Source organism: Daucus carota, chromosome 5 (genome assembly GCF_001625215.2).
Source record: "Daucus carota subsp. sativus chromosome 5, DH1 v3.0, whole genome shotgun sequence".
NCBI lineage: Eukaryota > Viridiplantae > Streptophyta > Magnoliopsida > Apiales > Apiaceae > Daucus > Daucus carota.
In genome coordinates, this window is record NC_030385.2 from 8,763,612 (window position 1) to 8,821,363 (window position 57,752).

Genomic DNA, 57,752 nt, shown 5'->3' on the forward strand with positions numbered 1-57,752 from the left:
TCTCGACTTATTTATTCTTGTATCGGTTCTAATTAGCGTGAATATAAAATAATTAAATATTGTACAAAATAATTAGATAAATATATTATTAACTATTTTAATATTTTCTGGCTAATCCTCAAATTTATAAAATAATAAAGATAAAATAATCATCTCGACTAAAACGTAATATTTATTCACGAGTCAGTAAATAAATAATCACGTCTACTATAATTCTCGTATAGACGCAGCTCCCTCGTTAATATACATATTTAAATTAACGACCGGCCCACACAATATAACCCACATATTTCTAGCATTCTCGAAACTGTAATATTTTAATTAATACCTCTCGCATTATAATCTAAATCCGTGACTAATAAAATAGTCTTTCTATACAATAAATAATTAAATTAAATAAATGCATTTTTAGGAAATTGAAAATTTCACGGTTGTTACAGGGGCAACCCCCTTTCAGCTAGCTTATGGAGCTGAGGCAGTTGTGCCCCTTGAAATCACTCACACCTCCTCAAGGGTACAGCAATATGAGCCAGAAGCCAACGAGGAAGGTATGAGACTTGCACTTGATATGATTGATGAGATTCGTGACGAAGCTCATGCTAAGATTGTGGAAAACCAGAAACGAGCTTCCTATTACTATAACCTACGGGTTAAGGAGCGATATTTCAGGGAAGGAGATCTGGTACTTAGAAAAATTGAGGCTTCAGGGGTAGGTCCCAAAGGCAAGATGGCTCCAAATTGGGAAGGCCCCTACCAAATTAAGGCTGTCGCAGGCCACGGCTCATACAAGCTCCAGACCTTGGAAGGAGTTGAAGTTCCTAGGAGTTGGCATGCAACCAACTTAAAGATATATTATATTTAATGTCTACTCTGTGATAACAGAAGTTAGTAGTTATCATAAAAATAAGGTCATGTTGACCACTGCCATGTAGTTGATTTCCAGAGATAGTTATTTCTTTTACTATAATAATAAAGTCCTGAGGATTCTTAGCCTTGATTCTGCCAAATGTCTTCGATTAATACAACATCCTGAGCATGAAAAACTCAGGGCAAAGAAAAGGCTCTAAGTAAATCCCAAGTTAAAATATGACGGTCAAAAGTCGAATAACCCTGAAGGGTCATCTTAAGACAATTTGGAGTTTTGAAATTCCAAGTATGAACTACTTAGATTCATGTAAGTTAAAATCCCAAGTGGACTATTTCGAGGCTTGAACTAGCAAATCTTATAAAAGTTGGCCTAAAATATTCTAAGTAAGGAATGTTAAAGGCACAAATTGCAAAATACGAAACAAGAGCAACTTAAATATATAAGTTAATAAAGTTAAACCCGAAGGGTGCAAAGTTCTGGAATTTAAATAATTACAAGGGTTGAGCCACGCAGGGCATAAAAACCATCTAAGGGAGATCGTCGTCAAAGACGTCATCCCCTTCTTTGGCGTCCGCCACCTTTTCTGGAACCTCCCCCTCATTCTCGGGTTCCTTCGCCGCGTCCTCGGCCATGGGGGAGTGAACTTCATCCTGGGGGATTCCATCTTGGGAGTCGACAGGGTGAGAATCCCCGAGCACCTCCTCCTCGAGGTCGATCGGAGAAGCAGGAGCCTTCCCCGGGATAGGAGGGACGGGGAACTTCTCTAGTGAAACCCCTTCTATCTTGGAGCTTAACTCCGCGATAATCGACTCCCAACACAGGGTGAAAGTCTCCGGGAAGCTGGCATCATACTCCGCCGCCAAAAGGTCGTCAAATTCCTTGGACTTTTTGTAGTCCTCGATCGCCTCCGCGCGCGTGCGCGCCAGCTCCGCCTCCAGGGTGCGGACCTTCTCTTGCTCAGCCACCAGCTCAGCCTCCACCCTTCTGAACTGCTCAAAGTTAGCAGTCGAGGAATCGAAGTAGCGATCGCGGTCGCGTTCCGCGATCGCTTTCTCTGCCCTGACCGCCTTCAAGTTATGAACAGCGGCTTGCAAATAGGTGTTAACCTGCGAAACAAAGAAGACTATTAAGAAAGACCTTAAGTTTGAAAATAATAAGGAACAAAAAATATTGCTAAGTAAGAATTTCGAAAACTTACGGTCGCCACAGCTTGGGCCCCCAGCATTTCGATCTGGAGGTCTTCCGAAGACTCGACCACATGGGCCCTATCCCGCGGAGTGACCACGTTCTTGGACCACTCTGTGGCGGCCCGAGAATCACCGACCACAGTATCTTTATTCAGAAGGCCCCACTGGACCACATAAGGACTGGAATCCTCGTCTATGGCCGTGGTCCGTGGGCTTAAAAAAGCTGGAACCCGCTCTACAGGCCCAGTTCCCCCTTCCTTCCTGGACCGTTTGGTGCGCGAAACCTCAGTGGGCACGGCCTTCTGCGCAGCGGTTTCCCGCTTCTGGAAAATGCTCCCCAAAGCAACTTGGGCTGAAAAGGAAGATCATGAAAAATTAGAGGCCCAGTCCATGCCATCACATAAAAAACATATACATATAGGCAAGGTATAAAAAGGGCATACCCTCAGGGCCCAAATCGCTAAGCCCGTGCAATTGAAGCGATGCCTCGGAGATTAACAGCGAACAATGGTGAAGATTGTCGGCCGTTAAAACCTTAATGGCCGCCTCTTCTTCAACCCCTAACTTGAGGGACCTCATTGGCCCATCCTCGGCCCGACTAAAATCAGAATAAAAATAATCGGCCCAGTCGGCCCCCTCCATATACAGATAAAACCACTGCTTCTTCCAGTTGGGAAGGGAATCAGGGGCCGAGTCTGAAACAAAAATACTACGGCCCAATGTTCGATACTGGATTTTGACCCAGCCTTCATCATTTGGGGCGTTAACAAATTTGAAAAGATACCTAAACACAGCTACACTGGGCTCCAAGTTGTGCTTCTTACATTGGACCATAAAGCAGTGTATAAACCTCCAGCCATTGGGCTGGAGTTGGGTTGGACACACCCGGGCCTCAGCTAAAAGCCTATAAACAAACATCGGAGGTGGCAACCTAAAACCAGCATAAACGGTTTCCTTGTAGATTCGAATAGCCCCGGGCTTGGGGTAGCAAGCCCGGTCATTTGGGCCTGGGGCCACGGCCCTATAAGGGTGTTCGATTCCAAAAAGCTTGGCCATAATATCTACGTCTTTTTGCTTATACTGGGAAGGGTACTTATAAGCATCTAGATGAAGTAAATTAGGGAAGGCTTGACCAAACTCAGAAAGAAGATCACGAAGAGAAAAAACGCTAGCATGAACGAGGGATTTTTTACCTCGGTTAACGCGAGAACGAGCCACGGGAGGCTGAGAAAGTTGAGATTGCTGGGAAGAGGATGAATCCGCCATTGATCTTCTTCGGATGAAGGTATGAAACCCAGAAACTGATGGAGAAACGATGAAGATTGCCCGGAAAACTGGAAACACTTTGAATATCGGCCGGAATCTGGAAAATCTTTGAAGATTGCCGGAAATACGCCTGAAATTTCGCCTAAGAACTAGAGAGTGTTTGAAAGTGTTTGAGAGAATTTCTAGCACTTGAACTTGGAAACTTTGGAGTGAAGTGAGAAATGAACTCTCAGTCACTCATTATATAGGCAATCCACAACCGGTTCACTTGCCGATAAACCCTAAAATAAACTGGCTACAGCCCGTAAAATGGGCCTTGGGCCGGTCATCAAGCCCTGTCAAAGGCGGGAAGTCCATAAACTTGAAAAGACCAACCCCTTCCAGAAGAATCGAGAGAATTCTTGAAGACACTTGAAAAATTTAAAGAAAAAATCTAAATAATATAGGCCTGACAAGTTCTAGACTGAGGCCCACAGCATATAGCAGCATCACACCCCTAGGCATGCCAAATTAATGGTCTTCTTGGCGGGGGTAGCCACGCCTAGGGCACTTTTGCTAATTGAGCAACAAATGCTAGTTATTACGAAAAATAAATGAAAATTCTAGCGAAAATGAAGTTTTGTATAAATATGTCTCCTTGGCGTCTGTATACACGTCAAGGGAGCACTACCAAATAAAGCCTCGTAAAGGCCCTAAAATCAACCACGCCCAGGAGACATCTCTCCTAGGCGTGGTGTATAATTGTGTCTCCTTGGCGGGTGTACCCACGCCCAGGAAGCACTAACAAATGAAGCCTTGTGAAGGCCTTAATTTCAACCACGCCCAGGAAACATCTCTCCTAGGCGTGGTATATAATTGTGTCTCCTTGGCGGGTGTACCCACGCCCAGGAAGCACTAGCAAATGAAGCCTATGTAAAGGCCTTGAAGTCAACCACGCCTAGGAGGCATTGCCACTAGGCGTGGTATGGAATTATGTCTCCTTGGCGTGCGTACCCACGCCAAGGAAGCATGTCACAGTGGAAGCTACGTCAAGCACGCCTAGGAGACATAACTCCTAGGCGTGGCATGCTAAAATGCCTCCTTGGCGTGGGTACCCACGCCAAGGAGGCAAAACAACCAAGACATTAACCAACCACGCCCAGGAGACATAACTCCTAGGCGTGGCAAGCTAAAGTGCTTCCTTGGCAGGGGTACCCACGCCAAGGGAGCATCTCAGGGAGAGGGATGAATTTCTATTAAAGAATTATTTAATTCTTAAAAGAAATGTCCCAAAAATTCCGAAAATAGGGAAAAATACAAGAAAAATCATAAAATTGAAATTTTAATTTCAAATATATTTTGAAAATTATTTAAAGGCTCGAAAAATTCTAAGAAAATTGGAATTTAATCATAAAAATTCCAATTAATTTGAATTTAGCCCTGAAAAAATACGAAAGTGCTCGAAAGTACCATTACAAACGTAATTTTGAAGAATACTCGTAGTGTCATGAAAACGACTCGAAAAGTCAAAAGAAAGACTCATGTCTTCCGATACTCCAATCAAAAATGAAATACGATCCCGAAGGATACGAAACAGAGCTATCTTTACTGTACAGTCAATTCGAATCATCTCTCGAATTGTTTCAAAGTAGTCAAGATCGGTGAGATCCTTGCGCTATTTATGGAACTTCAGATCTTGGATGATGGGAGTTTGCAGAAGTTAGCTTTCTCGCATGATATATGGATCAGGAGCTCAGAAAGCCGATGAGGACTCAGCAACTTTTGAAAAGTTTTTACAAAACTTGTCGAAAGTTGGGGGGCAAATGATATGGGTCAGAAGTAATATTTAATTATTATTAGATATTAAAAGCCCAAGAACACTGAAGCCCAGTTAAATAGGGCCTGAGGCTCTTAAATATTAATTAATTTCGTAATTAATTAATAGAGGCCCAGTCAGAGGTCCAGTTACAAGTCCAAATTCTATAATACATCTGATTTTAGCAGATAAATATTCAGAAGTTTGGATAAACGTCAACAACAAGAGGATAAGAGTTCTATCTTATCTCTTGCTTCGAGGCATACTTCGACAAGAAGTCTGATACACGGAATCGTACTTCCGTCCCACTTCTGACTCCGAAGCGCCTATATAAAGGGCTCTACCCCTCATAACTAGAACTACGTTTTGGACTTGATTCTTCTCCACACAGAAGATACGTAGGCATCTCGCACCGAGACCAGTCCAAAGCACGAATCGCTCACCCCCGTTTTTAGTTCTATAACAATATTTATATGACAAATTAAATTCTTGGATAAATATTTGTGAAAATAGCCAATTTTCAGCAATATTTGACCAAAATATGAATATTGAGTAAGAAGTGCCTTAAATACCACAAGATACTTCACTGTAGGAGGAGTATCATGTTAATATGTCACCACCAGTTGTATATCTGGTGATACTCCAATAATATAAGAATATCAGTGTGATATTTATGATGCATCTTTTCAACAAGGTGAATAATGTCTCAGGCGTAAGTTCAGACAATTAGTTAGAAAGGTGGTATATTTGAAGTGGGATCAAAATTATTGGTCAATATAATTTGGTTAGCAGTGATATGCACAAGATAATTATGATATTATTAGTTGTTCAGCTTATGTGTTTGGAACTAACCTATCTTTGTATCTTCGAACAATAACAAATAGTTGGAATGGAACTACGCTAAAAAATTTCAATAAAACAAAATAAGCTTGCACACAACTGGATGCCAAATCTTCTCCACAGGGCACACAGTGATGATCTTAAGTTTTAATTTGAAATGATAATTATGAAAAATACATAAATTAGTTCTTAATAATGCATTAGTTTAAACAGGAAACGCGTCCATACGAGCTCCAATGTCGGAACAATAAAAATCATCACGCATATAAGCACAGGCCCGTGCCTCGCACGGGCTACAGTGCTAGTTTTACTTAACACTTAAGCTATCCACTAACAATAGAAGACTTGTACTAGATAAAAAAAAAACTATTGAATAAAGAAATTCATTTTCTATGTCTTTTCTCAGTCCCTTTTTTCTAATATCTTTTATTCTCTTACATCAATATATATTGAAAATATTTGAAGATTTACAACAAAAAAATAAATAAATAATCATATATTGATAAAAAAAAGCATTATTATGATTTAACTAGCCCAAAGTCTTCTACATCGGCATTGTTCTCACAATCTTCACCTATTGGCAATAGACCGTGCTTCGTTACCAAATCGAGTTCTAGTCGAGGTTCAACTTTCTTCACATCTTTTAATGTGACACTTGACCATTTATTGCTTACGTTCTTCGCTAGATGCTGTTTAGTTGTAGATGTGCGATTGCTATGTGCCCCAACTCTACTTTTGTAATGCTTGCGAAAACTCATGTCTCTTACCTCCACTTTAGCTCGATTGCAAAAGGGAGCATTAACCCATTGGAAAAATCCACACCCATCATTGGAGCAATTTCTGAAATGACGCCCTGTTTTTGCATATGTTCATGCCACCTTTTCAGCTACAATCCTACCACGATGACAGTAATCCATGTCTCTGCCTTGTTTATTTTCGATTGCAAGGTAGAAAGAAACTTGCTTGTTCATTTAATTGTATATATATAATACAATACCTCATGACCGTTGTTTTTAACCCAAAATCCGCATTTAGCCTTCCTTTTTAAAAATTTTTTGGAGTTAACGAAGAAAAATTAACGGAGCTTCACGGTTGCCAATCGCCACCTTATTAAAAAGCGGAAGTAAACTCCAACCACCATTCCGTAGTTTTTAAGTCCAGCCAACATTTTGTAAAATTTGGAAAACTACACCTACAACTTTGTCGTTCACTCTCCTTTCTATATTGAACTTGGGTCTTGCTTGTCATATGCATTAATCATGGTTCATCATGGATAATGGCGTGGCGGGTCGAGTCTTGGCTCGGTATGTGTCAAGTCACGGTCCTTACTCTCTTAACTCATAATCGGCTGGTTTTTGGCGACGAGTTGTGCGAGTTATAACTCGACTCGAATTGGTCCGAATTTAGCGGGTTTTTTCCGAACCGGGCTCATTCGTTTATCCTTTTTCATATAAAAATAGATGTGATACCTGGTTTGAAAAAGTTTAGAGGATGATACGCTTACAAATAATCTTGATATTTTTTTTTATTTTGCTTTAAAAATGTAGCCAAAAAACATTTGCATCCTCTTAAACCATCTTTTCAATCATTATATATTATCACTTATTTAGAGTATCGACGGGGGTTTCATATTATCGTATACTCTCTCCGTCCTTCTCAATTGTTTACACCGGGGAACAAGAGCTCGGCACACATTTTAACGCACTCCTAAAAAATAGTTTGATAAATTATTTTGAATTTTTTAGTCTAGATAAAAATTTAGATAATTTGGTATCTAAATTTTTATATAAAAAAGGGAAAAAATTTTAAAAAATTATGGAACTATGTTTTATATACATATTAAAATGCATGTCGAACAATGAAAAAATGGATAAAGAAATGAGAGGGACGGAAAGAGTATAGCTTATCTGAGTGTCTTGACTACAATGCAGTGTTATTTGTTTGGTTTTCATATCATGGAACTTTCAATGGTGTTTTCGAGATTGTGAGTTGACATTCTTCCAATTTGCTACAGAAAAGTATCCAATTTGTCAACTGTAACGACCACCCAGAATTTTGAAATGACAAGGAAAGAAAGAAAAAAGAATGGACAGACTGGACTGAGAACTAACTCTGTGGCGCAAATCCTCGATTTCCATTTCGACTTGAATTGGATGAACTCAAAGAGAGAGGAGTTGGGACGAAATATGTACCTTCCAACCATCGATGCCACTGATGAGGATGAAAAAAAGGCATTTGGAAATTTTGTTTTGATGGCCAACTCAAAATAAGAGCCATCATCATCCAAAAATGTCGAAGGTCGTGTGGATCATTAACAGTAGATGTTCCAGGCACATCATAAGTTACAAAAATCTTCTATTACAGTTTGTGAAGAAGACCGGCCCGTTAGTTATCTATGGAGAAAACAACAAATTTGTCAATGATCTTGATAAATGAAAATGTTATCATTTAAGACATAGCATTGGTTGAAGGACTCAAGCTCCTTGTTATCATTGTTTGTTGCTGATTTGAATTTTACAAATACAAGTGAAGTGTCGTTTTTATGCAAAAGCAACTGAGGAACAATGCTGGTTGTATCCGCCGCAGCTTTCATATTAATGTTATTAAGAAGAAGAAGAAGAATGAAATTTTCTTTCACAGAAAGTTGAATACTCGGATAAATAGGATCAAGATGAAACTGTGGCTCTAGCTTCTGAATTCGGCATGTTGTACGAAGTACTTAAATTGGCCATCTGATGTAGCAAGTAATTTTATGTAAATGTAGAGCAATAAGTATATGTTTTGATAGAATAAGAAAAGCTTTAAGATGTGTCGATATCAAAGGTGGAAAATTTGGGGGGAAACGAGTATAAGCATTAAGTGGCTTATATTAGTGAAATAAAAATGCTTTATTCTCGTAAGAAAAATGAGCAGAGTGATGTATGTGGATCATGTCAACCTCTTAACTAAACTGGAAATGGATTCAGACAGGGACTTTAATTGTGAAAGGTGACACATACTGACAACTACTTCTTATTTAGGTGGAACATTTTTATTGGTGGAGATTTTTGTGCATGCAGGGATCATCGTTATTAATGAGATTGGAGCTAATAAAATCCACCACATAGATAAAGAGTGGTTGGGCACACACTAGAAAATTTGATTGTCAAATTAAAGCGGTCATGCATTTAGAGCTAGTAATCTTGTCACAGCGAGGAGAATGCTGGGTAGCTTATTCTTTAATATTGCAGTTTATATGACTTGAAAAGAACGGAACTACAGGGTGCATGACACTGGACAAAGCAATGGCTCCCTAACAATAATCAGTTTGCTTAAACGAATGACGAGTGAGAAGATTTTCTCAAAGCTGCATTTTCAATGTTCAAGAAGTGGATAACCAAGGACCCAACTGTATTAGTTTTCTATGTGAAATAGAGCTTGTAATCTGTTTGCTGTTTGTCTTATCTAAGTGTTAAACTAGCTCTCTTTTGAGATTTTTTTTTTTGTTTTCAAATTTGATACGTTCTTTTCCGAGGATCTCGTGTTTCATCCTCTCATGCATATTTGTGTGTTTTTTGCAAAAATTGGACCACTAACAAGTTGTTAGTCTAGAGTTCATTTTACCACTGTCCTCTTCCCCATCTACTTGTGAGAACAAATGAACTATTCAAAAAATATACAAATGATTTCTTTGGGGGAAGAATAGATTGATTTACTTGTATAGCAGTATTTCTTTGTAGTTTACTATGACTGCAATAACTGTATATATCTTATTGATTACTATGTTATTTCAGAATTTTCTATTCGCGAGTGTATATTCTTTCATGATCTTTTCTTCTAATTCCTGTTGATGAGTGTAATGGGTCATCAAAATTTAGGGAATGAGGCACAACTGTCTCTTTGGATATTTTTTGAGCGATATCTCTTTCCACTTGATATTAGAAATCAGTGAGCTGTGCAAATAATAAAATCGTCTAAACGTATATTGAATATTTTGATGTAGACCTAGAGTGCAATATACAGTTCCTTTTAATTTCGTTTATGTCTTCAACATCTGTTTTTCAGGATTATTTACAGCTGAAGGTGTTTTGAGAGTAATGGGTGTAGCTGGATTAACCATTTATCATGTCAAAAGCCACCTACAGGTTGGTATCCTTTCATTGCTTTCAGTTACACTATTCCACATACATTGAACCTAGGCACAATGTAGATGTGGATTTACTTCTTAATGTCAAAATATCGACAAGCAAACTATCTAACAGAGTCTGCAGCTGATGGTAAAGGTCTCTGGACCTTCAGATTCAGTGTGTTAGCATTTATGTAAATTGGTGAAACTGTTGTTAATATTAGGATCTAAAGAAGATAACAAAATTTCTGGAGACAGCATGGATTCTCCTCCGTGAGTATCTCTGTCCCACTCTCCTTGTGTGTTGTGTCTACTGATGGAGGGGCTTTTTACCTGGTCTAACCTATAATAGAAAATTTCAGGGGACTGCAAATTAACGAAGCTTTGAGGATGCAGATGGAAGTTCAGAAGCGACTCCATGAACAACTTGAGGTATGACTGATTCCATTTGTTGTTTTCAAATTCAATAGATCAATTTAAATTCTATTTATTTGTTAAGCTTAAAAGTGGCTGTTTGTCTTGCACTGCATTTTGTGCAGCCCTTTGGCTGAACTTGGCAAGTCCACACACTGGGACATTTATTACTTGTACATAATTTAGTCTAAAAGTATTGCTATTGGCTGTTATTAATGGAAGTTATGATGTGGATGAATTGTCTCGTTTTACCTTATTTCGGCTGATAACTAGGTACAAAGACAGTTACAAATGAGAATAGAAGCTCAAGCAAGATATTTGCAAAAAATTATTGAGGAGCAAGAGAAGTTGGGGAGTTCCCTGATAGCCCCCGAGGGGCCACCTGGAGCCGAGGATAAACAGTTCCACCCACACTCACACCAGGCAGCTGATGCTTCTACTCCTTCTCAGTCTCCTCAGAAGAAGCAAAAGGTGAATAATGAAGGTTCAGATAGGTCTGCCCCTTCTTCTGCTGCATCAGAAATTGTAACTCATTGGAGTCGGAACTTGTACAATTATCATTCCCATTTCAGTGGTCCGTCGAGTTAAACTTACTGTGAGTCTGGATATATTTGCAATGACATAGAAATTTTGTAGGTGGTCTATGTAGGAAATTGAGGAGGACCTCGAGGACAGAACCCTTTGGTTAGACATCTGTTTATGGTTAGTCATTACGTTGCTTCTTCGGCCCGAACCAAGGAATCCCTTACCCCTACCTTATCTTATTTTCTCTTACCCTCTGCTAGTTCTGTTAGGACTTGATATATGAAATGTTTTATGCATGCATAGTATGAAACTATTAAATGTTTTAGTCATAATCAAACTATTAAATGTTTTAGTCATAATCAATCGATGCTCCATCCTGAATCCACACCCACTGAAACACATAAAAGGTGAGTGACTAGAAGAGCTGAACTACTTAACATGCTTAACACTTTATTGCCCACAGCACCAAACACTACACATGCCTATTCTTCTTTTTGTGTATCATCTACCACTCATTTTCGAACGTAAGAGATGAGACACTTCTCCTACTACATTCTTCTTGTGCTCCTTCCTTGCATATGTGTATCATCACACACTCAGTACTCACTCTGGGGCTAGAGTTCCTCTGCATTGTTCAGGCTTGAATAATAGACATTTGTTTTGTTTCAAGAGCGGTTCAATCGGAAAAGAAATGAGAAAAAGACATTGTGTTGAATAGTAGGATGTCATCGTTTTCAAGGCAAACTCCACATTTCCTTCTGCCATTTTACGCGACTACTTTCCTTTTTCGAATGTTTCAACAAGAAATCAATTTTTCATTTATATCATATATTTAACATTATTAGTTTATTACAGTCACACCTTCACATATTACAATTTTTTAACATTCACTATCTCAATTGTGCTAGCTATCCAAACTAAAGTCAAAAATTCGAATCTTAAACAACATGCTAGTCGAACCGACCCATATAAAATGAGACAAAGGCAATATACGGGTGGTACATATCTATGTGACTAAAATTTCTCATAGAATTTTGAATTTATTAATATATTTTTACATAAATGATAAACAGAGAGGTCAGAACGAGCTTATGGGATTGGGTATGATCTGAAGAAAAAGGCATCCATGTGACATGATGGAAAAGGAAGAGGGATGGGCATAATAAGGTTCACAGGTACAAATCAACCAACCAAAGGTAGGGTTATGCCAATTGACTTTAATATTTGTAATTACTTTTTCATATAAATACGTAAGAACTTGATTATTAAGGCCAAGAAAATCTTTTTCTTGAAAGGCCTAAGAAGGTTATCAGAACAAAAAGTTTGGGATACACTCTATTTAAAAGGGACCGACTCATGCAGGACAGCAGAACGTGAATAAATCTAGGACCACATCTCACATTCGGAGCCAAATTAGACTTAACAGCTTATTTGCTTAAGTTTAAAACCCGAGCTTTACGCCATATTTCTAATTATAATTGGCCTATAATTAGAAATAAACCAGAAACTAACTTAAATTTGGAAGTTAGTTTGAGCCTTTAAGTCACGTTAAGTTAAATCACATCAAGTAATAAGTCATAAGTTCTCCCAAACGGGCTCTAAAACCCCCTCTATCCTTGGAAGGGGTGGACAATTAGCTAGAGCAGGGGTGCTGTAGCGAAACTAATTGCAAAAGAGGGGAAATCGGCCACATTAAAATTATCTTCGGGGGAGGTCCGTTTGATATCCAAAAACTGCTCAGTAACGGTCAGACAAGTGGGGAATGTTGGGGCGGACCAGAAAAGTTTGAGTAGAGCTGAATCTAAACGTTGGCTAATTAAGCGTCCTGTAGTAAGAGGAGTCGTTATGAAACCTGTAGACCATCCACATAGGGTGGTGAAAGTAGGGCCCCAATTGGGAGAAAAAACCCGAAAAGACCTTAAATTACACGTTATCAACTGTTTCTTATCCTTTAGATGCTATTGCTCTCACATAAAGCAGATTATTAGAAATTGGACTGTTTACTTTCATGTTCTGAAAAGATGTACAACCCCACAACTAGTTGAAGCTACTGCATATATGATGCACTTGCTTCCTACTTGGACATTTATATCAACTCAGAACCTGCAGTCACAATAATTCATCTCAAAATCAGCTGCCTGCCATTTTCCTGAACAACATAACTACTTGTTGCAGTACTTTTCTTATGGAAACGAACGCAAGCTCCCAAGTAGGCCTTTTCGATGCTGGAAGAATCTTGATCCAGGAAAGCTGGAGCCCTGAAAGAAATCAGAGATGCTCATCCTCCTCCTCAGTGGGTAATTACAGCACACCGTCTCTCAATGGAACTCCCTCGAATGCTTCTTCAGAAGCCAGCTCCAACAGCCATAAAGGCCTTATTATGAATCGTCCGAAGCCAGTAAGTATCCATCTTTCGGATAGAAAACAAGGCAAAGGAAGAAGAAAATCCACAGCTAGTGATAGCATCAAGTGGCTTTTTCGACAGAGATGTCTATGCTCTGGCAAGAAATGCGTTCAGGTTAAGCAAGAGGTACTAGTACTTTCTCATAATAAACTTAAATTCCCACCACTCTCAGCAGATGAAATGTATCCTAGGAACCAGATTGTTGATCACAAGATGACACAAAGGGCTAAACAGAGAGCTCAGATTATAGTTCAAAATAGTACGCGTCAAAGATTGATCAGCTTGCCAATATTCAGCAATCCCGCGACAACTGATGATGATGTGGCAAGTAATGCAAGCTCTGACTTATTTGAAATACAGAGCTTCTCAACACACACAACTTATTTCCCCCCTGACGAATCTCAAACAGACATGATCTATTATGAGCAAATGACTCCTTCGATTGAATATTGCTATTATGAGCCTAGTGAAGCTGACATTGGTTGGAGCATAACAACATCTGAGGGGTTTGATCTTGACCGGCCTAGTATGAGCACCTTCCACATATCCGACCACCAAGTAGAAGAACGGCAATGCCAGAGTGTTAGAGCCAAAAACCCGAGCTCTAATACCATGTTAGAACCAATCCATCTAAAACCTTAAGGTGTTAGAAGAATGCCCAAACGGATAGTGTTCTCACTATTTCATTGTTTTGGTCTTCAGTTAAAGAATGGATCACTAAGAGTCTATTTTCAAGTTAAATGTTATTTTTTGTGAAATTTTGGTGATAATGAGATTTGAAATCGATACATCTATTCAGATACCGGTTCTCCTACAAAGATAAGGTATCAAGAGCCGGACTTAATAATCCTTTGTGTGGCATATGACTTGTAGGCCATAAGCCGCAAAGTTGCACCATATCAACGACAAAAAAACGAAAAGCTTAGCACTTTAGCCCTGCTTTTTTTTTTCCTCGCCTCTTCTTGTAAATCTTTTGATTTCTAAAATATGCAGATATAACATTGATTTGTTGGTCATGTAGGACTATGTTAGCCTCCGTGATAAGTAAAATCCGCTGAGTATAATAATGTATTTGAAATTTGTAGTTATCAATTGAGCGTTTACACGAATGGTGATCAGATAACAAACAGTACTTTCCCCATTATTTTCAAACCCAAAAGCTTACCTTTTTCTTAAAACTGTAACAGCAGTGTTCGATCTCGATTCCTATATTAAAAACTGCACATTATCGATCATGGTTTTTAGGTTAAACAGCCCATTCACTAGCATACCTTGTTCTCCCGGATTGTATCAAAGAGGGAAAAGTCACTACAAACTGATGTAGGAACACGATCATAATGAATAAAATAATTGGCAGAATGCAAAAAAATTAATTGCAGGAACAGAGTCAAATTACAAAATTGGAATTAGCTCGGATGATCTTCATCCCCCTAAGCCAAAAGGAAAGTACAAGAACAGAAGGGGCTTTCTGAAGCATCCACCAATGCTCAGCTGGTCAACCATCAGGAGCATTGCTTGCGCAGCTCACCCTTCATGTGGAATATTTGATTACCCATGCGGAAACTTCTACTTGGCGATCATAATAATATGGATAACTTTATGGAGTTTCCAGAAATTGTATACCAAATTCAAAAAAAATGGAACAGGGTGAAACCCTCTAATCCTGACTAAAGAACAAATGATATATGAAAACGTTTAAATTGTAGTATGATTAGTAAAAATCTTCATTAGACTATCCAGACTATCAGGATCAAACTTTCTCGCAAATAAATAGCAAGGCCGCTTCATTCCATTCCACATGCAAGGTCTTGTCAATACTGTCCTCTGCGGATGAAAACAAGGGGAAAGAAATGCTTTAACTTTCTCCGAGTTATCAGCAAATTTAAGCAAAGACATGTAGTGCACATAATATTATTTACATTGCCAGAGCAAGTGTTGCATGTGTACCTTTTCATCACTGGTTATATGTATACTATCCTGAATGGACTGCATGTAACAAGTACAAGTACTCTGTCAGAGCAAAAGCAACCAACAATAATAACAAAATACAAATACTTAAAGAACAGTCATACTCCCATGGTCTTGAGTAGGTCAAATGATACATCTTGAGCCCGAAATAATCTCGGGTGCCACTTCATCTCAGACCAATCAGTATAGGTTACTGAATAACTTGCGATTCCTTTTGGATCAAACATCTAAGAAAAGATAAAAATAAGAGTTGACCACCTCAATATAATAACAATTTAAAGAGATTCCATAAGGGGAAAAAGGCTAAATGTAAAAATTCAACAACCTTAAACAGGGTAGGCAGGTAATGTTCATCAGAATAGCAATTGCGGTTCTCCTCCATACCTGGCTGGAGAGTCAAAACTTTGATGTCAATGCATTGGAACATAATTAGGTCATATGACTCATAATATAAACATATTGAATATAGAATACATTCACAATGGCAAAATATCCATGTTGCACATGATTTCAGATCATAATACTAACGCCCTGTTCCTGAGTTATAAACAGGGAGGAAAGCAAGTGAAGAGAAAGTAAAGTTATATAACTTTCACTCCTATGTGTGCTCCCAAGTTTTTTAAAAGGACGAAAGTAAGTGAAAATGGATGCAATTATAACATAGTTTCACTCCAAAAGTGTGATGAAAGTGAAAGCTCATTTGCTTTCACTTACATTCACTTTCTCTCCTAAAAAATCTCTAGAGCTATATTACTCGGACTCTTCATTTTGACTCGAAGTACCCGTGTCGGCAGGGACGGAGGCACACTGGGGGCAGTGGGGGTACTTGCCCCCAATAGCCTTTTAGTACTTTAATATTTCTGTTATATAAATTTCCAAAAATGTAGCTTTGCCCCCATGGTTGAGGCATTGGTATCTGCGAAAAGAGGAAGCGGCTCGACTCGTACTAGTTGCATTTAAATTTTTAGCTAAGAGCAGTCTTACAGTAGCCCCTAGATAGTTCAATCCGGGTTCAAATCTTCCTGTTTTAGCCCCTAGTTAGTCCATTCCGGGTACGAATCTTCCTGTTTTAGCCCCTAGTTAGTCCATTCCGGGTTCAAATCTCCTTGTTTTAGCTAATTCTTTGCAAGAGGAGCTGATACAAGTATTTATCAATACCAAATTAATTTGCAGATTATATAAACACAACACATAACTTTGGCCAGATCAATGCTCATATTTTGGTGCCATCCTAAAAGATTTTGCCTCGAAAAAGCGATTTTTTTTTGGTGTTTCTTGCCCCCACTTAACTAAATTCCTGGATCCGTCCCTGCGTGTCGGACACTCGACACTCGGACACTTATTTTAGGCTAAAAACATGGACATTTTTAAAAATATTGCCGAGTCCTACACATGGACACGTATCCATGTCGGACACTTCTATCCGAGTCCGAGTGTCATAGCTCGGGAGCAGGGCCTAAAGTTGGAACCATACCTAAATCATGCACTATCTTTAGCAAGAATTAGAAAATTAGAGATAGGAAAATTGGAACATTTAAAGCGTTGGTCAAATATAATCAATTAAAGAAGTCAAAAATAAATATAATACAACTATACATATATTTATACGCGCGCGCACACACACACACATAGGATCCTACTCCAACAGAAACAACTCAAACAAGTAAAACAGAAAACAAATAGAAACAAGGAGAATGGAAAGGGTGTCTGGTGGGCCTTGGTGGGGCCGGGTCGGACCTATTGGGGGCTCATGGGCGTGTTTGAACCTGTTGGGTGCCTAGTTGAGGTTCTTGTGGGCCGGAGGTAGGCTAAACTATAATAAACATTCAAATTAAACATCTATCTATACTAAACTATAATAACCGAACATAAGGACAATTCGTAGTTTAGATATTTTTTGTCATCCCTAAATTACCATTTTCTCTGCCTTTTTTAAGAAAACAAATAAAAAAATTATGTAAACAATGAAAGACAGACCAACATATCTCTTCTTAATTCTAACATATTCTACCACATGACAAATACGAACCATGTAATTCTTCTCAACTCTAACGTGTTCTACTCTAAGACCCAATACAAGATAAATATTATTCTTTTCTTTGTAAATGAAGAAATAAGAAATATGAAAAATATGATTGAAATTAATCAAAAAACACATGAACACATAATAATATCAAGAAAACATTTATAGATAGATGATAAATATGTTTATTATTTCTACTACTCATTTACAACATAAAAAAACATTATAAAACAAAGATAAATCTCTAAAATAAAGACATCTGCACTTAATTTAAGACTAAAAAATAACTTTACACAATATCATTTGATCTAAGTTTCATATAATAATTTGGGATTCAAGTTCCAGCGGGGAAAAAAACTTACTTGAAACATACAATGTGCAGGTATCGTTTTTAAGCATTTTGATATTCACGCATAATTGTGACTTTCTTTTTTCCTTCTATATACTTATACTGGGCCGTTTTATTTGTTATTTTGAATATGAAATATAAACTAAATTGTTTGGTTGTTAATTTATAAGGCCCCAGATCCATCAATAGTTAGTACGTCAATCTGTACTACTGAATCTCTCTGTCTCTCGACCTGTATATCTCAACGGCTCAACACACATCAATATATCAACATTAGTGACCAAACTTATATTGAGTATATAAAATACTCAAGTAAGGATGCAAGGGGTTGAAGTTTTCTTATAAAGAAGTAAACAAGTAAATCCCCAATTTTTGAACCCTAACTTACATTATGATAGATTTTTAGAAAATAATAAAAGTTTGATAAGAAAGGAAGGACAGAGAATTACTACAAAACCATAATTATCGAGAGAGAAAATTATAGTACAGCGAGTTGAATATGTCAGCAATTGAAAGAGAAGCTGCCATGTGGTAACAAGTTAAACATTATCTTATGAGTGCAATATATCTGCCACTGTCAATCATGTGAAAGCATTAACTTACCCTACAGTAATCACGGAATTTATTGTAATAGAGGGAGTCAGCCGTAATTAGTATTGCATGCTGCCTCTTCAATGTGAACCACTGCAATAAACATAACAATAATATGATATTCTACACAGAATAATTAAACCTAAGTTTCAACCAAATAAAAAAAAGAAAAGAAAACTTATAATCTTGCATCAGAAATTTGTCTATTAATGTAACTTTCAAGCATGTACTTCTCAATATATACATAGATAAACTAGATCAGCAGAACTGAAAGTACGCTTGTCTGTGTTTAACTTTAAGCAATCCCAGAATTGCTTTCTGTAAAATCAAATTAATAAAAAATAATCTTGTTTTTTTTTTTTCGAACTTTCGGGATACAACTAATTCTCGCGGTGTGAAAATAAAAGAGTTTGTGATGCTGAACTGGAATCTCCAATATAAATAACAGAAAATACCATTTGTATCGTACTAATCTCTCGATACATAATCAACTATTTTGAAAAAACATTAAAATTGCTTTATTTTGATTTGGTACGAAATAAGTTTGGTTTGGGAAATTTGCATTATGAACAAACCACTTAATTTTCATGTTTGTAGCGTGTCTGATGGTATTTTCATAAATTTATTTTCTGTCTTCCACTCTATCTGTTTCCTTCTCGACGAATACAATTCCTAACATAGAAAACTCATGCTTGTCATTACACATTAGCAACCATTTTCTTTCAGCAGGATAGAGTACTATCATACACAGCCAAGTAAATTTTGAGGATTACATGTATGATATGGAATAGCAACAATTAACATCAATTGTCAAGGTACATGGCTGAAGAAACCATGAACGAGGTCATCCTTTAAAGGCAGAGATGGTGAATGATCCATGTGTACATAGTTGGACCACTTATATTAATTTCAAGAATATATATATTTAAAAGGTACCTGTGAGCCTTTCTGAAAGTACTTCTTTTCCACTTCTGGAAGCATATGTTCTGAGTACCTACCAACACCATGCGGACCTGGATCTTCAAAACTAGAAATAGAGTTACATGCATGCATGTGACTAAAAGATAGAGATTTCTTTGCAACATTAAAGGTCATGTTTTCCACATACTTCAAAATTAGTGCAAAGAACTGATAATTAATTTCAAATCTGCAAACTTTTAGATTACAGTGGAGGAATTCCTATAGTTAAACAAAGACAAGATTAAAGCACCCAGTTTATGGTGGCATTACGGATCATGCTATTACAATCATGTCAAAGTAAAATATGTGAAATCTAATGCAAACAATAGTTGAAAGAAGTATTGTTGTCCTTACCTGTCAATGAAGCTGACATTGGTGAATATAAGGTGGTTGTACACATAATCGAAATTATGAATTGGTACACAGCTGCAACAAGTGGATGTACTGATAAATTCAGTAAGGAGACGATTGGGGTGGACCTCAAAGACAAGTAATATGTAATATGTATTTTTCTTTTACCTGTCAGATAGCAAGACAAATTGCTGATTATCAGGATCTTTTAGAGCATTTGACACCAGTCTCCTCTCAGCATCTACCATTGATATTCTTCCCCACTCCACCTGAGAATATGATAATTACATTAATTTACACGTCCAAACTCATGGCAATCACTTTAAGTAACTTGTAATGGTACAACTATATTGACCAAATGCAAGTTCTCCCGCAATAAATCATACTACCACAGTATGTAAATCATAGTTCAAAAAAATATTATTTTTAATGTTGGACTCTTCTATAAGCTATGGTCTGTAGAGATACCCTCACATGGGAAGTACAACTTGCAACTTTAAAGTCTTGGAGCGGAGAGTTTATGTTCTACTAACAGCATTATTATACATAATAATGTTATAAACCGTTATTCCAATCTATTCTAATTGACAAAGACAGATTCCAATGAAGCGATATTCACATTTTAATATGGCAGCATTGTGATGATATTTACTATTTCACAAAAGTTCATTTTCAAGCCTAAGGTCATGTCTAACTTGTGGAATTATAATCCCTATCTATTATTAGCATGTATACTCTAGTGTAATACTATTGCATATTTGCATCCCAATTTAATTTATCCTATAAGACTAAATTTTAATCGATATTTAGTTCATATCCATAGGATTACAATTATACCAAGTAAGTGGTATTAAATCCCCAATCAGAATCCAGAAAGTGATCAAAACTTATTCATGGGACTAAAATAGAACATACAAAATTTTCGTTCACTGTAGCCTAGTTAATACCCCTTTTGGAGAGAAGAGGTCGAGGCTTATGTCAAATAATGACCAAATTACCTCATATGGAGTAAAGAGGGCTCAATACGCTGATATATGAAAGTTTTGGCCTTTTTATGAGCATATACATTGTTTCTATATGCGTAACATCAAAATACGGAAACTGATTCAGGTAACTTCCCCACCCCACTTTTTTTGTATCACAGAAAACAGTTATTGTCCTCTCACCAATTTTTATCCTTCATTCAACCCTAGCACCAGACAAAGAGTTCTACCTTCCTCCTTTAATCACCATATTACCATGAACTCTATCCATAATCTATCATCAATCTACCATAAACAGGTCTCTAGGCTGCTCTAGTCTAATTATACATAGGTAGATCTTCGGATATAGTAACTGAATACAAAAATGCACTATCAGTTGACAGACACAACATATTTGCAACACACACCATTACATGTGACATATCTAGTGGACATGCTAGTTTAACATGCATGTGGCATGCCAGTAATTAAGGCCAAGCATACTGATGATAGATATTATGGTTGGTTTTTACTCAAAATCCGATAAAGAGGCAATTGCTCGGCATGTATATGTGAGTATTTAAATTTCTGTAATTGACCACAGGAAACAAGGACATCAATCAGTTCACCAAGAAATTGACCAGTAACTAATTTGTGGTGTTGATTTTTGTAATGTATTAGAGCATGTGACTCTATCAAGGAAAATATTTTGAACTGTATGCGTTTTGTTCTGTGGGTTAATGATGAAGTACGAGTTCCACAGAAAGAGAAGTAAAAGTTAAAATACACAGAAGCACCCTTAAATTGATACATGAAGATGTCTAATACCTGTTCTTCCACTACATTATATGATGGAAAAACTGAAAATTAACCACAACAGATTCAAATTTAGTATCAAGTAACTGGACAGAAGTACTTGATCATAATCATGTATACACTTAACAAACAACATTTTAAGAGGGACATTACCTTTTCACTACGTATATTGCGTCCGATAAAATAACGACTCACATGTGGTGGTGCTTCTTTAGAAGCATGTACATAGACAGTGAATCTGTCCTCATGGCCCTGTAAAAAATATTGATAGTAACTTCAGCAATGATTAAAAATGAACATGCCAATAACACAAGTGGAGAAACAGCTTTCATGAAATATGTTCACTTTGACAACTCTGACCTCTGTGTATGCGTGTCTGGTAGATAATATTACTTTCAGATATGTAGCATGCACACAAAATATAAGTTTGTCATCTTTACGACTTACTAGTTCGAAAGTAAATTGTTGGTAATAGTGCTAGAACCAATCAGCACAGTCAATTTCTTAAAGAAGAGGATGTAAAAAACAACCTCAGGTGAAAGATAGAGACTTGCTAAAAGCAGCAGTATTATGTACATAGTTGAATTCATAGGAGGTTCCAAGCAAGAGAAAGACGATATTAGGTATACAATTTAAAGTGCGAGTCCTCCATTTCTTGAAGACTTTCAAATGTCAACAAAGTGTTTATGTGGAAAAGATACATAGAACCACTATGACATCAGTACCTTCTATCAAGGCTACATGTTGCAAATTAACTAAAGAATCAACAAGGAGTATTATCAGCATATTGCATTCTTAATCTACATACTGAGCAGATTTATAGTATATAAAGATAAAAGTATCATTGATGTGCTTCTATTTGGAAGGTTTAGGCCTAATGCACACATGAAGCTGTTAAAAATATCACAGCTTATGAATTTTAACTTAGATAGATGAAAGTGCTAGCAGAATTATAGAGAAGCAAAACTCACTTGAAAGAACAGATCCCATAATTTTTCAAAAGGTAATTGCCCTGGAGTCATAAACATGAAAGCAATTTTCGGGTTTTTCGACTGAATCAGAGGTGTTTTTAAAATCTCTCTAATAACCACTTCAGCTGCTTGCTCCGCATCAGTCAGTTCTCTTACTGGAACAGGTTGTAGGTTTTTAATGACGGAGCAACCAGTGGCAGAAAATAAATAACAGGCTGCAGAACTCCTGGGTGGATATGTATAGGCTGCTATAAGAAAAATGCTCACCATACATACTAAAACAACAATCCACTTTGGCCCCTTTACATGTGGCCGATGGCGCGACCCCGACATCATAAAAAATTCCTTCATATCTAACCTCCAAGAACGAGCTATCTTCATTTAACACCTTATCATCAATAAAATGGTGTAGAGTATTTCTTTTTTATTGTCTTGTACCTTTAATAAAGCCCTTCCTTAAGGGATGTAAGGAGTTGTCTGACAGCTGAAAAAAACAATTGCATGTATGAGAGTCCGTCATATCATACCATCTGTCTAGGTGTCATATAACTATAGCTAAAATTTTAAAATAAATAAAAGTTGTTAATGTGTAATTGGCACAAAGATACTATGAACTTCGATACTACATTGTAAGAATCAGCTGTCAGTACATAGTCATACCTTCTTTTTAATATTTCATAAATTGATTTCATTGTCCCTATATTGTGCAGTTTCAGGTTATAAATTAGATACAATCTGGCAAGTTATATATTTGTGCAAATTTGACTTGATTCCACCGTACAAACACATATCATCCGAGCTAATATTACTGAATTGATTAAAAGAAGGAAAATTAGGTGGAAATGAAACATTTACTCATGGATAGTATTCATTTCAATTCATTCCTACATTCCATTCATCCACATTCAAACAAAACGCAATCCTTCCTAATTAGATTTCTATGATCATTTCTCCTTTCAAACTTTGTTCAAAATTTTCCATTTGATTCCTACTTGATTCTATTTCTTCCGACCAGGGAGGGGCTAGTGAAGGCTATTTTAAGTCCCGGCTAGTCTTGGGAAACTAGAGGATTTTCTTCTTCTTTTTTTCCCTTTTTTTAGCTCCCGGTGATCTTCGAAAATTATAATAAACAGTATTAATATATTATATACTTCATAATTCTGGTTGAGTCCGTCGCTGATACAATGTCACACTAATATGATTTGATTCACAACATTATAACAGTTCCTTGACAACATGATGAGTAATTGAAATATTGAATAGCAGCAAATCAGCTTGAATCCTAATTCAGAAGAAAGCAAATATGGAATAATTGAGAAAAGATACCTGGTGTGAAGTATGACTAGTAGAATGAGAGCTAATCGTGATTGGGATTGGGATCGGGATCGAAATCGGGATCTACAGTGATTGTAATTTGAATATAAGACTATGTAAATTAAGTTATATATATATATATGTGATTGTGTCTGGGTATATATATATAGAGAGAGAGAGAGGGGCAGGGAGGGAGGGAGGGGGTTCGTTAAGTTTGATAGATCCGTCAGCCAGGTACTTCTAGAGAGTGACGGAAAGATGGATGGATTGTACAAATCATTCTCTGCACGGAATCTATAGTCAGATGCTGAATCAAGATTTTCAAAAAATTATCTAGAAACTTGAAGTATTGAGTTCGGATTTAAAAAATATATTAAAATTATGAGATGTTTGATCATAATTTCAAATTATGTTATAAAATTTGACGATATTCGATCATCATTTTTAATTATGTTTAAAAATCTCAGAATATTTCATTGATATTATTTATTTATTTTTGCAATAGCCTACAAATTAGGTGAGTCAAGATAAACCGCATTTAAGCGACAGGCTCTGACTTCGAGATCAAGAGGATACAAGTCCTCTCTTTAACCCGCTCAACCAACCTTTGCCGCGATATTATCTAAATTTCATTAAATTTGATTGTATTTAAATATTGATAGATTTTTCTGAACTTCATAAAATGATGGATCTTATGAAATTGTTAACTATATTTTAAAATATTTGAAATCCCAACATAATCATTTTAAAAAATTGTGATCAAATTTTAAGACTCTCACCAACTTTGCGACATTTTATTAGAATCTGTATAAAATTTAGAATTAAATACAATCCATTAAAATACATATATAATATAAGATTTTCTAAAATCTAAATTGAATACAAACCCTTTGGATTCTACTTTGTATAAATTATTGATTTCTCGCTAGCTTATTTTGTATTTAGCAACTTTCATATTAATCCACAACTAAAAGAACAATTTTTTGCTATCGTATTATAACGACCTCGATTCTAAGAATTATTTAATCATATTGTTTACCTTTTTGAGAATAAATTTTTATAATTTATTCTAATTTGATGAGTTTAAATTGTTTTATTAATTTGTTAATGATTTCTTCAAAAAAAAATAGGAGTAAGATTTTCATATTTTATTTAATAATTAATTCTCGGTATAATGAGATATAAACTTTTTTATTATTTGAGAAAAGATTAGGATGGACTATGGAGGAGTTATAGTTTGAAGGTTGGGACGTTGTCATGGTCGGGGGAGGGTTGGTTGATCGGGCCAGGAGGGCGCCCGTCGACTTTCAGGAGATATATTCAAAAAATAAAAACAAAAATTCAATACTAATTTATTATCATTATTATTATAAATTAATAATATTAATACTAATCACATTAATATTTATTTGTGAATGTTTAACTTTAATATATTGTAAGTATTATTTTAAAATTTAGAATAACTTTTCTCTTGCAATATTGTGGTAAATGCTAAATGTTTTAATTTCATAAATTTACAAGTATTTTTCTATTGAAAAGCAGAAGAATTTTATTGATGAAGAAAAATACCGATTTTTCAAGAAAGAGAAAACAATACTCAAAAACATAACTATACGACATTCACCGCAGTTTACATGTTTAAAAAACAAAACAACACCAACATTAACCATATCTAAAGGAACTGAAGGGACAAAGTACTCTTAACTTTCACTACATCAGACTTCATCTTCCTCCTCTACCATGCCGCTATCATATCCTACAAGAACATCATTTTCAATTTTCATTCACCACATCTCTCGGTTGATACATGCTTCATGCACAGCCATGAATCTTGATTCAACCGAGCCAAAACCCATGTCGAGACTCCATAGCTCAATAGCTCTTACAAATGGTTGAGCAACAATCACATAGTAGTGTAGTTTTGCACCCCACAATAAATAAGATAAGTAGTCAAGACATTAGCATTCGAATCACATAGTTTAATCTCCATTTCAAAGTTTTTGTCATCCTTCCTCTGGTTTAGTTGCTAAACAATATCAGCATGATTTGGATGAACCCCTTCGAGTGTAGAACTCTTTCCTAGAAGGATTCAGATGATAAAACACCACGATGAAGTGTTTTTAATCCTTAGTGAAAGCTCTTTTATATCCTTCTAGCATAAGATGATATTCATTAACCTTTCAATTCTGAATACCCAGTGTACAAGCTAACATACAGAGAATCTTACCTCTACTTTTTCTGACAATAACTCCAATGTTAGACACATTACCATTTAGAAGCGATTCGTAGAAGTAATTATTATGAACATTGATCTATACCATATCTCTTCTTGGCGTTTCCAGCGAGCGTTAGCTTCGACATTTTCAACTTCCTCCATTAGAGCAACTCCAATGCAATGCTATACTTGGTTCTATTGCTATATTATAGCATCAAAAGTAAATAAACTCAACTCCAAAGGGGTGCTATATTTGGATGCATCCATGCATAGATGCATCCTTGGTTCTATATTTGAAACCAAGGATGGATCCATCCATGTTGCCACATCAACAATAACTAGAAATTGGAAACTAATTAATGAGTCAATGAGTTAGGTAAAAGTTAATGAGTTGGTTCTATATAGAAGTTAGGTAAAAGTTAATGAGTTGATTAAAGTTGAAACTAGTTATAGAACTTAGCATTGGAGTGCAAGTTTTATTTTAGCACCAAAAAACACTTTTTGGTGCTATATTATAGCAATAGCAATAGATATATAGCATCTAGCATTGGACTTGCTCTTATAGGTGTAAAAGATGAAAAGAATTATACAAAAGGCGAAAAAGCGAAAGAGGAGAATGCGTCTAGAGGGATAGTTGCAGTGATTATATAGCCAGCTTAGGAAGAGAAAAAACAGTAAACAAAGCTAATAACTAGAGATGGCAAAAAAAACCGATCCGAATGGATACCCGACCGTTTCGACCCGAATGGATTTTACCGAACCCGATATTTTGGATTTGGATTTGATTTTTAGACCCGAACGAGTTTGGATTTGGATTTGGATACTAGGTATTCCGTATCGAAACCCGACCCGAAATCCAAATCCGATCCAAACCCGATCCAAACCCGAAACCCGAAAAAAAATCCAAATATATATATATATGTGTGTGTGTGTGTGTGTGTATGTATGTATGTATATGTATGTGTATACTAATATACTTTTTTTCAATTTTAAATCTACTAAATTTTGTTTGTGAATGTATATATTCTTGGGTTATAGTGGCTTTTTTTGTTTAACTAATGAGTTTCTTTAATATTTCATACTCCATATAGTGAAGATTTGTGTTCAGAAATTATTAAATACGGTTCAAGATTTTATTAATGTGTAATACTTTATTATTAAAGTAGTTTAGTTTTAAATATAATGAAATTTAAGGGCGAAAAAATCAAAAATAATATTTTTACAATACTTTATAAATTTCAGAATTTAAGTTTTGGATAAACCCGAACAAACCCGAATCCGATCCGAAACCCGTGGATTTGGATTTGGATTTGATATTTGAAACCCGATTGGATTTGGATTTGGATTTGGATTTTAAAAATAATTTGGATTTGGATTTGGATATCTCAAATATCCGAACCGATCCAACCCGTTGCCATCCCTACTAATAACTGATTACATAGCAAAAAACAATGTCCATTCGATTTCTACCACCCGTTATTAAGAGCAAGATTTAATTTTGTGTTGGAAAATTAAAATGTGTAGATTTATTTTTATTAAGAAATTGGAGACCTCTATTACAATGTTGTCTTGTGAGATTGGGCCCAGAAATGGACCAGCTTTGCTCTTTTTGCGCCTAGCTTTGCTAGACATATTACTTGGAAGTTCAATTCTCTAGTAATGTTACTAACTCTAATTGACTTCAAATTAGCTATCGAGATAAGGGAAAAATTTTCAGTATAATGTGACTTGAAACTTGATTCTAAGAATCTACAAATCATTTATATACTTCATAATACACTAACATGGAACGGTCATGATATGAGTTCCACTCCAATTCTAAAGTGTTTAGAGCTTGAGTTGGTCATGTAAACTATAAATTACATCTCCATTTTTTCTTTTGATGAAACCTCTAATACCTGCTAGAGCGTTTCCTTGGTGTAGCTTCCATGAACCATCTATGAAAGGGATCTACATCTACCACAAAGAGATTATCTCTTTGCATAAATTTTGACCCTACAATGGTTCCTATTAGGTTTGAGGACCGCTATCGGTAGCGAACTTCAACCAACAATTTGTAAGTCATGCACCACAACTTAGAACTTTACTTTATTAGAGTAACTACTTTCACCTGTTGAGCTTCAATATTCTTAAACACTGCATGATTATGAGACAACCACAATAGCCAGATAGCAATTACTGCTACCTTCCAGCCCGACTTAGCTTTTCTGGATGAAAATAGCTTTGCATTAATTCATATCAACAAAGAATTTAATAAATGGGGTAAAGGAAGATGCCACCAGTTAAAAACCATCTCCAATATTTTTCTTGCAAAGCTACATTTCCAAAGTAGATGTTGGGTTGTTTCTTGATTAGCAGCAATATGCACATGAAATGGATTCACTTAGCTTAATTCCTTCTAGAAATAATGAATGATTTTGTCGGAAGAATGTTTAAATGAACTTTCCAAAAAAATAAATCTTAATTATGAGGGATACCTATTTTTCAAATGAATTTTCAAGATATTTCAGCTATTAAATCCTCCATGTGAAACCTGGCATGCTTGACAAAATATGGAGACCTGTAGCATTGTAGACCAAAGTATGGAGTCGATTCTGCCTTGATGAGAGTATTCAGGGGCAAAAAAATAGTGCTATAGAATTTTCTATTATGTAGTCCAACTTTTTTAAAGTTTAGCCCATGATAAATTAGGCCCAGCCCACTTTTTTTTTTATCTAAAACATTGAGAGTTGGGGAAGAAAATAAACAAATAAACTTGAAAATAAAACTCTAGCTAGGTTTTCAAGCAAGGAAGGGAGGAGATTAGAGATTTGGAAATAATTAACAAGATTAAGCAAGATTTGTCCTTTGACAATTTTTTTTTTCAAAGTTAGCCCAGGTAAAAAGGATATATCTTGGCTCCGCTCTTGACAGTATTATGGATGATTTCTTTTAGGGTTCAATTCAACTATCTCTCAAGATCTAACTGATCTATTCCAAAGATCTAGACTTGAGGGCTTTGTGTTGTACCATTTACCTTAAACTTTTGAAATACTTGAAAAATTTATAAAGAAAGTGCATAAAACTTCTTAAAAACCTCTTTAAGTGGCCTCTCTCTGAACTAAAAATCTTCCCAAACAGTTGGAAACCAACTTTTACTAGAATTGAAAGTTAGGCTATTCATTTTCTAGTAAGATTAAAAAACTTGAGATATATAACCAAGCGTTGTGATTCATTTTTATGTATACAAACTCCGAAAGAAGTGCATTGCATAAAGCTGCTAGGAAAATCTTGTACAAATAATCTCTTGAATATTTGTAAACAATTGTGTTTAGAACACAAAGAAGTTCTTCGATATGTAAGTCTTTTTGGTGGAAAAACAGTCTCACTTAAAATGTCTGAATTACCTTTCTTTCATAAATTGCCTTGATATTTACTCCTTCCGTTTTGAAAAATAAGTCATTTGACTTTTTTGCACGTATTTTTAAGTCTTTTGACTGCAGGCTTAATATTATTGTTTTTGAAATTTTCTTTTTCTGAATAATAATATCAATCATATATTTTATTCAAAAAAGGAAAATTTCGAAAATAATCATTTTTAGCATGTGGTCAAATGACTTAAAAAATACGTGCAAAAAAGTCAAGCGACTTATATTTTAAAATAAAGGGAGTATCACTTTTTTCTCAATCTTTAATACAAGTCAGAAAAAGTTTGAAAATCTTTATATTCAACCCGTTATAATCTTTTTATTGATTAAATTGTTAAATAACAATCAGGATGAGTGGAAATAAATTAAATGCCAATTCTTCAAAAAATGGCTCAAAAGACCAAAGTTTTATCACATCACATTTAGAAGAAAGACACGTGGCACTTGGTCAGATCTTTAGGGCCGCATATATGGACTATATATCGATCAAGGAGAGGAACAACCTAACTCTCACCGATGAGAGACTACACCAAATCGAAAGAATAATTAAAGATAAATAAACCTTAGATCTTGAGTGGAACCACAAAAATAAGAGAAATCGGACTGAAAATCCACCCGCTTGAAACAGAGAACAAAGACAACGAAATTTTCGATGATTTTATATCTAAGAATTCTCCTGAGAATAGATTTGGTACAGAACCACAAAAATAAGAGAAATCGGACTGAAAACTCACCCGCGTGGAATCTCCGATGATTTTAGATCTAAGTTTCCCGAGAAGAAGTGTTATTCAAAAACTAAAAAAAAATAAAGTAGTTAACTGTTTTCGGGCTTTCCACCTGTGGAAATTGACGAAAACCTCATACGACCACGAGAAGAGAGAGGCCGGAGAAAAAATGATTACAAGTCTCTCTTAAGGTTTAACAGAAATCGCAAAGGCTGGCAGTAGTAGTAACTGGTTCTTGGCTGTGTTTAGGCCCACCTCATTTTTTGTGTGAATATACAGTAATAAGGAACATGGAACATGCATCGCAGATAAGTTGATTAGTGACACTTCACCAATCGCCATACTCAAGTTGGACCACTCCACGGCAAGGCAATTCGCAAGACCGCAAAGTCGGGATACAATATGAAACTTGTCGTCTATCGAGAGTGTTGGCAAGAAGTTCGTTACCAGAAAATATTATATTTATTAGGTATATTACTTTTGTAATATTCAAAAGATAATTTTATTCATTACTTAGTAATAAATACTTACTTTTAAATATTATTATATTTTAAGAATAAATATTTATTTCTGAAAATAAAATAACCTTATAACACTCGACATTTCTAATATATTTGTTTAATTATAGCACAAACTCTCTTTACAGTTGTTAACCGTGAAAAAATGTATTTTTCAATAGATCATAAAAAAACCAAAATATAAAACATAAATTTTTGCAATTAAAATATAAATTTTCTCCGGTTTGGTAGACCAAAAAGTATGTCCATTTACTCTTAACTATAATTCAAAAGATGAAAAGATTATGCGGTAATTCATCAAACTATATAATTTAGTACACGAGTATTTAAACTTTTATATATATTTAAATAATTCAACTCGTAATTTTGTCTGTTTACTTTTGAGTCAACTATCCAATATCCAAAATTTTTGATGCTCATGTTGATGATAAATCTAGAATAATGAGATGCGATTGGATTCTCCGCAGGCTCATCTTATAGTAATTAATCACATCAAAAATGTTCATTCACATGTACAAATCATGAAACAAAAAACACACCTTCATCAAGAAGATTCACATAGTATCCACATACTAAAAATGCATAAAATAATTTTCACTTGATAGCAGATGCAACCGAATGAGCCCAAAATTTGAGCTGGTGTTTCATATCCATTTCATTATCCACAGCTGCATTAATCTTCCACTTGAGTTTCTCAGCAGCTTTTCTTCTATACTCCATATCTTCCCATGCTTGTGAAAGATAGGGCTTCTTTGAAGAAGCTGCAGCTGCCACAGAATTTTTAATATTCTCCTCTTCTTCTTTTCCGAATCTTTGTAACGCTGGAATAATCTCAGCTAACCTCGAATTCTTGTCTTCTTCTGAGAACACGAACCCTAGATCCATAAACCCTTTCAGCTCCTCGAACTCGAGCTCCGAGAGACTCTTAGTGGTCTGGCCCTTGCCTTTCCTCCTCCTCCTAGTAGGACTCACTTTCTTATCATCGGTTTTTTGCATGGTCACCGGTTCAGGTACCTCGTCTGTAGATTCTTTGCCAGAGAGAATAGTTTCGAGCTTCATCGGTGACCTAATCATCAGGACTGAGTTGGGAGAGAGGAGAGTGTCCGAGCCTCCTCCACTGCTCAAGCTTTCTTGAGAGCTAGTTGACTTGTCATCTGCATGAGTGCTGGTCGAGATCCGAGCCAGCTTCGGTTCAATCTGTTGATGGAGGAATTTGGTATCAGCTAAATTCGCACCCGCATCATCAGATGCGGGGATCGAATTTCGCTCGAAAATTTGTTTTTCGAACCAGGAATAATTAAAGAGATCCAGAAGACGAACGAGTGATTCGTCAGCTTCCATTTTAATTATAATTATAGCGTGGCGTGGTAGAAGAAGATATAGCTTTTGGCAAGAAGATTGGTGTGTATGGTATGAGTGGTGGACAAGATCCACTGTAATGTTTAGTTAGGTTTGTTGGCTTAATTAAGTTCAAAGTCTCTCATATATGTATAGCATATATTGATCAACATTACAATATTGCCCTTTAAACCATGCATATATTACTTAGAGTGGCATGTATAATCTAGTTTTTGGGTTGTTAAGAATAAAATATAGTAGCACGTTTATCACTCCTTTTCAAGGCCTGTAATAAAATAAGTATATACAGATCAGATTTTATCCTTTGGTTTGTCACTGCTTTTATTGATTTTCACATGTACACCATTTATATCAGGGAGACGGGTAGTTGTGATGCATGTGAACGGGTGAAGCAGTACCACTGTACCAGTTATAAGTTTTTGTTATATAAAATAGAGTATTACTGATTTTGACAGATAAAACGAGATACAGGACGTTAAGAAAAATATAATATATAAATGTGTGGTTTATATACTATATAAATAAATAATTCATATAAAAATAGAAAAGGAAAACTGGGAACAAATACCCGTTGTTGAGTATATAACAACGAAAGTAAAATCCAAAAGCGAATAAACAAGAACAAGAAAAATAAACAATCACACAAGACGAAGATTTACGTGGTTTGGAAATTCCTACTCCACAAGCCGCACGCACTAATTTTATTGATCTCTCACAATTTTGTTGTGTTATGATTTTATAATTACATGGGAGTATTTATAAAAGAAAAAACTGACTTAATCAAAATAGGAGTCTAACTTCGAAATAGCTAATTCTAATAAGAGTCAAATATTTCTAACCAAATCATCTTCCTATTCTGAATCTGACTCCACGAATCCAATAGAAACAACATTAATAAAAAGTAGAAAACTATATCACCAGCTTCGTTAGGTGCGGACAGTGGAGCTAAAATTTCAAAACTTACTAATATTAGAGTCCATCTAGTTAAAAAGTAGTTAAATTTGACACTAATTTAGAAAATCGGGTAAAATATTTATAAGTTTAGTTTCCATTCCATTTTATTTCAATTTGTGTGCATCATAATTCTAGTATATATATTCTGAAAGAAATGTTCTATTACATAAATAATACTCCCTCTGTCCCATCCATTTTCTTACACTTTCCTCTTTTGGGTGTTTCATCCAATTCTTTACATTTCAAAACTTACTCAAAATAGTCAATGGGTCCCACCACTTCTTCACTTTTCTTTCCTTTTCAAACTACTTTTACTCTACTATCTTATTTTTATACATTAAAAATCAATGAGTCCCACCACTTCACCCACTTTTTTTTCTCTTTTCCACTACTTTATACATATTTCTTAACCTCCGTGCCCAACCCAAACGATAAGAAATGGGAGGGACGGAGGGAGTATACATAAGGAAAACCCTTTCAAACCAGTGTTTTCAATGTTGGCGTGACAAGGTATTCGGATTCAAAATTTGTGAACATATACGTTAAATTTTAAATTTTATAGAGTACATTTTCGATGTAATTTCTTCGCCGCGCGCGATGCCAAAATAAGTTGCAGAATACAAGAGACAACATTTGGGAATAAACATCACATGTGAAAGTGGACATTTGTTTTATTGGAATATTTATTAGAGGCACTATGTCGAAACGTGTTACGTGAACTGAATCACCAGACCCGTATAGTGGCATAAAAGTAAAATAAGAAGTAGCGTGAGGATATAATGGTGAATGAGGAATGGCATCTCGAAATTTCGAAATCTAATAATTGCAGTTTGGGTGGAGTGAGCAGTCTACGTCGAGGCGTAAAGTCGAAGAATCAATTTCCCATCTAACTCAGCCCTACTTCTGAGTTGTGAGGTAATGTGACCCCGCAGCACTTTCACTTGCCACATTATTGTCCACATTCTCATTAATACCCCTCGTGCCCTGCTTCTGCTAGTCTGTAATTACGGTTTGAGTTAGGTTAAAAGAAGTGTTTTCTTGCTTAAATTAAAAAAATGAAACAAAAATGAAAATTAAATAAGTTAATAAAGTGTTCAGAAAAAAAATAAAAATTTTGAGAAAAAAGTTTCTTAGCTTCTTAAACGTGCTTTTACTTATCTACACAAACGGATCAAAAAAAGCAGAAGCCAGAAGTAACAACCACTTCTCTCAACCAAAGAGCCGCATTGTTTGCATGCCAGCATGCCAGCTTTGAGAGTTTTGATTCTCATTTCTAGATCATAGGTACTGCATCATAATATCCTCCTTCACATTGTATGTTAGTTAAATAAATATTTCTTTAAATTGAGGTACAATGATTTATTGATTTTTATGATTTATAAGATGTTAATGGTTTGATATTTGATACTTTGATGATTTGTTTTTTCGTCTTTCTAAAAGGGAGTATATTCCTGGTAAATGAGATCAAACCAACATGACTAACGGAAATAACTTCAGACAAATTTAAGAAAAATAATTAATTAATCATGATTAACGACATACTAATGAAAATAAATTACTTTAGGTTAATATAATAATAATAATAATAATAATAATAATAATAATAATAATAATAATAATAATAATAATAATAATAATAATTCACGCCCTTGTTACAGTTAATGTAACATCGAAGTATGTGAGTTAATCATACACACCAAGCCCATCTTCATAAATAAATTATAAAATGATTTTTTAAGGGCATTCTAGGGAATTAATTGAGTCAGTAAGATGAATTCCATCTTGGCCGGCAGGTAGGGATTAATCTTCTCTAACAACATGATCATACTGATAACCGTGGCCTCACAATAACATTTTGTATTCTACTAAAGAAAAGGATATGTTTCAAATTACGTATGACATGGCAACTCCCAATTTAGTAGAGGTTGACGAATGACCATCTCAGCTACAAACAACTCCTCGTACATTATTTCTTTTATTTTCTTGAATATTATATTGAATTATGTGATGGACAATTATATAATATATTTAAATTTTAAAAAATTATTTTAAATCTTTATTTTATATTTTAAACTTACAATATCAAATTTTACGCTTCTCTAAAGTATAGTTCTTTATATTATACTTTTTTTTTTTTGCCGAATCTTTATATTATACTTTAATGCTTCTCTAAAATATAGTTTTATAACTTATTTTTTAATTTTTTTAAAAAAATATTAATTATTAAATTTTTATTCAGAAAAAAAATCTTACAAATAAGTTATAAAATCATATTTTATAAAAGAATTAAAATGCGTGACAAATCGAAAACATATATAATTCAAAGGGACAGAGCAGTATAGTTTATTTGTAAGAGGAAGGCTGCCCTCACATGTGTTTGTCCTTCATGGACTGTATTAAGCTTATGGCCCTCTAATTTGGGCTAGTTCTTGAGACTATGGGCCAGCAAAAATGCTTTCCACAATCCTCGGCAGTAACCATGAGTGATGAAGAAAACGTGTCACAGAAGATCCGTAAAAAATCCACCTTTTAGAAATTGAAATATATAGGGACAGAAAGGTGAAGGGGTTCAGTAGAAATTACATGTACAGTTGCTGGAGGAGGCACTAGCTGAATAAGTAATGAAAGATCAACTTTTCCGAAGATCACTGTACTCTGTACAGCTTTGAGTGAGCTATAACAGAACTGGTCCCTAGCATATGATTGTCGGGGGCTGTTAAATAACATACAGATTTTGGGCCGTTGGATGAATATCCGACGGCCAGGATTATAACAAAATTTTAACACGTCTAGCGCTTTTTAACCGCTAGTCTAGCGTTTAGAAAAGTGCTAGACGTGTGCTGGATATGTTACTTAACATGTCCCTGGCAATCATATGCCAGGGACCAGCACCCATAACAAAATAGCACAACACTTAACTGATACACCAGCTTCTGCTTCAATTTTGAATTTAGCCTGTGAAAGACACATAAGAAGGGCACCCTATCCCACCAAGTCACATTCAAGATGATTAGAATCATGGACTGACATGGCACCAACAATATGGTTAAACCTATACAACAATTTCTCTACAGTTGCCACAGAACCTATAATAACTAAACTATCATCTATAATATCTTCAAAAGTCTCTGGTTGGCTCTTGAATTAAAATATAACTAATGTGTCTCCCAGCAAGTTAGTAGGTTCTCAAGAGTTGTTAATCTTTATTATATGTTTTATTCATATGTGAACTAAAAGGGAAAAGCAGCAGGATGAATTGGAATGAATGAACTTTTTATTAATAAAAATTAGTTAAGAGCCATGTGGAAGCTCGAGAGAAAGAGAGAAAAGATCCTTAAAAAAAGCCTCTAAGAGTCCTGAAACTCTTTTAAGACTAACACACTTTATTTTTCTACTTAAAAGAACTCATATTATGAACCTCTTGGAGATGCTCAAGACAAAAACATCAGCGAAAAAGGGAATAATAGTTGATAAGAGCAAGAAGAAAACTCTAGCTTTGACAAGTTAATAATTAGCCAATCTGCCAAAACATAATTGCCCAATGTGTTGGATGAAATATATGTCTCAGCTTACACATTTATCCTACCTTTTCCATATGGACCATTACAAGAAATCTTTAAAATTATTTTCCATAAAAATCTATTTGCTAGCAAAAATAATTAAATGAAGTCTATCGTCAAGGGAGAAATATAATGTTTACGCCATTTAGAATTTAGTACTTAATCATAAAAAAATTTCATCCCTGGGCTTTTCTGGTGAAATATGCCCTGGTTCTTACCCTCCACACTCTGGGTAAGATGACTTTGAACTAAATAATTCCCAGCAATATACTGAATACAGGCGACTACTTTTCTAATAAATCAGTCAATCAAATTAATAGAAATCCGTAACTGAAGATATAACAGTAAACAAAGAAAATTACATATTTAAATACAAACAACTCTAAAGTATCGCTTCATTAATCACAAATTTATTACTTTATGATATTTCAGCCTGTAGGTTGTAAGCTGACACGAGCACATATTACTGAAAGTTTGTTTATAACATCTTTTTACAAAATCAGTCAAATATTGTAAGTGTATTGCTAGAATACAATCAAAACTAGTTGAAACAATGCATCCAATAGTTAATGAAATATAAGGACGTCAGTTCTATGAGTTGCATACATACGAAACGACCTTTTATAGTTCCTTTGGTATAACCCAAAAAGTAGAAAAAGAAAAACAGTATAGCCCCGAATAGCTCCAGTTCCAACATTAGGCCGATTATGGAGAATTTTCCTAATATTGAAATAGTGTGGTTTTCTGCAAAAGAGCAATATTCTGATTCTGAACATAAATTATGTAGGCAAATAATACCAGGAAAGTGAATTGCTCAAATGTATATAACACAAAACAATCCAGCTAAGAAAAAGCAGTTTGAACAAAGAAAGGGTACCTGATGCTAGATCCTGCATGCTAGTAGCTACACATATGATGAAGTAAAAGTGGTTACTTGATCATAGTTGAAGATAACCAGAAGTTCCAAAATATAGACCCCATGGACATAAAAGCAACACGAGCTTGAAGAGGAACCACCCTACAATATGATATGGAAGTACCCAAATATGTTATAGTATCATTGCAGATATTATCCGAAAGTATATAAAGATCACAAAAGAAAAATAGCAAAAGGCAAGAACAGGAGTCCACCAAGATTGCTGTGATTGAAGTTCAAAGGTAGTATTTCTACACTTTGATTAGAGCAAGTTGGTTAAATTTCTTTGACAAGTTTTGAAAAATTAATTAAGAAACTGAAGAACACATCTGCAACTGAAAATACTTCTAACAAATTAGGCTGTCCTAACTAATGCATGATTTGCAGTGAACATAATACAGTACAGTACTCACTGTCTTAATGAAGTAAGATTTAGAAATATAGGAATATTTCATTTTACCTATCCTATATGACATGACACCTTTAAGTGATTCAGGTCACCAGAAAAACACACACACACACACACATATAGAGAGAGAGACTCTCTATTTAGTACAATCGATCTAGTTTTTATAAAATTCATCTTCACATTGCGCTTGTAGAATTCAATTAAATTATGCCAATCTAGGTAGTTGATATTGCTCCTAAGTCCTGATAGATTTGTTGTTTTGTGCATCTTTAGTGTGTGTGTGTGTGTGTGTCAGTGGGGAGGGGGAGAGAGAGAGAGACCAGAAATTCAATGCGCTGACAGGGACCCAAAACCTAAATCCTGCATAAATCCCAGGAAAAAAAAACTGTTAACATACATGGGAACCATTTCTGTACAGAGGCCTTAAGAAAAACAACTTTTTACCAAATAAAAGTGTACGGAGAGCATCTTTTTGGTACTTGTTGGGAAGCTCTGAGAGCTTTCCTAGCCATAGATTATTCCACGCAAAAACAACAGCAATTACACATGGACCAAGTACAATTTGGTTCAACAAAACCTACAAGAAATAGATCATATTAGTAATTAAATTGTTAATTTGTTTATATAAGATGTCCACTGTTTTGAACAAGTCTCATGTGGAATCCCTGGGAATGCGTATACCTTTATCAATATATTCTGCACTGTTTGCTTGGGCATGACCTGCTCAAGATATTGGTACCAAGCATAAGAACCAGGTCCATACAAAAGAAAACCATATGAAGCCATCCGGAGGGACCGAAGCCAGTTATGGTCTGAAATTAGAGTCTGGATATCATCCTAAGAGCATTTAATAAAAATAAACCATTAATAATCTCGAGATTTGGAAGGTAATAAGATTAGCACAATTTTTGACTCAAAGCATGTTACTTGTGCAAATAGGTAAAAATAGTTGGATCATGACGCAGACCCACTAGGCCACTACCAAGTGTTAATATTTCTGAAATACAACTTCACAATAAGTCAGGTTACAAAGACAATAATAATTTTGACCCGCCCAACATCTATCAAATTCTGCTCCTGAAACTTATAATTACAACAGGTTCAGCATGGCAGTCATCATCTGATGACCTCTTAGAATGTGCACATTTGAGGATTGTGTTATATCTTTCCATACTTGGTGTGTATAATTTCAGTAGAACACTAGTCTATGCCTCCACTGAAAAAAGAAATAAACAAAGCAGTGCCCTTAAGGACTCTTCAAGATTAATACAACCCATGGTCCAATATTTCTTCTATACAAGTTTTCTCTTTTTTATAGATCATGCTGTAATTTAATTTATGGGGTTTCTGGAGGACCTTGTCACTGGGAGTATCATCTATATTTTCTTGAGAAATATAAGTATATGGAAGTTTTAGTTCTTTTAGGCTCCATTTGTTTGCCATAAAATAACTTGATTCTGGAAAACATATTTCGGAAATATTTTCCCCAAAAATTAACTATATGCAAGTATTTTTTTCCGGAAAGCACATTTTGTCATTTGACTATCATATGAAAAATAATAAAACCTTCCTCTATTTGAGAGGGGGGGGGGGGGGGGGGGGGGTTGTTCATGATCCACAGACTCATAACATTTTTCAATTGAATTTTCCACATTTTGAAAAAAATTATTTTCTATTATACAACTGGAGGAAAATATTTTCCAAATTTCAAACAAAGCAAGATAAACGGAAAAATGCTTTCCAGAATTCAAGAACATCAAGAATATTTGAAAACTTTTTCCTGAAACCTAAACAAACTCAAATTTAGGTTCGGCGATAGTACTTTCCATGAAACAAACAGAACATTAAAATGACAGTTGCAAAGGCATGCTTCAAAGAAAGTATAGACTACCAAGTGTAAGGCCCTAAACCCTGCATTGGGCTTACACTACTTCGGTTTTTAGAGCCTGAACCTAAGGTTGTTCATGATCCACAGACTCATAACATTTTTCAATTGAATTTTCCACATTTTGAAAAAAATTATTTTCTATTATACAACTGGAGGAAAATATTTTCCAAATTTCAAACAAAGCAAGATAAACGGAAAAATGCTTTCCAGAATTCAAGAACATCAAGAATATTTGAAAACATTTTCCTGAAACCTAAACAAACTCAAATTTAGGTTCGGCGATAGTACTTTCCATGAAACAAACAGAACATTAAAATGACAGTTGCAAAGGCATGCTTCAAAGAAAGTATAGACTACCAAGTGTAAGGCCCTAAACCCTGCATTGGGCTTACACTACTTCGGTTTCTAGAGCCTGAACCTAAGGTTGTTCATGATCCACAGACTCATAACATATTTCAATTGAATTTTCCACATTTTGAAAAAAATTATTTTCTATTATACAACTGGAGGAAAATATTTTCCAAAATTCAAACAAAGCAAGATAAATGGAAAAATGCTTTCCAGAATTCAAGAACATCAAGAATATTTGAAAACTTTTTCCTGAAACCTAAACAAACTCAAATTTAGGTTCGGCGATAGTATTTTCCATGAAACAAACAGAACATTAAAATGACAGTTGCAAAGGCATGCTTCAAAGAGAGTATAGACTACCAAGTGTAAGGCCCTAAACCCTGCATTGGGCTTACACTACTTCGGTTTCTAGAGCCTGAACCTAAGTTTGTGTTAACTTGACATGAATGGAATGAAGGAGGATGGAATGCAAATGGGAATGAGATGGAGGAACGGAATGACATAGTAATGGTATAAGCATTCCATTCATTTGTTTGTTTCAAGTAAAATTCAATTGGAATGGATGAAGATAATATAAAATATTTAAAGAGACTAAAATGCTTATTTTGAGATGAAGTGTAGAGAAAGATATGGTGCTATTGTTTTTGAAAGTCTTGTGTTTGAAAGAAATGAACTTATTCCACCTGCCTGTTTTGAATGGAATGAAATTCGACATTTCAGAAAGAATGAAATGAGTGTGGGATTGGTGTCATTCATTTGGCCCAAACAAACAACCTAGATTTTCATCCCATAATCGTCATTACTTTCCTGTCGAAATTCATTTCTTTCCAGCAAAGTGAACACAGTTTTGGACAACATAAACTAGAACTCCTCTGCATCTTATAAACAATAAACTAAAGAAGAAGAAAAATATCTGCACTTATCTGGTCCTTAATTTCCGCATAAACCCCCACCCCTCCAATAAACACGCAAGGGAAAGAAATCCAAACATCCAACAAATCCGATAACCAATTCCTAAACCAATATCACTTATAGTTTGATATTTTGGCATTGTTATTACTATTAGACCAACGACAGTACTTGAGCTCTTTCTAACAGTCCCCAAGTACAACAGAATAAAAAACACATTCTTTGAATGACGAGAAGGGCTTTGAACTAACAATCTCACCCTTAAACAAAACTCCTTCCATCAGCATTAAGAGGCATAAAATGTTTGATTCATATATATACCACACCTAATTGTCACTGTACATTCTTCGTATATGTCTCAAATATATAACATTTTATATGCTTAGTTCTTGAAAAATCGACCACAAACTCCTCACGAATCATCCTTTCAAAGGGCCAATCACAAAATGTAATGCCAACTTAAATCCAAAAAACCCACAAGAGCAAATAACAACATATGCAAAAACCAAGAAAATGTAAATGGGAAAAACAAACAAACGGGGGACCTTGAAAGGATGAGACGATGATTTGTTGTTGACCCATCTTTCACGGAGCTGAGCAAGAGTGTCTCCGGTGACAGCAAGAGTAGCCGCCGTCGCAGCTTGCTTGATCGGAAAGCGGAAAGCGGCGCCTCCGGTAGGCTCAACTGAGGAATCACTTTTACTACGTGGGTTTCTTCTTTTTCTCGGGGTTTGAGAATGAAATGGAGGGAAAATTCCCCAAATATTGAAACCCAGCGACTCCATTGTAATGGAGACGAGAGGTTTATTTAGTTGGTGAGAAGCTAAATTCACTTAGCACCTCGCTACTCACCGGTCACGGCTCACGGCTCACCACACTATATTCCACACTCACCAGAATGTTTTAGGTATATTGATTAAGGTTTTGTATGAATTATATTAAGATATATAAAAAAATCAATATACTTATATAAAGGAGAAGCGAGGGGCGTGTAGGTGGCGCCTCTCAGATAGCTCCGTTCTATTTTTCTAATTTTCCGGAATTTTTGGATGAAAGATATCAAAAAAAAATTGTTTCAGATTCATTGATATGGTATATCTTGCATAAATTAATCTGATTCTGTTTCAGATTATTTATGGAATATAATAAATTGAAAGTATTAATCTGATTTTATTTCAGATTATTTATGGAATATAGTAGCTTGCAAGTTTTTTAATCTGATTCTATTTCAGATTATTTAATTATGGAAAAGAGTAGCGCACAAGTTTCTCGGCACCTATAAATACCCTTATAGGTTGTGGGGTTTTGGATCATCTAAACACAACATACACTGTCTCTCAATACCACAGTTAAAGGTGTGCATTCGGTTCGGCTAACCGAATACCGAACCGAATAATCAAAATAATTTCGGTTCGGTTAATCGAAATTTATATTTCGGTTCGGTTTTCGGTAACCAAATTTTCATTTTTCGGTTATCCGGTTTTTTAACCGCGGTTTCATAGAATTTCAGTTTCGGTTAACCGAAATAAATTTCGGTTTCGGTTAACCGAATGCACACCCCTAATTACAATGATATATGTTTGTTGGTGATTTTTTTATAATATTTGTTTTGGTCGTCGGACGTATTTGTTGTTGTTTGCAAGCTTAGTGTCTGTTTTATTGATGTCATCAATCACTAGAGTCGTATGCTTTTTATATGCAGGTAGTGGTGTATGTGTCTAAGAAGCAGTGTTTGGAAAAGTTAATGACAATGTTAGTCAAGAACATGATTACTTTTCAAAAAGAAAAACATAATTAAAATTAAGATTCGTCGTGCTTTAAATCGTTAATTACATGTGGAAACTTATTATCATTTTTTTCACATATGAATTATAGTCCAATTTTGAAATTTTAAAAATTAATATTGGTATTATCGAAATGTTTATAATATAAAATTTATTTTATTCTATAAATATTAATTTTGAATCATTAATATAATTTTTATAAGTCGCCGCAAATTGATTTTTTTCTATAAATATTAATTTTCAATCATTAATGTAATTTTTATATGCCGCCGCAACGCGCGGATTCTCAACTAGTTATTTTATGATCAAAGATTCTATGAAAAAGTCTCCTTATTTTAAAAAAAATAAAATTATCTTATCTGAAAAGAGAACTACAAATGATATCCCCCCAACATTTAATGAATTCTTTTTATCAAAATAATAATTACATTAAAACATATAATAATATCAAAATTTCACAAAGTCAATTATTATAATTACAAGATGGCAATTAGTAACACATAAATATTAGGGAAATTACTCAAAATATTATTTTGTAAAAAATATTTATAGAAACACGGTTACCTTAAGATTGATTTCCAAAATTACTATTTTTGAAGTTTCATTTCTAAAAATACGGTTGGCAATTTTTACAATTCAAAAAACAATTTTGATTTAATTTTTGAAAAGGTTGATTTCCCTTTCCAAATAAAAATATAATCTAAGGGGAGTGTATTCTATGACAAAAAAAAGAGTAAAAGGGGAGTGTGTTCAATTGGGATTTTATGGAAATTTTTCTCCATTCATAAAATTCGAATGTATTCAATTGTGATTGTTTTAAAATTCATTAAGATTTTGTGGTATTCAATTGAGATTTTAAATTATGCTATAAAATTTGTCAGTATTCAATCAGGATTTTAAATTATACTTAAAAATCCGATGATATGCAATTGAGATTGTTTGGAATTCATTAAAATCTAGTGGTATTCAAGTGGTGATGGATTTTTTTTATTTGATAAAATTATGGATTTTGTGAGATTGTTCAATGTGTTTAAAGTTTTTTGAAATCTTACCGGAATTCATTAAATTTTGAAGTATTGTGCATAAATCCTAATGAATCTATATCAACCATGTGACATTTTATCAAGAATCCGCATAAAATCAAAATTAAATGCAATTCATTATAAATTAATAGACAAAAAACAGTCTATTAAAATACCAATTGAAAACACCACCTAATTAAATTGATAGCATATATAACTGGGGAGTGACGGGTATGGAGAGACCGCGGAGATTAGGTTTATTAATTTTTGGAAAAGATCGGGAGAGATCTAAGAATCACAAATCTCTCACGGCGACACGTTTTCTCCGATTTCATTCATTTCATCATCGATTTCTGTTTTTTCATTATCGTGGTCACCTTTTTTGCCGCGGAGGAGAGGACGGTGATGAATTAGCGACTGTTTTGAGGAGATGTCCAGAGATGAAATTAAAGCTGATATCTTGACATACCATGCATTTATTTTGGGGCTATGCATGGAGGGAATGACGAAGAAAGCTGCATACCTAGTGAAGGAACTTGAGATGTGGGTGTTTTGAAGGAGATTGTTGATTCGGGTTTGGTTGATTTTTATTTTGAGTTGTTTGATGTCTTCGTTGAAATGAAGGATACTACTGTATTAAAATTTTACAAGGTAATATAGAGGTCGAAGATTTTCATAAATATTACCTCCATCTCAAATTAGATGTCCCCGTTGACTTTGGGCACGTAATTTTATGTGCATTGATCACCGTCTACTTCCGAAATTTATTTTTTTATTTTTTTGTTTGTAAATGAAAATTTCATATTTTAATTTTTATTTGCAAAAATAAAATTTTAAAAATAAGTCACGTATCTATGCGGTCAATGAACCTTAAATTGTGTGCTCAAAGTCAACGGTGCCGTCTAATTTGGGATGGAGGGAGTACTTATTATACTTTTAATATGGTTGTTGTTGCTAATTGCAAATTTGGGAAATTGGAGAAGGTCGTTACTATATTTAAAGATGTGCAAGTGTAATTTGTCATGCAACATATTATATAACTGTAAATGATTTCAAGTATTAAATTTTTATAATTGCATCTGTGGTTGATCGGTTGTAAGTTGTAACCATGGTTGAAACTGTTAAAAATCGTATTTTCCCTAACATTAGTAAGTAAAAGGAAAAAAGAATTTAGTTGAGTGGTAAGTTTATAAAAACACACTAAGTTGGGTGACAAAAAAATCTATTTTCTTTTATTTTAAAAGAGCAAGTCCAAGAGTGTTCTAAACTAGTGTCTTAAACTAAAATTTAAGGCATTTTATATAAAGGAGTGCTCCAACAATATCCTAGTGATGCCTTAAAAACTAGTACACCCACTAAGAGCAAGTCCAAAAGTGCCCTAAATTGATGTCATATATCAAAATTTAAGGCATTTGAAGCAAATGAGTGCTCCAACAATATCCTAGTGGATGTCTAAGAGCAAGTCCAACAGCTGCCCTATTTAGTGTCCTAAGTCATGATGTAGGGCATTTGATGAAAAAACTTGATCCAATAATGTCCTAGTGATGCCCTATATTACTAGGACAACCCATTCAAGCCCTATTTTTGAGGCTATCTCTCCTTGCCCTATCCCATATTTTATAATAAATTCTTACCAACACTCTCTTTCGCTCTCTATTTTATATTATCTTTTAATGATGAAAGTGAACTTTTAATCATAAAATATTAAACATATAGTGAAAATAAAGCACATTGTTGGAGTTGAAGTTAGTAGGATATGTCCTAAACTACTAGGACATAATTTTTTATATTATATTTAGGGCTCCAACTAGGACACTGTTGGACTTGCTCGTGTTTTAAGGCACCACCACAACATTAGAGCATCTCCAACCTCACAAAACCCTTAGGTAAAAAATGAGTTGGCATACCATATATAAAAAATATAGCCAATCTGTTGAAAAAAGCGCACTCCAACCACATGAAACTGTTGTCTATAATTTTAGCCAACCTCCTATGGATGGCTATATTTGTCGAACCTCTACAGGTCTGTAAAAAATCTGTAGGAAGATTACACATCATTTATTACTATACTGAACTGATATATTCTATTTTAACAAACTAAAATATTAATAACATACTATTTTTAAATTATAGCCAACCAATATAGCCAATACCGTCGAAGCAAAATGTCTTACAGGTTCAGCAAATTTTACATAATGTCTTACAGGTCCAATTTAGCCAACGATTATAGCCAACACCGTTGGAGATGCTCTTATTGGAGCATTCATTTGTATAAAATGCCTTAAATTTTAGTTTAGGACATTGTTTTAGTGCACTCTTGGACTTGCTCTTAAAACACTGACATCTAGAGCTGCAAACGAACCGAGCTGGTCGTTAAGCCGACTAGACTCGACTTGGTAAAAACTCGACTCGGCTCGTTAACGAGCTCGAACAACCAATAATGTTCGATAAGTTTAATGAGTCAAACCAAGTTTTTTAGTTGTTCAACTCGACTTGACTGGTTAAATACTTGGACTCGGTTTCGACTCATTAAAAACTCGAATCGATAAAAAATATGCGTAAGAAAAAGGAAATTTTAATTTTAGACTTTGGTTTTAGTTTTTTATTTTTAATTTTGTAATCAAATTTTTAGAATTTTAAATTGTGTACCAAATAGACAAAGTCAGTTGTTGAAATTTGAAAAATATAGTAATTTTGTTGACCAACTTGGTATCGACTAGTTTCGGCTCGACTCGGATTAATTCGTTAACAACTCGAAACCGACTCGGTTTTTAACGAACTCGAGTTCGAACCGAAAAAAAAATCGATATATAAGCTTATAAAGTTTGGCTCGACTCAGTAAGAAAATACTCGACTCGATGTTTACGGGCCTAAAGACATCTAACAAATGCCTTATTTTTGAGGCCCAATTATGCATGTCCTAACCATTTCTATTAATAAAAAAATTAATTTCCTCCCATTTCAACACATCTCTCTTATCTCTACTTTTCATTTCCCTCAAACAATAATTTAAATATATTACTATTTTAATAATAAAGCACAATAATAAGGCATGTTGTTGGAGTTGATATATTAAGATGATGTCCAGAATTACTAAAACACAATTTTATTATTAAATTTATAAGGCACTTGCAAGGACATTGTTGGACTTGCTCTAAAAGTGCCTCATTTTTAAGATATCACTAGACATGCTCTATTTCACTTCTCTCAAAGAAAAATTTCTTTTTCTCATTTTTTACACATCTTTTCTCTCTCATCTTTCCACTTCCCTCTGATTATAATTCAAATATAATATTATATTAATCATAAGCCACAATCATACGTCATATTGTTGGAGTTAATATATAAAAATCATGTCTTAATTAATCATTAGGACACTCTATTTTATTATATACTCTATTCTATTATATTTATAAGACATACAGTAAGACATTGTTAGACTTGCTCTTATAAATAACGTATATAATTGTAGTGTGGTAAAAGATGATGTTAAATTTGGTAGGCTCGATAAATACAATCATAATTTATACGTAAAGATAAGAGTAATGCTAAATACCCCTATCTTTCTCATTTTTTCCCAATAACATGACAAATGGATGATTTATGTGCATATAAAGTCCATTATTAATTTATTTATTTTTGACGGAAATCCATTATTATCAATATGAATAGAATCAATCGATAGTCAACTAGGATCAAAAAAAAAATGAAAATGATTTTTGAGTTACCTAACATTTTCCTAAAAAAACGCTTAATTGGAGGTAAGAGCTTCTAAAATTATCTCTTCAATTTTTAATTATAGTGTCTTTTAACTATTTTTGCTAATAATTTTGTATGATCACTCCCACATGTGTTGTTGCTCAATGTGCGGTAGCTGAATTGTCTTTTATGATTAGAGATATATGAAGCAGACATGGGTATATTGACAAAGATGCATTGTTACATGTGATTTGTTGTAATTAAGGAAAAATACGTCATGATAGAAAGACTCGAACAGTAGGAGACACCGTTGCTTGTGTCACTCTGTTACTAGTACAGGCAGCGGAGGTTTTTTGTTCTAGCATTCTGATTTCACTCGCTAGATTAATCATATTTGGTTCAAATTTTGTTTCCATTTATTTTGTTTTTCCCGTAAAAGCATATACTGTATAAAATGTTATGACCTCGGAAATATCAGTGTTATAGCCATTTTTAGCTACAAGGGAACTAGGGAGGGCGCGCCCTCCACGGGGTAATCTCGAGAGGCGCGGCCCTTTGTCTCAGAAGTGTGTGTACCATGTCTGAAGGATGAAGATGAAGGGCGCGCCCTCCGTGGTCGCGCCCACAGGTGATGAATGTGTGTGAGGTTGAGTGAGTCTCGATGACGACCCTTCCGAGGGATACGAAGATTTACCCTTCCGAGGGATATGAAGACTAGTGCCAGAGCTCATCTGGTAGTTATCAGGCTCATCTGGTAGTTCCCGGGTTACGTCCGGGCGTGATCTATAATCCCCAGTCCTGCTATCTGTCGGGTTGTCCTCGTGCGGGGGCCTGGGGTGATCATGGTTGTAGAAGGCCCTCAGGGGTAACACGAAGGCCGATCATATGTCCGGGTCCTGTATTCTGGTGAGTTAGTCCTCATTGGGGGACTGGGACGATCGTGTAACTTGGCTCCTCAATTGTCTTATCTCTTAGTGAGAACCTTCGCTAAGGGGTAAGGACGTGTCACTACACCTCAAGGAAGTGGTCACGGCTCTATCCAATGTCTCCTCCATGCTACGAAAGAGTAGCGGTTAGTGTCATCTTTCGTAGTGGAGATGATGCCGTATCCGTGATGTACTTGGACTAGGATTCTAAGGTAGTTGTCTCATGGCTTACTTCTAACTGGAGTAGAACTCTAAGTGATAAGTCTCCGACCCACGGTTGGTCTTATCCCCAAGAGGCCTAGTCCTGATCAAACTAGGACTCCTGGTTCTATAGAACTACGTACGGCTTGATCCCCTATATAAAGGGGTACGTAGGCATATCAAGGGGATATATCGAGAGTTGTGAGAACGAGAGCAGAAATATATTCCCTTGATCTCAGCCACCCTCAAACACCTAAAACCACCGTCCACGGCGGATCTCCGTCATATAATCACCGTACAAACACCTAAGTCCGTCAACGAACCTCACGTTTGTTGATTCACCAAATTCCTCTATCAACAAATTGGCGCTAGAAGGAGGGGGAGCAGGTGAAATCTCAAAGAGGAAGAGATGGCCGACCACGACGATGATTTGTATGAAGGAGAGTATTACGTTGAAGACGAACCAGTAGAACCGTACTCACCGGTGCACATTGAAGACCCCCGCACCTTGCCTAACAATCCACCTCCGGTTGTGGTCAGTAATACGGAGCTTCTTAGTGCCCTTCACCGAATGGAGCAAAATCAAGCAAGGTACAACACAAGGTTGAATACCCTGGAGTCCGTCCTAGAAGAACTCGCACCCCGACGTCCTCACCAGTCTAGGAGCCATGATAGGAGGGGGCGCAGACGTTTCAGACGCCCTACACCTCGAATGTTGGAGTATGGAGATGCAACTCCCGGCGCTAATCATCCCCAAGGAACAACCGTCAACCACGGGGCTCATGGTACCCAGGGCGCGCCCTTGACCGTCTCCATACCACCCACTCAGCCAGGAGGGTCCGGGCAAGGAAGAGGAAATCAGAACGCGAACGCCCGACCCTTGGCCGAAAGGCTTGGGATCACACCAGAAAGCCTAGCCATGATTGTGCATCTGGCGGGAGAGGAACAGCGAGAGCGCCAGGGGACTCAAGGCGCGCCCTCAGAGCAAAGGCGCGACACCGGCGTTGGCAGAACCTACCGGGGAGTAAGAGGTAGAGGCAGAGACCACACATCAATCGGAGGAAGAGGTCGCGGACCACCCATAATTGAGTACCTCCCCTCGCAAAGCGAGTCTAGCCAGCACACACCAAACCAGTTAGGTCGAAGGAGGTCGCGCCCCCTCAATGGCAACACAGGCGCAACCCATCAAACCAATCCTCAACAAACCACACCTAATGGCCAGACGGGCGTGACCAATCAAACCACTACTCACGATCATACGGGCACAAACCCTCAAGCCAACGCTCAAGGTAATGCTCAGCAAACTATTCCTATCATCACTAACCCTCAGCAAACAACTCCCATCACAACCAACCAACAAGCCACTGGAACCCAACAACAAACACCCACGGGTACGCAGACGACCCTTGCTACGACCGTCGTTCAAACCCCAGGCGGCAACGCCAATACTGTGGCCACACCTATCACTAATTTAGCTAATAATACCGGCACAACGGTTACACCCATTACTACCCAAACGACTACGCAAACCATCCCTGGACTCGGAGCCATCAACGGAGAAGACCTTAAGAAACTACTTGCCCTCCTACAAGCTGGACATTCCACCGCTGTACCTAACATCCCTTCACCATTCACCGCTGCAGTTCGCGACGCCCAACTTCCAGCGGGATTCAGACATGTGAATGCAGACCTTCGATACCATGGCAATTCGGACCCTCGGGAATTCTTAATCAGGTTCAACATTGAGATGGACTTGTATCAAATCCCAGACCTCGTCAGGTGTAGGTTCCTCGCGGCAAGTCTGAGGGAAAGCGCTCAGCAATGGTTTCAGAAGTTAGGGGAAGGTGTGATCTCTTCTTGGGTAGACATGCAGCGAATGTTCATGATGCAGTTTCAAGCCGCAACCAAATACGCCCCACCAGTCACCACCTTAGCCAACGTCAAGCAACGCGATAACGAATCCTTAACCGCATACTTCAAAAGGTTCAACCAGGAATCTATGGGGGTTACAGGGGCGTCAGATGAAACCTTGAAGAATTTCCTCATCGCTGGTTTAAAGGTCGGTACTGATTTCTGGAAGCACCTACAGGGGAAAGACCCGTCTAACTTGTCTGAGCTATACGCAGCAGCTGAGTCCTTCAAGAAGGTAGAGCAGTCACTCGCCGAAAACCAGAAAGAAATCGCTAAGTCACGGGGTAAGAGAAAGGAACACACACCCAGTCCGGAACCAAAAGGGCGCGGACGTTCCCCAGCAAGGGTACACATGGCTAGTGATAGAAGGAACTGGAGTCCCCCGAGACAACCAGGCGCATACACCCCTCTCGTGGCGTCAGCCGAACACATCTATGCGGTAAGCAAAGATAAGGCCCCTTTTCGGAAGCCGCAGCCTATTCCCTATAATGTCGCCAAAGACAAGAAGAAGTACTGCGACTTCCACGAATCAGCTGGACACAACACCGCGGACTGTAGACACCTTAAAGAGGAGATCGAGGAGTTACTCAGGGCAGGATACTTAACGGAATGGGTGAAGAAATATAGAATGGATCACCCACCAGAAAGGCGCGCCCGCGGGAGGTCACCCGAAAATAAAGATGATGAGAAGCAGAACGATACCCAGTTTGTAAGGGAAGGAAGCATTAGAAGCATATTCGGAGGCCCGTACATAGGTGGAGGTAGTCGAAAGGCAATGGAGAGGTACGCCAAAGAGGCAAGGGACTACCCCCTTACCAATGTAAACCACTTGTCAGCTAGGGCCCCGAAAGTCTTCAAAGGGGAGACCATGGACATCACCTTCACAGAGGACGACGCTAGATGGGTACATCATCCCCACAACGATGCCCTGGTGGTCGCCATGCGCATTGCCACTATGAACGTTCACCGGGTATTCGTGGATAATGGAAGTTCGGTTAACATCCTTTATTACGACACCTACAAGAAAATGGGACTACCGGATAAAGACATGACGGTAGAGAATCTCTACATCTATGGCTTCGGGGGAGAAGCCATCAAGGCCAAAGGAACCATCCGCCTACCCGTGACATTGGGAGAAGCCCCACGGGCGGCCACACAGATATCTGAATTCGTAATCATCGACCACCCGTCAGCTCATAATGCACTAATGGGGCGCCCCCTCTTGAAAGACATGAGAATAGTCACCTCCATCTATCATCTCACCTTGAAGTTTCCCACTCCTGGAGGGGTTGGGTGCGTGAAGGGATCTCAGTACGAGTCTCGCGATTGCTATGGCCGATCACTCAAAAACTTCCAAGAAAAGAGAGGAGTGAGACCCCACGAGGAACTCCATTCAGTCCACGCTATCTACTTCATCCAATACCCAGAAAGTGATACGGAGGGCGCGCCCTCATCCCTACCATCAGAAGAACACATCCACATCGAGGATAAGCTACCCCTCACACATGAACCAAAGGTGGGAGAATGGGGAGAGCAAGTCATGGAGGTAGAGGTCACACCCCCCACCAAAATACGGAAGATAGACAAAGCAGGAGTAGTGATGGAACTGGATGATCCCGTACCAGTTGGAGGGACACCAGAGGATGCATCCCCAGAACACAAGGCAACCCCCCAACAATTCGATTTTGATCTAGACCCTAGGTTGCCTATGCTCGTGCAGAACACAGGACCAGCTGAGGACACAGTCGAGATACAGGTTACACCGGGGAGTGACGACAAGGTCCTCAAAATAGGGTCAAAACTAAGTTCCGAGGTAAGGACCAAGCTGACAGAGTTCCTAAAAGCCAACCTTGATGTGTTCGCTTGGAGTCATGAAGACATGATCGGGATTGACCCGGCTGTTATGTGTCACCACCTCAACATCGACCCCACCAAGAAAGGTACTAGACAGAAGCGTAGACCAATAAGCGGGGAAAGAGCTGAGGCCCTCCAGGAAGAGGTGGACCGTCTCATGAAAGCGGGACTAGTAAAGGAGTCGTTTTACCCAACATGGCTGGCGAACCCTGTATTGGTGAAAAAACCCAACGGGAAATGGCGTACCTGCATAGACTTCACTGACCTCAACAAGGCGTGCCCTAAAGATAGCTTCCCACTACCTAGGATCGATCAGCTGGTAGATTCAACGGCCGGCCACGCTCTCCTTAGTTTCATGGATGCATACTCAGGTTACAACCAGATCCCCATGTATGAGCCTGACCAGGAACACACCTCATTCATTACGGACAGAGGTCTATATTGTTATATTGGCATGCCATTTGGACTCATCAACGCAGGCGCGACTTACCAAAGGCTCGTAAACATGATGTTCAAGGATCAAATCGGAAAGACCATGGAGGTGTACGTTGATGACATGTTGGTAAAATCCAAGAAAGCCAATGATCATGTGTCCCACTTATCTGACATGTTCGAAATCCTAAGGAAGTACAGGATGAAGCTCAACCCTCAAAAGTGTGTCTTCGGAGTAGAGTCAGGGAAGTTTCTTGGTTTCATGGTAAATCACAGAGGTATCGAGGCCAATCCCGCGAAAATCAAAGCTTTGTTAGAAATGAAGTCTCCAACCAATATCAAACAGGTCCAAAGTTTAACCGGGAGGATCGCCGCTTTGAATAGGTTTGTGTCGAAGTCTTCCGAAAAATGCAAAGAGTTCTTCAAAGCCGTGAAGGGTGCATCCAAGGATTTCGAATGGACGGTAGAATGTGAAAGCGCTTTCATCAAAATCAAAAAACACTTGGGCGAGCCACCCCTCTTAGCCAAACCAGATGAAGGTGAGACGCTCGTGCTCTACCTAGCTGTCTCAGACTACTCCATCAGTGCCGTTTTGGTAAAGGAGGACGCGGATGGTCAGTCCCCAGTCTATTATGTAAGTAAAAGGTTGTTGGACGCGGAGACCCGCTACACAAGTATGGAGAAGTTGGTGTACGCTTTGGTACATGCATCCCGAAAGCTACGACCCTACTTCCAAGCGCATAAGGTGGAGGTAAGAACCGCGTACCCCCTTCGTCAAATCATGCATAAACCGGAGGTAACTGGTAGGATGATGAAATGGGCGATTGAGTTAGGACAGTTCGACATTGACTACAGACCAAGAACCGCCATCAAAGGTCAGGCCCTGGCAGATTTCATTCTAGAATTCCCAGAAGATGGAGAGAACTCTGGCCTACTAATCAAATATGACCCAAACTTGCCACCACAACCGGACACCCCGAGAGAGGACATTCCTGAACTATGGTGGACGGTACACACCGACGGAGCGGTGAATAGTGATGGGGCAGGTGCTGGCATAGTGTTGATAAGTCCCGAGGGACACAGGCTCTTGAATGCCATCCACTTTACCTTCCAACTATCTAATAACGACGCAGAATATGAAGCATTAGTGGGAGGCTTAAAGCTAGCCCTCGAGATGAAAGTCAGAAGGCTCGTGGTAAAGCTTGACTCAATGCTGGTGGTAGAGCACATAAAAGGGGGGTACCAAGCCAAGGGACCTAAGACAGCTATGTACCTCAGGTGCGTCCAGAGGTTGCTAGGCCAATTCGAGGAAGTGCAGGTAAACAAGGTACCTAGGGAGTTCAACGGAGACGCCGACGCCCTGGCAAAATTGGGATCTCAGAAAGAAGCTTCCTTGTTGGGGGTAATTCGATTGGAAGTTCAAGAGGTGCCTAGCATCCCAGAACTAGATGTCATGAAGGTAGGAGACGGCGTCGAACGTCAAACATGGATGACACCAATATGGGATTTCATTAAGGAAGGGAAGTTACCGAAAGATAAAGCCGAAGCACGGAGGCTAAGATATAAGGCAGCCAGATATGTCGAGTATGACGGCAAACTGTATAAGAGGGGCTTCAACCAGCCATTGTTGAAGTGTATAGACGGTGATGAGTGTACATATGTACTGAGGGAAGTCCATGAAGGTATATGTGGGAACCACTCGGGAGGTAACTCATTAGCTATGAAGGTCCTAAGGCAAGGATACTACTGGCCTACCCTAAGGAGTGACGCGTTCGATTTCGCCAGAGCATGTGATAAGTGCCAACGGTTTGCCAACTTCACCCATAACCCAGCAACATCCTTGACCAGCATGACCAGTCCTTGGCCCTTTGCCATGTGGGGGATAGACTTGATTGGGGAACTCCCTAAAGCCAAGGGAGGTGTGAAGTACGCAGTGGTAGCTGTGGATTACTTTACCAAGTGGGCGGAGGCCGCACCCTTAGCCACTATCACAGCCAAAAAGATTAAGGATTTTGTTTTTAACTCTATTGTTTGCAGGTTTGGAATCCCTTACAAGCTGATCTCGGACAACGGAAAGCAGTTCGACAGTAAGGAACTGAGAGGCCTCTGTGATGACCTAGGAATAAAGAAGGACTTTGCAGCAGTGTACCACCCTCAGAGCAATGGGCAAACGGAGGCAGTGAACAAAATCATTAAACACACCTTGAAGACAAAGCTGGAGGATAGCAAGGGAAACTGGCCAGAGGAACTCCCCATGGTGCTATGGTCCTACAACACGACTCCTAGGACTACGACTGGGGAGTCACCATTTGTGTTGACCTACGGATGTGAAGCCATGGTTCCAATAGAGGTTGGAGCTGGATCGTTCAGGCGAGATTACTTTGAAAAGCAAGACAACAACATCAACCAAAGACTTTACTTGGATATGATCGAAGAAATCAGAGCTACCTCGCAGATACGACTAGCTGCATACCAGCAAAGAACAGCGAGGTATTACAACAGCAAAGTAAAGGCTCACCCATTCCAAGTAGGGGATCTCGTCCTTAGAAAAGTTGTGCTCAACAACAGGAACCCTTTGCATGGAGTCTTCGGGGCTAACTGGGAAGGCCCCTACAGAGTAAAGGTGATACTGTGGAAAGGAACCTATAGGTTGGAAGACCTTGATGGGAAGCCTGTTCCGCGTCCTTGGAACGCGGAACACTTAAAGAAATACTATCAGTAGCCTACGGCTGCATAGACTAGCCATGACATTAACGTCACCCCTAGTCTAGGGGAGTAGTAGTGCATACATGCTCTCTCCTAGTTACGGTTTTTTTTTTTGCTAGTCTTTTTAAGTCCCCTTGGGGTTAACAGCTCCCTGGGACGGGTGCGGTTTCGTACTCGAGCGCATTATTTCTATCATATTTAGGTATGGGCCCGAGGCCATGTTATGTTTCAACCATCTTAATAAAGGCCTAGAGCCACTCTATTTTCCACAAAAAATATGTGTTGAGTGCTTACTTCCAAACGTTGTGGTTGAAACAGCTACAGAGCTGCGCCCTTACTGACAACATAAGGGTACAAGCTTCAAAATATCCAAAGGAAAAGGGAGGTCGCGCCCCTTCTTCGTAAAAGGGAGGTCGCGCCCCCTCTTAAGAAAAGAACCCAACCTTGGGTCCAAAGGATTCGTAGTTTTATCAATGGGAAGAACCCAAGGCCGCGCCCTGGGAAAGAGGAACATCGCGCCCTGACGCAAAGTTATAATTAAGATTTTAACTATAAGTATGCGATCCGAAGAAAACATTATCTTCTGAGCAGGACATGATATAGTATGGTTAAGACCATGTATCTAAATAATAAGAAATTAAACAACCACAGCGGCAGGGGACAAGCATTAAAAACATAAGCAAAACGGCAATAGTTTACCGGAGGGCGCGCCCCCGGATAAATTAAATATGTCACAAGTAAGGATTTGCTTAGATACAACTCGCGAGGCATCAAAAGAGGGCCCGCTCCTCAAATTGTATAACGGTGGAGAATCAAGGAGTAAAGAGAAAACTAAGGGGCTTGATCGACAGACGCGTCCTTGGGAACCTCATCCTGAGGGCGCGCCTGTTCTTCAGTTGTCTGGTGAGCAGAGGCCTCCTTTGCTAATGCTTCCTCGACTTCAGCCTTTTTGGTGGCAATAAGCTCAGGTTGCTCCAGCTTAAACTCTTCAACCCACTGGGCCATCCCAGAACCGAAGTGCTTAGCCCAGTCGAAGGAGGGCGCGCCGGCAACAAATGTAGCCACATAATTGTTGACCCCGTCATCAAATGCCGCGCCCTCGATCTCTTTCCTCTCCGCAGCCGAGAGGGAAGTCTGGTTCTCTCTCAAAGCTTGATTAGCAGAGGCCAAGTCCTCGTTGGCCTTCTTCAGGTTCTCTACCTCTTTCTGGAGAGGCTCAAGGCGCGCCCTCTCCTCCTTAAGAAGCCTCTGGCAGCTCTTCCACCCTTCTTGAGCTTTCCTCAGATCCTCCCTCTGAGATTTGAAATCCTCCTTCAACTTGGAGAGATTCTCCTCAGCCTTTTTCAGGGAGGCCGCGTCCTCCAGTCGACGTTCCTCCCTGTCGTGGAGGTGAACAAGGAACTCGGCCGCGCCCTTCAGCAGGAAAGTGTCCTTCTCCTCCTGAGGTTTGGCTCTCCATTGATCGAGCTCCTTATCGTCGACATAGGTGTCACCTATGTCGGCAAAAAGGCGCGCCGATTTGCTCAGGGAGGACGCGCCCTTGGTCAACTGCCTCTTTCTTTTGGCAGGTTGTTGCTGCTCAGTAGATGGAGCATCATGGACCTCTAGAGTAGTCCGGACCATGGTGGAAGGCGCGGCCTTCTCCTGTGGCTGTTTGGAGCCCAAGGCCGCGGCCTTGTCTGAGGGATGGGCCGCAGCACCCTTCTTGCCCAGGAAACTTGGACGTGGCATATCTGCATGAAATAGAGACAGGGCAAGAGTTAGAACCTGACATAATCATGAAGGCGCGCCCTCTATGGGGTATAGGCCGCGCCTTCCTATATAAACGAAGTTGAGTAAATAAAGACGGATCATGCAGATGCGTGAAGGGGAAAACAAGGATAAAACTAAACTACGGGTAATGCAAGGAAGGGCGCGCCCTTCAGTAAAGGAGCAAAATTGAATACATTATAACAACCTTATAGGGGCAATATGATAATAACGCATGAAGGGTGGACACGACAATGCAGTATGGCAACAACAATGGCTAAGTTAAAGACTAAGAGGGCGCGCCCTCATGAAAGGGCGCGGCCTTGGCTTACCGTTATCATCGTCATCATCGTCCTCTGAGTCACTAGACTCAGACCTTTTTCTCTTAACCCCTTTTTGCTTTTCACCGACGGGGCGTCCATCTATGAACCTTTTCCACCCAACTTTGGTCCCCACTTCCTCGGGCAGCAATTTAATCTTTATCAGATTTGCTTCCGTTACTACGGAGGGGATGTTTCGCTCTGAGGATGGAAGTTCGAATACTTTGT

At 37.4% G+C, this 57,752-nt stretch overlaps 5 protein-coding genes across 9 annotated transcripts; 2 read left to right on the top strand and 3 right to left on the bottom strand.

The window, feature by feature from the left end:
* Window positions 1-9,610: 9,610 nt before the first annotated feature.
* On the top strand, window positions 9,611-12,165 carry LOC108222558 (myb family transcription factor PHL7). 2 transcript variants are annotated; one of them, XM_017396463.2, is made up of 4 exons: window positions 9,611-10,080; window positions 10,286-10,334; window positions 10,424-10,493; window positions 10,749-12,165. In XM_017396463.2, exons 2-4 carry the CDS (start codon window positions 10,321-10,323, stop codon window positions 11,061-11,063), a joined length of 399 nt encoding a protein of 132 aa, XP_017251952.1. In that variant the 5' UTR covers window positions 9,611-10,080; window positions 10,286-10,320; the 3' UTR covers window positions 11,064-12,165. The 2 variants fall into 2 exon arrangements, with proteins under 2 accessions (XP_017251952.1, XP_063950484.1); XM_064094414.1 differs by lacking the exon at window positions 9,611-10,080 and having other exon boundaries at window positions 10,101-10,334.
* Window positions 12,166-13,185: 1,020 nt separating this feature from the next.
* On the top strand, window positions 13,186-14,046 carry LOC108221283 (protein PHYTOCHROME KINASE SUBSTRATE 4). Its single transcript, XM_017395172.1, has one exon. It carries the CDS (start codon window positions 13,186-13,188, stop codon window positions 14,044-14,046), a length of 861 nt encoding a protein of 286 aa, XP_017250661.1.
* A 708-nt stretch (window positions 14,047-14,754) lies between these two features.
* Window positions 14,755-24,018, bottom strand: LOC108219834 (glycosyltransferase BC10). 3 transcript variants are annotated; one of them, XM_017393372.2, is made up of 11 exons: window positions 23,722-24,018; window positions 22,396-22,879; window positions 21,578-21,676; window positions 19,815-19,915; window positions 19,650-19,721; window positions 19,272-19,329; window positions 18,348-18,428; window positions 15,698-15,760; window positions 15,477-15,599; window positions 15,352-15,390; window positions 14,755-15,228 (listed from the first exon to the last, which is right to left on the bottom strand). In XM_017393372.2, the coding sequence occupies exons 2-11, from the start codon at window positions 22,774-22,776 to the stop codon at window positions 15,100-15,102; spliced, it is 1,146 nt and encodes a 381-aa protein (XP_017248861.1). In that variant the 5' UTR covers window positions 22,777-22,879; window positions 23,722-24,018; the 3' UTR covers window positions 14,755-15,099. The 3 variants fall into 3 exon arrangements, with proteins under 3 accessions (XP_017248861.1, XP_017248860.1, XP_017248862.1); XM_017393371.2 differs by having other exon boundaries at window positions 19,272-19,362; XM_017393373.2 differs by lacking the exon at window positions 23,722-24,018 and having other exon boundaries at window positions 19,272-19,362; window positions 22,396-22,550; window positions 22,663-22,873.
* Window positions 24,019-31,168: 7,150 nt separating this feature from the next.
* Window positions 31,169-31,915, bottom strand: LOC108221284 (uncharacterized). Its single transcript, XM_017395173.1, has one exon. The coding sequence runs from the start codon at window positions 31,913-31,915 to the stop codon at window positions 31,169-31,171; it is 747 nt and encodes a 248-aa protein (XP_017250662.1).
* Window positions 31,916-36,908: 4,993 nt separating this feature from the next.
* LOC108220362 (uncharacterized) lies at window positions 36,909-41,833 on the bottom strand. Of its 2 annotated transcripts, none has more exons than XM_017394106.2 (6): window positions 41,466-41,833; window positions 38,454-38,609; window positions 38,217-38,349; window positions 38,093-38,132; window positions 37,325-37,465; window positions 36,909-37,191 (listed from the first exon to the last, which is right to left on the bottom strand). In XM_017394106.2, exons 1-5 carry the CDS (start codon window positions 41,703-41,705, stop codon window positions 37,378-37,380), a joined length of 657 nt encoding a protein of 218 aa, XP_017249595.1. In that variant the 5' UTR covers window positions 41,706-41,833; the 3' UTR covers window positions 36,909-37,191; window positions 37,325-37,377. The 2 variants fall into 2 exon arrangements, with proteins under 2 accessions (XP_017249595.1, XP_063950626.1); XM_064094556.1 differs by having other exon boundaries at window positions 36,990-37,209.
* Between the last annotated feature and the right edge of the window lie 15,919 nt (window positions 41,834-57,752).

Excerpts from the sequence above, each read along its gene's own strand:
- LOC108220362 (XM_017394106.2), bottom strand. The coding sequence starts at position 41,705 with ATGGAGTCGCTGGGTTTCAATATTTGGGGAATTTTCCCTCCATTTCAT. Across the intron at positions 38,350-38,453 it reads TGCAGAATATATTGATAAAG|GTTTTGTTGAACCAAATTGT; the intron begins GTATACGCATTC and ends TATTTCTTGTAG. Across the intron at positions 37,466-38,092 it reads GTCAGCGCATTGAATTTCTG|GGTGGTTCCTCTTCAAGCTC; the intron begins GTCTCTCTCTCT and ends ATCATATTGTAG.
- LOC108221284 (XM_017395173.1), bottom strand. The coding sequence starts at position 31,915 with ATGGAAGCTGACGAATCACTCGTTCGTCTTCTGGATCTCTTTAATTAT.
- LOC108221283 (XM_017395172.1), top strand. The coding sequence starts at position 13,186 with ATGGAAACGAACGCAAGCTCCCAAGTAGGCCTTTTCGATGCTGGAAGA.
- LOC108222558 (XM_017396463.2), top strand. Across the intron at positions 10,494-10,748 it reads GACTCCATGAACAACTTGAG|GTACAAAGACAGTTACAAAT; the intron begins GTATGACTGATT and ends GCTGATAACTAG.
- LOC108219834 (XM_017393371.2), bottom strand. The coding sequence starts at position 22,776 with ATGAAGATAGCTCGTTCTTGGAGGTTAGATATGAAGGAATTTTTTATG. Across the intron at positions 19,722-19,814 it reads TTTGTCTTGCTATCTGACAG|CTGTGTACCAATTCATAATT; the intron begins GTAAAAGAAAAA and ends CACTTGTTGCAG. Across the intron at positions 15,229-15,351 it reads ATATAACCAGTGATGAAAAG|AGGACAGTATTGACAAGACC; the intron begins GTACACATGCAA and ends TTTCATCCGCAG.